This window comes from Dasypus novemcinctus, chromosome 9 (genome assembly GCF_030445035.2).
Source record: "Dasypus novemcinctus isolate mDasNov1 chromosome 9, mDasNov1.1.hap2, whole genome shotgun sequence".
Classification (NCBI taxonomy): domain Eukaryota; kingdom Metazoa; phylum Chordata; class Mammalia; order Cingulata; family Dasypodidae; genus Dasypus; species Dasypus novemcinctus.
The window spans coordinates 30,082,521-30,154,609 of record NC_080681.1 but is presented as its reverse complement, the minus strand read 5'-3'; the positions used below and the strand labels follow the sequence as shown (position 1 = coordinate 30,154,609).

General features: G+C 38.2%; 1 long non-coding RNA gene across 1 annotated transcript; it reads left to right on the top strand.

The window, feature by feature from the left end:
- The first annotated feature begins 37,446 nt into the window (after positions 1-37,446).
- On the top strand, positions 37,447-64,283 carry LOC131279899 (uncharacterized). The gene is made up of 3 exons (XR_009187396.1): positions 37,447-37,528; positions 63,892-63,946; positions 64,037-64,283. It is a non-coding gene; the product is annotated as an uncharacterized lncRNA (long non-coding RNA).
- The last annotated feature ends 7,806 nt before the right edge of the window (positions 64,284-72,089 follow it).

The following is a 72,089-nucleotide window of genomic DNA, read 5'->3' as shown; positions in this document are numbered from 1 at the left end:
AAAATTAGTTTTTTGAGGAGAAAGTAGCTAAAGGACTCTATTTGGGGGTTATTAAAAATTGAATTATATATGAAGTGATTCACCTTGGAATCAAAGTTTATTCTCAAATCATCCAGACAAGTATCTAAAAATTGCCAAAGAAACATAATGATACAAGTTCTTGGGGAGTGTCATTTGGAAAATTGACCAATAAATGAAATGAAATCAGGAGTTTAGAGCAGTAATAAGGGTATCAATTATACTTTAGGTTGAGTAGAATCTTGCCAGGGATTTTTACTAGACAGAAGGCAAAGCTAAGAAAGAACCTTGATACTGGACAGCATGGTCTCATAAAAACTAGCTGACAAGAAAGCAGGACACTGCATTAAGAAGTCCCCAGTGTCCTCCAAGAACCTCAATAATCTGTAATAGAAGTATTTTCAGGACTTAAGGCAAACACAGCATCTGCAAATCATTCCTTTATGGTTTCTTATAGACATTGATTTCCAAGCCAATTGCTCATATATTCATTTATTTATTTCTTCATTTATTAAAAGTCTATTTTGTTTTGGATACCCTGACAGGCATTAGTGATCATAGTCCTTGCAATCAAGGGGTTCCCAGTGTTGTGCAAAAAATACCTAAATCACACTTTTGCTGGGTTTTTAAAGCTATAGTTTATATCAAGTATAATTCACCAATTTTAAGTGTACAAGATGATGTTCACAGATATGTGCAGTTGTGTAACGATCACTGCAATCATGATATAGCCACATTTCCATCACCCCAAAAGCTCCTTGGTTCCTCTTTACAGTCGATCTTTGTCCCCTCCCCCACTAACACTACCCACCCTTGGCCCTTGACTTATCACTGATCAAATTTCTGCCTCCATAGTTTTGCCTATCATAGAGTTTTTAATAAACTGGATCACATAATATGTTCTGTGTCTGGCTTTTTCAATTAGCATAATTTAAAAAATAATTTCTTTGCATGTATCATTAGTTTTCCCCATTTATAGCAGACTAGTAGTTTAATGGATGTACTAAATTTGTTTAGTCATTTACTAGTTGATAGATAGTAGTGCTGCTTTCAGATTGGGGCTATAATGAGTAAAACTGCTATAAATATTCACATATCGGTCTTTTCTTGAACACATGTTTTTATTTCTCTTAGGTGAATACCTAGGAGTAAGATTACTAGGAATTATTATGTATTTAATTTTATGAGAAACTAGCAAAATGTTTTCTAAAGTGGCAGTAGTGCCTTACATTTCCACAGGTAATATATGAAAATTCCTGATTCTTGTCAACACTTGCTATTGTCACATCTGTGGATATGTATTGGTATCTTGTTGTTTTAACTTATATTTTCATGTTGACTAATGATGTTGACTTTTTTTCCCCTGTACTTATTTCCATTTTGATATCTTCTTTGGAGCAGTGTTCTTTCAATCTTTTGCTTATTTTTTAAATTTATTTTTAGTCAGCATGTATGTCTTCCTGTTACTGAGTTGTAAGAGTTTTTACATATTTTGGATAAAAGTCTTTCATCAGATGTATGTTTTTCAAATATTTTCTCCTATTTTATGGTTTGACTTTTATTTTCTTAATGGTGTTTTTTGAAGAGCAAATGTTTTTAATTTTGATGAAGTTCAATGCATCAATTTTTTGTTTAGTTCATACTTTTTATATCCTATGAAAAATTTTATTTTTTCTAACTCCCAGGTAGAAAGATTTTCTATATTGTATTTTAGAAATTTTATAGTTTTATTCCTTTCATTTAGGCCAATTATCCATTTCTGGGGAATTTTAAAAAAATTGATATGAGGCATGGGTTGAGGTTCTGTTTTTCTCTTTGCTCTATATATCTATCTCTACCAATACTTAAATTAAGTCTTGAAATCAGGTAGTATGAATCCTGGAATTTTGGTTTTTGCAAAATCGTTTTGGCAATTTTAGGTCATTTGATTTTCTGTATACATTTTAGAATAAGTTTGTTGTTTTCCATAAAAAGCCTGCTGAGATGTTTTTTGAAATTGTATTGAATCTATAGGCCTATTTGGAAAGAATTGATGTCTTCCAATCTATGAACATGGCATCACTCTCCAATTATTAAAGTCTTTTTAATTTCATTTAGCAATGCTTTAGTTTTCAGTGTACATCTCTTGCATATATTTTGTTAAATTCATCCCTAATTGTTTCATACTTTTTAATCTATTGTAATTGGCAGTGATTTGTAAATTTTAATTTTCAATTATTTGCTGCTAGTATAAAGAAATACAATTGCTTTTTGTATATTAATTTCATATCCTGTGAACTTGCTAAGGTCACTCATTCATTGTTTTCTGAGGACTTTCTACATAGATTGCCATATCATTTGTGAAAAAAAAAAGAAGAGCATGCCTTTTTTTATTTTCAATATTTTTTCACTTTTCCTTGCTTTAATTCATTATCTAGGACCTTCAGTACAATGCTTAATATAAGCACTGGGAATGAATATACGTCCCCTGCTCCTGATTATAGTGTATAAGAATTCAGTCTTTCACCATCGAGTATGATACTATCTGTAGTTGTTTTTTCAGATGCACTTAAACAGGTGGAGGAAGTTCCCTTCTATTTGTAAAATGTTGGAGATTCTATCATGACAGGGTGTAGGATTTTGTCAAATGCTTTTCTTGTGTCTATTGATGTGATTGTGTTGTTTTAATTTTTTAGTTGGCAAATATTTTGAATTACTTTAGTTGATTTTTGAGTGTTAAACCAGACTTACATTCTTGAGATCAGCTTCGCTGTGTCATGATGGATTTTTCTGACTATGTTCATGAGATATATTGTTCTGCAGTTTCCTTGTGATGTCTGGTTTTGGTATTAGGTAATAATGGTATCATCAAGATGTACTGGGAAGTAGTCCCTTCTCTTCTGTTTTCTAGGCAACTTTCTATAGAATTTTTACTATTAATATTTCTTTCATAAATAATTAGTAGAATTCATCAGTGAAGCCATCTAGACCCAGATATGTCTTTGTGAAAATGTATTTAACTATAAACTGTTAAAATGTATATAAAACTATTCAGTTAAACTGTTTCATCTTGAATGAGTTTTGGTTGTTTGTGTTTTGCAAAGAATCTATCCATTTTTCTAAGTTGTTAAATTTATTTCTTTTCCTTTATCTGAAAATATCTTTATTTTGCCTTTATTTTTGAAGGATAGTTTTCTGGGTAAAGAATTTAGGTTGACAGATATTTATTCTTCTTCTTTCTTTTTGGTGCTATAAAATATCTGATTTGCAAAGTTTCTGATGAGAAGTAAGCTGCCTTTCTTTCCTTTCCTTTACCATACATAATCATAATATATCTCTAGTCTCTGGCTGCTTTTATAATTTTCTCTTCATCACTGGTTTTCAGCATCTTGTTTGTGCTGTGTCTTGGTGTAGTTTTCTTCATGTTTCTTCTGTGGGTTTATAGTTTTCTATGGCTTTTCAACAAATTAAAAAAATATTAGCTATTATTTTCTTCTATGGGATTTGGAATTGATTATACTGTCTTCTGATGGTTTAACTAAATCCCCATGATTTTTGTCCATGTTTCATAATCAACCTTCCTCATAATTGTCATGTCTATCAAGTCTCTTGAGATCTCTCCTGAGCAGGTAAATTCTTTACCTATCTGTAACTTGCTCTATGCATATTCTGGGATGTGGCTTCCTTGGCCCTTCTATAGATGCTTTGCATATTCATATTTTTTATCTATGAATTGCCCCTTTCCCATGCTCATACATAAGATTGAACTCAAATGTCATTGCCTCAGAAGGCCTTCTCTGACTACCCTATCAAATATTAAACCGTCCCAAATATTGCCATGTTTATATCTTTCAAAACACTCCTTGATTTGTAAATCATCTTATTTATTTGTTTCTTATCTATCTGTCTCACTAGAATGTAAGTTTCATGAGGATAAGGACTTTATTTATCTTGTTTACTTCATAATCTCCAATACCTAGCACAGTTCCTAGCACATAGTAAACATTCCATAAATATTTTTTGATGAATTCTCAGGCTGACAGTCAGGATGCATCACAATTTGGTGCCCTGTAATTTCTCTGCTTGCACCCCTGGGTTCCCTTCAGGCTTATCTTCTTATTGTATCTTACTATGAATCATGATTCTGAAGCTTTGTGTATACTCTTTCTTTTTCTTCCTCCATACAGAAATCATACTTATCCTTCAAGGTCTGATTCAGATTTTATCCTCTCCATGAAACTTTCTATGAAGGTCATATTGTTTTTCTTTTCTTTTTCCTGTAAACTTTAGCAATATAAATGGCCTATGTGACAGTTTAATGGATTATTTTTGCATTTCTTTATTCTCTAATTATTTCATGGTTTAGTTTTGTTTCCTAAACAGAATTATAAGCTCCTCAAGGTTGGAGACCCTCTTTATATCTGTTAAGAGGAGTCGGCCTAAAGCAGGCATTTAAGAAAAATTGTACAATGCTCCAGTCTTCATGTTGTTACATAAAGAACAAGAATTAGTCTTTCTTGGTATAGCTATACATATAGAAAGACATTTTAGTAACTCTATTCATCCATTCATTCATTCCTTAAAGATTTATTGAGTGCTTTCTCTGTGCCAGGCACTGTTTTAGATATTCAGGATACATAAAAGAATTAAAAAACAAACAAAAACAGCAAAAATCCCTGACCTTTTGGAGCCTGCATTTTTGGGGGGATTTGAAAGACAAGAAACAACTTAATAAATAAAAGGTGTTAGTAGTCATATTAAAGTAGGAGCTTCAAATCTGAAGGGAAAAGGAATTTAATATGTAATTAAATTTTAAGCATTAGATTCTCAACATTTTATGTAAGACATTTGCCTTATCTTCCGTTTATAGATTCTGTAAACTGCTTTAAAACAATGAAGAATAACTATGTGGGGTTGAAGGGAAAAGAGTATTATTGCATTTGCTTCAATGTGGAATAATTAGCTAACAACGTGGAGTAATTGGTAAACAATGAGTATGGTCTTCTAATTTGGTCTGAATTATCTGTGCTTTATTGTGAGCCACAGAGGAGTTTTAATGTAACCCTATAAGCTACTAAGAAGAAATTTTAATTCCAGTCTCAAAATCAACACACTATCAGGAAAGAATATTTGTACCTTAAATTGTTTGTACTATGTTGGGTTTGGACGTTGCTTTCTTGTGTCTTTCTCTCCATTCTCTCTTAAATTTCAAACACACCTGAAATCTTCAAATATCCTCTCACTATTCTCTCTTTGCAGAATGCACTCTGGATGGGACACATGTGTAGACTTCTTAGAGCAATCATGCATTAATCTCTTCTTAGAAACTCTGTCTATAAAGGTCTAGTAAGAGCCATACAGCCAGTCAGCAATGAAGATAAAATTTTTGATACACCACTATGTTTACTGGATTTATAGGTTTTTGATCACTTAATGTGAGCTTCCATTGCTTAAATATCTCTCAATTTCTCTAATCCTACCTTCCCAAGAGATTGTTTTCATTCCCTAGCATTCCCTAGAATAAGTAGTCTGCTTTCAAATGTAGCCCTTGGAGCAGGTTAAAAATTTAATGTTAAAATTTTTCCATAATGTGAAGAACAAAAAAATTATTGGTTGTAGAAATATTAATGATTTTATTTCAATAAAAAAGTAAATATCTATTGATATAAAAATCTAAATTGTGAAGTAGTAATGGATTTCAAAGAGAATATTATGTGTTTTTATATTTGTGATGTAAATATAGTTCAATAACATTTACAAGATTTCTTATTTTAAAGAGGAGGTTAATTTCTATTTATTTTTCATTTTCATAAATGTCACAGTATAATGTATTATGAACAAAATAGGGGATAGAATTTTTGAAATTTCCTAGGGCATTCATAATTTATGAGAGCTCTCTGTCTTCTCTCAGACCAGGCTGGTATTTTTTGGAATAAATGATAAAATAGAGTGTATTCATGATCTAGGTAAAAAGGTGATCGGGGATCAGGATGAAACAGAGAATATTTGAAGGCTACAGAATGTGTCTTCCTGATTTTTTCATGTGTTTTTGAGCAGGAGTGCATATTACTTTGTTCATTCAAAAGATATTTATGGAGTGCCTGCTACATGCCAGACACTGTTCCAGACCTGGAGGTATAATAAATGAAAAAATTCCTGTCCTTATCAAGCTTATAGTACAGTACAGAAGATATATAAAGGAAAAATTAAAATATATGATATGTTAGATAGCAGTATGTGCCAAGGAAAACCAAATAAAGCAAGAAAGGGGGTTGGACTTTTAACTAGGTAGGTCAGGCGGGCTTCCATTAGAAAATGACTTGATGAAAGACTTGAAAGAGTAAGAGGGAAGGCCTATAGATATCTGGGTAAAGAGTGAACAAAGTTGAGCAAACAATAAATGCAAAGATCTTAGGTAGGAACATGTTTGGTGTGTTGAGGAACAGGACACTGCTGTGACTGGAATGCAGCGAGTGAGTGAATGAGGGTGTTGACCTAAGTCCTCGTCTGTGTGATTTTAGACCTGCTGCTGGGAGATAAGTAGTCTAACAATTAATGTTGGCCCACTATTCATTAAATGTTCCAAGTCTAGGCCAACTGAAAACAATATAAAATATATTAGTTCAGTTCAATAATTTCATTTCCTAAAAAGAGTGTTGTTTCTGACATGAATTAGAATGGAATTAACTGGTCAATTTATGCCTTGGGTTTGATTGAAAAAAAGGTTTTTGGGAAATGAAAAGTTCTAATGTCTTGGTTAAGGTCATTGAAATATTGTGTAAAAATTGAAAAAGCAAAACCAAGAAAGTAAAATTTTAGGCTAGGTATCTTGTCAACTACATTTTAATTCAGTAAACATTTATTGCAGTTCTCTAAGGTGAAATGTTTACTGTTGGTTCCTCTTTAGGATATCATAAGCAAAAAAAAAAAAAAAAAAAAAGGCCTGCAATTTTCTCAAATCCAGGACTCTTTAATAAAAAAGGCTACTGAATAATACTGCTCGGTTTGTCTATTACTTTGTTTGAGGATCCTGCTTAACTTGTTTGCAATTTGTTTACTTAATTTGGAAACTCACTATATCTTTATGAATTAGGTGTTAAATATTATTCTTTCTTTTTTTGGCAGAATAATAGAGAGCTTTCCAGTGTTTGGACTTAGATGCTTTTTTTTTGTTTTTAAAGATTTATTTTTTATTTATTTCTCTCCCCTTCCCCGCCCTAGTTGTCGGCTCTCTGTGTCCATTTGCTGTGTGTGTTCTTCTGTGTCCAATTGTATCCTTGTCAGTGGTACCTGGAATCCATGTCTCATTTTGTTGTGTCATCTTGCTGTGTCAGCTCTTTGTGTGTGTGGTGCCATTCCTGGGCAGGCTGCACTTTTTTCGTGCTGGGCGGCTTTCCTTACGGGGTGCACTTCTCGTGCGTGGGGCTCCCCTACGCAAGGGACACTCCTGCATGGCATGGCACTCCTTGCGCGCATCAGCACTATGCATGGGCCAGCTCATCACACGGGTCAGGAGGTCCTGGGTTTGAATCTTGGACCTCCCATGTAGTAGGCAAATTCCCTATCTGTTGGGCCAAATCTGCTTCCCCCTTACATGCTTTTTTAATCTTTATATTTGATCTTGGAATGGATGCTCACAGACAGCCACTTTGTACCTGCAGTAATGGGCAAACTGATAAATAGCTACCACATAACTTTTCACAATGTGGTTTATTCATTCCAAAGGGTAGTTTAATGTTAAGGTATTTTCTGCATTGACTGAAAGAGCTAATAGATACCTGTAATAGTGCTCTCCTTGACCACACTAGATGCTGTGGCTCTTCTCTTTTACTCAAATTTATATTTTGCTTCCCATACTTCATTTTCTTCCCTCTTCCCCTCTATCAATTTTTGTGACTTTCATTCCATAGCCTTATTCCTGGATTCACTCTAATTTAAGATAAATTTTATTTTATCATAAGGGATTAATAGGGATTTGTTGGTGCATTGTACTTGGAAGAATTCTTAGATTGAGTCCAGGTGCAGAAGGAGAAAGTGTTGGAATTAATTAGTAGTGGCAGGAAATAGTGATCATGGAAGGACCTCACTCTTTGTAATTATCTCTCATTTAGATGGTGCAATTTCCCTTTCACTCTAACCTACCTCTCAAATCATCCTCAGTAACTCTAAACATGGCAACATGAGGGCAAATCATGCACACTCAATGTCCTTGAGCTACTACATCTCACCAAATAGTTGGTGTTTAGAAGAAATTAGTCACCCACTCACTACATAAAAAATAACCAAAAATGCAGATTTGTGACAGATGAATTTTAAAAGAATGAAGACTTGGAGAGTTGAAATCACATGGGGTCATCTATTTCAGAGGAGATGCTTGATGGATTGTGGTTGATCATATCAGTTAGCAGGATAGATATCTGGAGGACTCAGTTTGCAAGACTGAAAATTTGCCATTTTTTGAAATACAGGTTACTGAACCATCTAAATTTCCTGCCATTTCGTGCCCCTAAGGCCCAATAAGCATGATTTCATCAATGTTGTTAACATTGTTATGTGAATGTCAAGATGCTCAAGGTCTCTGTGAGCTAGATTATATAAGATAACAGAAGAGTCAATTTGTTTTATCCCTGAAGCAAGATAGTGAAGGTAAATTGCTATCCCTGCCAAGTGAAAACCAACTTCTTGTGGTAGAACTTGCAATTTGCTATAAATAAAAAAAAGCATTTGTGGACTCAGGCACCAGAGCTTGAGCAAGGAGGTTGTGGCATTGGCAGGTATGAGGCAATTCAAGCATTGATGATACCACTGGGAACCTGAAGAAGCTGATTGCAGCCTTAATGGGCACGCATTGGAACAAGATGGTAATGAAGAAGTGGTACACAATTTTTAAGGACCACGTGTGTCTAGTGGACTGTGAAATCCACAATGGGATTAACCTGGAACATTATTAACAGTAGAGCAGAATTCCTTTCCCCTGCTCACCTCTCTTCCCTGCCCCCCCCCCCAGTGTAGAGCTTGTTTTTAAAAACTCACATTAATACTTAGATGCTGATTATAATTATAGTAGACTGCCTATTGATTTTTTAAAAATGTATTGAAGTATATCACATACACATAAACAATAAGTATACAGTAATAGTTGTGAACTTACAAAACAAACATACATGACATCATACCTCGTCCTACCAACAATACCTTGCATTGTTGTGAAACATTTTTAATTAATGATTAAAGACCATCCTAAAAAAATAGTACTACCAACCAAACTATCTTACATTTGGTGTATTTCTCCCCCAACCCACCCTATTATTATTATAATTATTATTATTTTTATATCATTTATATATGAACATATATAAACAATAAGTATATAGTAAACGTTGTGAACTTACAAAGCAAACATGCATAACATCATACAGGGATCCCATACATCAATTCACCACCAACACCTTGCATTCTTGTGAGACATTTTTTACAAATGATGAAAGAATATCATGAAAATCTTACTACTAACTATAGTCCTTATTTTACATTTGGTTATTTTTCCCCAACCCATTCTATTTTTTAAAAAAGATATTTTTATGGCAAAAGTTGTTAAACTTACAAAACAATCATGCACATGTGCAGGATTCCCATACATGCAACACCTTTCTATCAATACACCACACCATGGTGGAACATTTGTTACAGATTATGATATAGTATATCATCAGACTATTACCATTTCCATAGTATACATTGGACACACTTTTTTTCATACTCTGCCATTATCAACACAGTACATCTTTGGCTTAGATGCATGAATATTATATTATTACTGTTACCCAAAGTCCATAGGTCACTCCAGTTATATTTTTCCCACGCTTCTCCACATTCCCACCACCATGCAATAGTGATGTACATCTGCTCTAGCTCACAAAGGACACCCTTGCATCTGTACCATCAACCACAATTTTCATCCACCTCTGGATTTACTGTGTTATTCAGTCCCTGGATTATTCTCTAGCTTTCTTTCAAATGGCATTTACACCCCTAAACTACTCTTTTTAGCCACATTATGATTTATAAACCAGCTGTTACTCATTATAATGTTTTACCATTAACTCTATCAATTCCACACTTTTACAAGTAAGTTAATTAAAACTTCTACATACATTGAACATCAGTAGTCCATCTCAATCCTCCTCTTATCTCCTTTAAGAATCCACCACCTACCACCAGGTCTTGAAGATATTTTCCTACATTTTCTTCTAGAAGCTTTATGGTTCTTGCCTTTTATATTTAGGTTTTTGGTCCATTTTGAGTTAATTTTTGTATAAGGTGTGAGATAGGGGTCCTCTTTCCTTCTTTTGGCTATGGGTGTTCAGTTCTCTCAGTACCATTTGTTGAAAAGACTGTTTTGTCCAAGCTGGGTGGGTTTGACAGTCTTGTCAAATATCACTTAACCATAGATGTGAGGGTCTGTTCTGAACTATCAGTTCAATTCCTTGGTCTAAGTGTCTGTCTTTATGTCAGTAGCATGCTGTTTTTACCTCTGTAATGAGGTAATATGATTTAAAATTCAGACATGAGAGCCCTCCAACTTTGTTTTTCCTTTTAAGATGTTACGTTTCCAAAATCATTTGATAGGGTATGAATGCCAAAAATAGATATTGGATTGTATTTGTAATCTGATCTGTACCTGGGCATGATTGAGTTATGATTAGGGCATTGAGTTCCCACCCCTTGGTGGGTGGAGACTCACAGATAAAAAGGCATGGCAAAGAAAAGAGTTGAGGGTTTTCTGATGTTGGAGTTTTTGATGCTGGAGTTTGATGCTGAAGACTTAAGCTGGAGCCCATTAAAGTCAGCACACAGAGGAAAGAGAAGCCAGCCCCAGGAAGGAAGGAACTTTGAACCCAGAGAAAAGCAAACCACAGGAATGTAGGAACCCAGGAAGCCTGAACCCTCACAGATGTTGGCAGCCATCTTGCTCCAAATAGACTTTGGTGAGGGAAGTAACTTATGCTTTATGGCCTGGTATCTGTAAGCTCCTACCCCAAATAGATATCCTTTATAAAAACCAAACAACTTCTGGAATTTTGCATCAGAACAGCTTTTGGCTGACTAATACAATAATCATGTTTTCCATTTATTTAAAAAATGATGGTGGGATTTTTATTGGGATTGCAATAAATCTGTATATCAATTTGGGTAGTTTGACATCTTAGTGATACTGAGTCTTTCAATCCATGAGCATGGAATATTTTTCCAGTTATTTAGGTTTTTAAAAATTTCTATTAACAATGAGTTGTAGTTTTCTGAATACAAGTGCTTTACATCATGGGTTAGGTTTATTCCTAAATATTTGATTCTTTTAGTCACTATTTGTATTAGTCCCCCACTAGGGTTGGGGACTCAATGCCCTAATGATGTGGCCCAATCAAAGCCCTAGTCATAACTTAATCATGTCCAGGTACAGACCAGACTACAAACATAATCCAGTATCTATTTTTGGAATTCATAACCATATCAAACTGCTACACTATTGTAAATGGAATTTTTTCCACTGACTTCCTCCTCAGATTGCACATTACTAGTGTTTTTTAAAGTCTATTTCACCTAATATAAGTATAGGTACTCTGGCTTTTTTTTTTTTTTTATTACTGAATGCAAGGAATATATTTTTCCAGTCTTTCATGTTCAATCTATTGGTATCCTTGAGTCTAAGATGAGTCTCTTGCGGAATAGCATATAGATGGCTCATATTTTCTTATCCATTCTGCCAGTCTGTGTCTTCTGATTGGGGAATTTAATCTACTAACATTCAATGTTATTACTGTAAAGGCCATTCTTATTTCATTCATTTTGACCTTTGGGTTTTATCTGTCATTTTATTTTCACCACTCTTTTGAGACTTTTAGTGACTTTTACTGATATAATCTTCATTTCTAGACTCTCTTCCAAGTCTCTTTTCTTTTCAGGCTGTAGCACACCCTTTAGTATGTCCTGCACTACTGGAATCTTGGTTACAAACTCTGTCAGTTTCTGTTTATGGTGAATAGTCTAAATTCACCCTTATTTTTGAAAGACAGTCTTGCTGGATGTAAGATTCTTGGCTGGAAGTTTTTCTCTTACTGTATCTTAAATCTATCATACCACTGTTTTCTTGCTTCCATGGTTTCTGATGAGAAATCAGCATTTAATCTTATTGGGTATCCCTTATATGTATGCATTGCTTTTTTCTTGCTGTTCTCAGAATTCTCTCTTTGTCTTTGGCATTTGACATTCTGATTTGTATGTATCTTAGAGTTGGTCTATTCAGATTTATTTGGATAGGAGTATGTTGTGCTTCTTGGACATAGATATCCATGTTCTTCAATGGAGTGTTTTCTTCATTAGTTCTTTTGTATGTTCTCTTTCAGAGGCTATTTTCTGAGGCTCACCAATCCTTTCTTTTGCCTCCTCAAATCTGGTATTATGTGATTTCAGTATATTTTTAATTTCATTTACTGCATTTTTCATTTCCATATGATTTGCTATTTTTCTATGTATGTTTGCAAATTATTCTTTGTGCTCATCCAATGTCTTGCTTATATTATTAATTTCTTTAGCCATCTCATTCAATTTGTTAAGGAGATTTGTTTGAACATCTGTGATTAGTTGTCTCAACTCCTTTATGTCATCTGGAGGCTTATTTTTTTCCTTTGACTGGGTCATATCTTCCTGTTTCTTGGTGTGGATTATAATTTTTTGCTGGCATTTTGGCATCTGGCTTACTAGATGAGTTTATTCTGGGTACAGTTTCTCTCTTTAGTTTAGGGCTTTCTTGCCCTTTCTCCCTTGCTGGTTGTGTAGTAGGAGCCAAGGATATAGTTGATGCTGTAAGTTGTGGAGGCTCAAGCTGCCTGCATTGCCCAAGGGCCAGATCAAGCTTCTCCCAACTTTCTCCTTTGCCAGGGGTAGGGACGGAACCACAGCCATGTGTAATAATCCAAATTGTGCAGGCCTAAACTCTAGTTGCCCAGAGAGACTGATGATGCCTCAAGCCTCTTTCTCCCCCTCCTGAGGTGGGAATGGAGCTGCAGGTGTGGGCAGTAGTCTATGATGTGAGGGTTCAAAATGACCAGTTACCCCAGTAGACTTCCGACTATTCAGTCTGTGCCAGCCAAATGTAATAGAGTTACCCAGAGAGGCTGTTGCAGGGCCTGTCAGCCTCCTCTCTGCTAGAGGTGTGGCTGAAGCCTAGGCTAGGGCTGCAGGCTGATCTGAGTGCAAAAGCTGGTCCCTACTGTCACTGTGATTTTCAATCAGTCTGGATTCCTCTCATGCCAGGAGTGAAGTCAGAATGGTAGCTCCTGACCTCTATCTGACCCAGACAGGTTTAAACATTAGCTGTTCTTGGGTTATAGTTCAGCCAGATGAATTTTGTAATCAGTAGTTGTAGTCGTTGGCCAACTGTCCCTCCCTTCCCTGTTTTTGGGAAATGAGCTTCCAACTCCAGCTGCAGAACACCCCCTGGGGTCGCTTGAGCCACCAGAGTAGAAGGATCACCAGCCTCCATGGTGTGGCCTGCATCTTCCTGAAGAGGCTGATGCAGGTCCCTCCAGGTTCCTTTCTGCTGGAGGTGGGGCTGGGACTTAGGCTAGACCTGCAATCTGATTTAGATGGAAAGAAGCTGGTTCCTACCAGCACTGTGATTTTCAGTCAGCCCTGCTTTCCCTCATACTGGGGGCAGAGTTAAAACAGCAGCCATTGGCCTCTTTCTGACTTGGACAAGTTCAAACTTTATCAGTTCTTAGGGTTATACTTTAGCCAGTCAAGTTTACTAATCAGTAGCTGAAGTTGGTGCCCAACTGTCTCTTCCTTGCTGGGTTTTGGGAAGTGGAGCATGTAATGCCAGTCATAGAATAGCTCCTGAGGTGGCTTGTGTAGCCAGTGGAAGATGGGCACTGGTCTCCATTTCATGGAGTGCTCTACACATGAATCTTCTCTGTAGATGAGCAGTCTCCTCCTTCCATTCTTTCAAGGATGTTGCAGGATGCTTTTCTGTTCTCCTGGAACCCCAAACATGTGTTTTAGGTAGCTCTGGGTCATTACTAATTGTGCTGTGTAGCATTAGCTCATTCTAGGAATGCCTTACTCTGCTATCTTGCTGGTTGTCCCCTATTGATTTTATTGAAATATTGTGATCGATAGAGACAATTGAAGATACTCAGAGGTAAAACATGATTTCTCAGTATGGTAGTTATACCTGCCTTGGTTTTAATCATTAAATGCCACTGTTTGGCTTCTGATATTCTAAAATTCCACCATCCATATTAAAATCAAGGAGCCCAATTCAAGGGTAGCATTTCCCACCATCATCCCTAATTACAAAAGACAATCACTCAGAGAGCTCTTCCAGGAAGGTACTTCTTCCCTCATTAATGTATTTCTCAATGTCTTAGCAAAGAAAATATGTTCTGGATTCTCAAGGAACATGGTGGGATGGGTATTCAAGTTCACTACAACATTACTATCTTCCTAAGCCTTTAGATCCTTCTTCTATTTTATTCCAAAGGAGTTCTGGCATCTTATCTTGATTGAATTAGACCATCTTTGAGACTAGATTTCAGACAGTCAGCCAAGAAAACCTTTTGAAACCCCTCAATTACTTCATTCTCTGGTAAGTTAATGCATATTAATACACTTGACTTGGCCCAACTTACATTTATCTTCTTGCTTCTAATACCATCAGATTTCACTCCTACATATAGTCACCAGGTTTCTACCAATGCATATTTGCACAATCTTGCTATTCTTTCGCGGTATGAACAATCTTCCCCCAGCTATGACTAGGCTTTTTTGTCTCCGGAGCATGTTGAGATCTGACTCTAGTTAGAGGTCTTGTGGCACTGCGAGGTGGTGGGGAGAGTAGGCATCCCTTTTGTAGGCAGCAGCTTTAGATGAGGTTCTTCAAGTAAGGGAAGAATAATTTGAAAATGTGGGGACAGTTTCTGATGGGATATTGTATTCGAACTACTCAACTTTGCCTGTGTTCCACAAAATTTCCTCCTTTCAAGTTCCAGACATCTTTTCCTTCTATCACTGACTGAACTTTCACCTACTGATAGCTATATCATCAATTTCATTCATCAATTTGGCACTCAAAGTTTTGCCTTCACTTGGCAATTCATCTCAAACAGCCATAGGTAATAATTTAAGTCATCTTGATACTATTGCCTGCTACAGATGACTAGAATTCCATTTTTCATTGGCAAGTCGATTATCACTGTGTTCAAAATCAAAGAGGTAACTAATCCAACTACTGAATCCTATCTTTGAGAGTCAGTTTAATAGAACCACTCATGGTACCAAATAGTCTACCAAGTAAGGTTCAGTAATAGACCATGATACAGATTTCAAATAGAGGATTTTAATATAAGAGATTTGCTATTTTGTGTATTCATTATCTAATTGCAATATAGTCAATTACCACAAACTCAGTGCCTTACAACAGAAAACATTTATTATCTTGCACAGTTTCTGAGGTCCAGGATTCCAGGAACAGTTTAGGGTCTCTTATGTGGTTATAGTCAAGCTGTTGGATAGGATTGCAGTCATCTGAAGGCTTGGCTGGAGCTGGAAGATCTGCTTCCAAGATGGCTCACTCACATGACAATTGGCAGGAGGCCTCAGGTCCTCACAACATGGGCCTCTTCACAGGGTTGTTTGAGTGTCCTCACGACATGGCAGTTGGCTTCCCTTGGAGACAGTGGTCCAAGAGAGAGCGAAGAGGAAGTTTTTATGATGCCTTTTGTAAACCAGCCTCATACCTTCATTTCTATCATATTCTGCTTATCAGAAACAAGTCCCTAAGTCCAGTCAACTATCAAGGGTAGGTGAATTAAGCTCCACCTTTTGGAGGGAAGAATGTCAATGAATTTTGTCATTCAAAATATGTCAAAGTGGCATATTTTAAAACTGTCATGCACTGGTATTGGAAAGCTGAAAAAGCAGAAAAGAAATACTGAGGAAAGACCACAGTTAGAACCCATAGAAAGAAGCTACTATTCCATAACACTGAGGAAACAAAAGGGAACTGGTAATGTAGGAGCTCAAAGGGGAGCTCAGTGTGGCTAATGTTTTCACCTCTGAGTGATGAATGTGATGGGACTGTTGTGTGGATCTCTAAGATGGCTGCTACTTGGCTAGTGTTCAGACTTCTGTGGGAGAGATGCTATGAGAATGGCGCTCTCTGAAAAGAGCATGGTGTCACTGGTACTGTATCATAGAGCCAGCCGGTGGTTGTGCCTCAGAGGTGGTGCTGCATGGTTGGTACTGTAGCTGTTTTCTACTGCTGAAAGAAAACTTACAGGAGCTGTAAATAGAAAGAGGGTTCATTCTTCCCTCCTCCTGACTTTCAATTTCATGTCATTCCCTTTCACTAACAGAAACTAACAGGAATCCACCTGGCAAGTGAATATTGAAAACACAGTGCAAAGGAGCAGAGTATAGATGGGGTGACTTAGTACTGAGAGACAAGGTAACCAATTGGCAACTGCAATTTTCCTTTTTTTCTTTTTTCTTTTTTTTTTGCAATTTTTCTTGCAGGCACTACCTCTCAAATTGTCCTTTTTAATTTTTCACATTGAAATATGGAGGGCAACAAACCTGGTCCAGAACCTTCCTTTAACTACCTCTTCCCAGTAAGTGGTACTTGGTATGATTTAGATATACACTCTCTTTTTCAAAAGTATCCAAATTATGCAGATTTGTGATGGATGCTTTTTAATGAGATGAAGTCTTGAAAAGTTGACATAACTTGGGGTGATCACCTATTTCAAACCCCCAATGGCAAGTTGGCTATGTGTGAATGGGGACTTTAAATAGGCTGGATACAAAGACATCTCCAGTAGGTCATCAATAATGGTCCACTCTTTCCCCTGCCCTAGTCTCTTAGTAATTCTGGCACTATATTCCTGTTTAGTTGTTCTATAAGGTTTGCTACAGGCCACAGTTGGACAAAGCAAGTTCTTGGAATTTTGCAGCTTTGGAGAAGGTTGTGAATTGGAACAGTCATTAAGACCTCTGTAAAGATCTCTGGACTACATGAGTGGTCCAGAATGATGTTCTTCTCCAGGTATCCTTTGAGTAAAGAGCCCCAAATGGGCAAGGTCTTCCCACCTGCTCTTCCAAACCCCGTGCTATACAGTAGCTTTGCATGTCCTGGACAGACTTAGGTATCTAAACTCTGTGCGTTGACCCAAGGAGCTACAAAGTGCTCTCAAATTTGGTATCCAGGGGTGTCTGCAGCCCACATGGATAGAGCAGTTAAAATAGGTTTCTGTCATGTTAGTTCACACTCATTCTATCTGTCTCTTTTATTTTTTATCATCTCTTTCTATATCTCATTAGCCATTCAATAACATTTTCCAATTCCCCTTCTGAATTAGGAGCTTTCATTTGGCCTTGTCTTCCATTTCCTGGTAAAGGCAGAACTGGTTTCTGATTAATTTTTCCTTTTAGAGATCCTCTTTCTTCTTCCCTCAGGTGCTATTTTGTGTCTCACTCTTTTGGTACCTATGTAATTAGTTAACCTGATATAAATCACAACTTCTCTGAGTATCCATTTCCTCATCTGCTTATTTGACTGCCTAGACAACCTCTCTCTTTGGAGTCATCACACTTAATATGCCCAAACTGAGCTCCTCATGATCACCACTCCGCTAAACTTTCTCTTTTCTCAGTCTTCCCATTTCAGGTGACAAATGTACCAACCTTCCAGTTGGATTCTTTCTTTCCCTTATTGCTAGAATCAATCAGTTAGAAAATTCTGTTATTTGTACAACCAAAATATATGCAGAATATATCAATTCTCACCATCCTGCCACTATTACCTTTGTCCAAACCACTATCATCTTTCATCTCTATCCCTGCAATAATCTCCTACCTTCTGGATTGCCCCACTTCAGTCTACTCTTAACATAGTAGCAAGATGTAAATCAGAGCATGTCATTCTTCTGCTGAAAATCCTCCAATTGTTGCCCATCTCACTCAAAGTGAAAACCTGTCTTTAAGTTGGCTACAATCTCAGTGATGATCTGGGACCTCATTGACCCTCTGAACCTCATCTACTTCCCTTTGCTCCCTCCCCACTAAACACTTCTGTCCTTGTTTTGTTTGTTTTCTTCTCATTCTTCTTCCTCTCTTCCTCCTCCCTCTTCTCCCTATTCTTCATTTACTCTTCTATTTCTTTTTGCTAACGAATCAGAAAAATTCATCCCTCATGATCTCTGTACATTTTTTCTGCCTAGAATATTCCTCTTCCCCAGATATCTGTATGGCTTTCTCTTTCTCTTCCATAAAGTCTTCTCTCAAATATTTCCTTCTCCACAAGGACTTCCCTGATAATGAACTTAAAACTGCGGCCACCTCTACTTCCTATCTGGCATGTTCTATTCCCCTTTGTTGTTTATTTTTATACATAACACTAATCACTGTCTGACAGACTATACATTTTGCTTATGTATTGTTTTTTTAAAAATTTATAATAGGCTTCACTATTTTTTTTAAAGATTGATTTATTTTTCCCTTTCCTCTCCCCCTCCCCCCACTCTGCTGTTTTTGCTGTCTGTGTCCATTCGTTGTGTGATCTCCTGTATTTATTTCTCTTTTTGTCTTCTTGTCTCATTTTTTTCTCCTCTAGGATTCACCGGGATTCGATCCTGGGAACCTCTGATGTGGAGAGAATTTCCCTGTCTGTTACAGTAACCTCAGTTACTGGTTTCTGGTGCCCTTCACCTTGACTCTCCCTTTTGTCTCTCTTTTGTTGCATCATCATCTTGCTGAATGACTCACTTGTGTGGGCACTGGCTTACCATGTGGGCACTTGCCTTGCCACATGGGCACTCAGCTCACCACGCAGGCACTTGGCTCATCATGCTGGCACTTGGTCACCACATGGGCTCAGGAGGGCACTTGGCTTGCTGTGTGGGCACTTGGCTCGCTGTGTGGGCACTCGGCCTACCATGTGGGCACTGGCTCTCCATGCGGGCATACTTTGTCTTCTTTTTCAGCAGGAGGCCCCAGGATTCAGGTCCTCCCATGTGGTAGGTGGAATTCAGGATTCAGGTCTTCCCATGTGGTAGGTGGAAGCCCTATCACTTGAGCCACATCTACTTCCCCGTTTATGTATTGTTGATTGTCTATTTCTCCCCAATATGGTATAAGCCATATAAATGTTTGGATTTTTGTCTATTTTGTTCATTCCTGTGTTCCAAGTTCCTAGAAGTGTGCTTGGCACATAGTGGGCCTTTGGTAAATATTGGCTGAATGAATGAATGTGTAAATGTATGCATAAAAATAATTCTCTTATATGTAATGTAGAGGTCAGACTAGATGATCTATAAAGGCTTTTCTGTTCTAAATCTATGATTATGAGACTAAAGGTAGGGTTCCTTCTGGACTGAGGTAATAGTTTATACATTTAACATCTGGTAATATACCAGCTCTGACTACTCAAAACCAATGCCTACCATGAACAAAACTCCAGCTTGATTGACCATGCATATAGACTGGTTACTGACCCTGCTGCTACCTAGGAGTATTTGCATTTTAAAAGGATTCACTTAAAGATTCAGAAGCCAAACGTTATCATTTCCTAGTAGAAATCTCAACATTCTAGTATGCTAGTAGTAGAAAATAGTTGACTGTTCTTCTCACCTTTAGAATGTATATCTATTCTGCACTCTTCTAAGTGTCAGAACATGCTGGGTCCTCTGGGTCCTTGGCTATGTTGCATAAAGGAATTTAAGAACATGCCAGTTTAATTAGGCCAGTAAAAAGTTTGCTAAGAAATAAGAGAAAAGAGAAACGCACACACCTGAGATGTGGATTCAGGTGTCCTCCAGGGGGAGAGGTGCACTTGGGATGGGGGCGGGTGGTGGTAGTTGCTTTAGTAAAGCAATTCTTCCCTCCTCCTCTCTCCCAGTGTTGGGGAGGGGCCCCAGCTGTTTGCTGTTCTGACTGGTTGCCTTTGATCCCTACCTGTTAACTCTCAAGGGACCAATGAGGAGGCCTTTCTGTTTGGAGTTATCCAGGGCTTTCTCTTGAGCCTGGGAGTTCCAAATGGGACCTTGTGGCCAGGGTTTCAGCAGGGTCTTTCCAACTTTGTTCTTAGTAGAGGTTTTCCCTCAGGGGTTTCCAGGTGGGATCTCAAGATCATGTTCTCTGCCAGGTCCCAGGTGTGATAGGACATCTTTCCTCATTCTCCATAATAACTTGTCTCATAAGGTTAACCCTACATTTTAAGGAATTCACAGAATCAAAACACACTAGGAATATATTTTGTGTGATATTTTCTCCCTGGGTTAATAGAATTCTTCCTGTCTTGGCTTAGTCATTGTGCAGTAGTTTAGTGGAGCAACAAAGCAGTTTTTAGTACTGAGTCCTTAGGTTTATATTTTATAAGGTTGACACTAAGAAGGAAGCTTCCAAGGAGCTTTCAGTAATGAAACAATTAGCCAACAAGACCATCTCATACCTGTGTCAGCATTTGATAGTGGTATAATGCACACTGCCTTAGCCTGCTGTGGACATTGCTATGTTAGAGGAAAAAACACATGGAGAAGAATTACATAGAAAATAGTGGCCAGATCTCCAGTTCAATAGCAATATAGTACAAGAGTGTTCCCGGATTTCATTTAGGTTCTTTGACCATGCTGGAGAAATGAATTTCAAGAGCACATCAGGTGAGTTAAGCCAGTAATTTATTCAGGTAGGGAGGGAGGGGAAATGGGAGAAAATAAGAGAGCAGGTAGAGAGAAAGGAGCTGAAAAGTGATAAAGAGGGCTGATTTACAGGCTAAAATTTCCCATTATAGGTTATAAATACCCAAATTTTACTTGCGTGGTGATCCAAGTGGGGGAGAAGCAGCTGGAGCCTGGGTCTATTGGCAAGAGAGCACGAGAAATAGAACTCAGCCTTGGTGCCACCTTTTAGCTGCTAATTATTCCACCCCTTTGCTAGTGGCAGGGGAGGAGTTCCAGCTGTTCACTACTTTGATTGCTTATTTCCCCCATCAATCTCCCAGGAGGGCCCAGTGATAAGCCCTTGGGGGAATGTCCGGGGCTACTCCTGGTTCCGGAGCAAGTCTTCTTCTGAGTGGCAGAATCTTGGGGGAGGGTCTTCCAGCAGCCATCTTGGGGGCTACTGAGGTCCACACGGACTTCTTGCTAGGTCCCAAATCCATCTATTAATTCCCTATCTTACTAGCCTGCTTCAAGAGGGTTCTTCATTCATTCATTCAATAAATATTTATTTAGTGCTTACTATATGCCAGGTATTTTTCTAGGCATTGGTGATATATGAAATCTCTTTTCCAGGAATGGGTTGCGTAATTCATTCACTCATTCCCTCAACATTGAGTGCCAAACATGTGCTAGACCCTGTACTAGGTTCTGGGTATATGAAATAAACTGGTATGGATTTTGCCATCAGGGATCTTTCTTTCCAGGATGAGGTAGACATATTTTAGATATCAGAGCAAGTTGCATGGGGAGAGCACAAAGGAAGGAGTGGTCAATTCTGTCTTGGAGGTTGGATAATATAAATAAGGTGTTCCTAGGGAAGGAGGTGCCCAGACCGAGTCTTGGAAAATGAGTAGGTATTTGTGAGGAAGAGCTAGTTTCAAGCTGTGCATAAGAGGCAGGCTTTCAGACAAAGGGTAAGAACCAGTAAGAGCAAAGGCAGGGAGATATGAGACCACATGGAATAGTCAGGGAGTTAGAAGTATTAAATATTTTGAGGTAAGCATTAAGACATAACTGCTGGGCCAGATAATGTAGGGTCTTCTTTGTCATTTTAAAGTTTTGCTCTTTGTTCTAAAAACTATGGAGGGCCTTTAAAGGAGTTTAAGAAGGAGGGTTACAGGATCAGTCTTGGCTTTTAAAGATCACTATCACTTTGGGAGCATTAGGAGAAAGAATTGGAAGAAGTGAGGTTAGATACAGGGAGCCAGGTGACTATTTTGAATTTCAGGTAAAGGGTGACAGGGCTGAAATCAGTCAATCAAAGGAAGAAGGAGACAAGGTTATGGGTATGGGAAATGGTAAAGACAGGGAGTTGACAAGCCTTAGTCAACATGCCTGGGAGACAGAGGAAGGTGAGAGAGAGGAGTAAAGAATGACTTCCAGCTTTCTGGCTCAAATAAAGGAGTAGGTAGTAGCGTCGTTTAAGGCAACACAGGAGAAGAAGAAGATCTGCCATCTGGAGATGAGTTTGGTTTTGGAGTTGACTATGAAGTACCTGAGGTACTGCAGAGCTCAGGAAAATGGTCTGGCTGGAGAGGCACATGGACCACTCGCCAGCACCTGAGAGGTGGGTGGCTAATTGCGCAGGCATTGATCAACTCATTCTGAAGACGTCAGTACAGGAGGTGAGTTTGGTGTAATTTTTTTCCAGTTAATATGTTTGAATCAAGATTTTAAAAAATGTATTTGAGAAAGAGGAATGGTTGTCTTTTATAATTAGGGATGATGGTGGGAAATGCTACCTAGATTAAATACCCCAAGGTGATCCCCTAGGACCTTCTACTTCCCTATGATGATACCTCAGATTTTCCTACAGTTTTCTGGTCACTAGTTAGAATCTTCCTTTAGACTACAATCTCCCAGAGGGCATGGGCCATGTCTCTCTGGCTTCATGTTATTCTAGGACATAGTGGACATTTAACTAATGTTTATTGAATGCATGAATGAGCTAAATAGTAAAATGATCTTTAAAAATATATACAACAAAATGTGTAGTGTTTTTCAGGCATTGGCTTCTCTTCCCTTCCCACTGGGAACTGATGAATCTTTAAGGAAAATGTCAATGTTCTCACTCTGTCTGGTGTTTTTTTTCTTTCATCATTCCTCGAAATCAGCCACAGACCATCTTCTGTATCTACACCATCCAAAACAGGAATAACTGATTTCTTTTACCACGACTTGGAGAAATTACACCAGGTGGGATGTAGGGGGAGAGAGCAGACTAGAAGGGAAAATTATGAAGACTTCTCCATTTCTCTGTCAGTAACTGCTCAATGCTTACATTTGAAGTTCCAAGTCTTTAGTAACTGGATCTCTAGAGCCTTGTCTCTTCTTGTTCCTAGCAGTTATTGTTCAGACCCACACAAGTGAAGAAGCCCAAGACCTCTTCTCTAGTCTTTTCAGAATACGTATTGCCTTTTTACCTACAAACGGAGGTTTTCTATTTTCACTGTGAAACATCGCTGTTGAGTCTAATTGGTCGAGTGTTTGAGGAATCAGTATGCTTGCTGGTTGGCGTGATTCTGCAGGCCATGATGATTAGAATCAAGAGAGCATTATCTGGCCTGAGCACAATACTTTGCGGCTCACTTTTAAGCATCACACCCTGGGTACAGTCACCAGAGGTTTAACGACTTATTTATTTGCCCTCTGTCGAATGAGCTATGTTGCCCCTCTACAAAATAAAAACTGAGGAAGGAGAAATCAGTGGAAATCAGCTATCAGCCTGGAGATGCTATTCCAGGTGCTAATTGGTGACAGGCCAGCTGGCTCATCTCTGGTACCAGAGACAATGGTGTAAGATGACTGTAAGATACTTCTAGCCCATCAGTTCTTTGGTTGAACACAGCAGAACCTGTCTTAATGGAAATGACTATTCCATGATTTGGAATCACTCCACAGAAGCTGGTTAGTTCCTTATGGCTCTCATCCACTTCCTCTCTTTGTTGTTTGAGGCTTAAAACTGAAGTTTTAGAGTTTCATTCCAAAGTTTCAGACATTGACTACAGTTAAAATACATACCCCTCTGGATTAACATTTTGATAGAGATATATATACCCCATCTCCCACTGGCCCCCAGGGTAGCTGAAGCTATTCTGGAAGGTTGCTCTTGCTTTCTGCTGACCTCCTCCCAACCCACTTCCCATCTCTTCTACTACCACCTTACTCTCCTCCCTCACCACCTTGGTCTGTTTCTCTACATTTGGAACCGATTAACTACACAAACACTGTGATGATATGAGAGCAGTTACATCGTTCAACCCTGAGCCCACCCGGCAAGGCACCACTAAATGCTTGATGTCTCATTAAATCTCCGCAGCCAATTTATGAGGTGAGGGTATCCCTATTTTACAGATGGGGGGATCTTCCTTCAGCTCAGGAAGGTTAAGCAACATGCCTAAATGACAGAGCTTATGATGGGTTCAGGATTCAAATTTCAGACCCCAGTACATTCCACTTTTCTTTCTTTCTTTTTTAGAATTATCTATATTATATATATATTTATTGAGAAGTTGTGGGTTATAGAGCAATCATGCAAAATACACAGGATTCCCATATTCCCCCTATTATTAACACTTGCATTGGTGTGGAACTGAGGTAGGTTAGTTTAGGAAAAGGGAAACCTGGCAGAAAACATGGCTGTGAGACAAGGGGACTGTGAAACCCACTTGGAAACCCTCTGAGGATAAGACCTCCCGCCAAGAAGGCAAGAAGGCTGCTGGGAAGACCCAATGAGTCCCTGTTTAACCCCCTAGAACCTGTTCAGGGCTGAGGAGAAGCCCTGTATACCTTCAAAAGGCCTCACCATTGGCCCCCTGAACACTAACAAATGGGGTAACCTATAACAGCTGCGGCCCCTCCCCTAACATTAGCAAGCGGAGGAATAATTGAAGCTTGATAAAGGTAACCCTACAAGCCAAATGACTCCCTCTGTCTGGAGGAGTCTGCACCTATATAGAGTGATGCGTAATCTGTTATTTTCTCTGTTTCTCTTCTCTTCTCCATTTTCTCAATAAACTACAGGCCTAACTAAACCGGCATGTTTTAAACTTCTTTTATGTAACATAGCCAAGAAATTAGAGGAATCCATCCTCCCCTGACCTCAGAACATTTGTTACAATTGATGAGAGCACATTTCTATAATTGTACTATTAACCACAGTCCATATGGTTCATTGTGTTGTGTAGTTCCATGGATTAAAAAAAATTGTTTTAGTACTATATATACAACCTAAAATTTCCCTTTTTAACCAAATTCAAATATAGAGTTCAGTGCTGTTATGTTCTCAATGTTGTGCTAACTTCACCACCATCCATTACCAAAACTTCCATCATCCCAAACAGACACTCTATTCATTTTAAGCCTTAGCTCCCTATTCCCTACATACACTCTATCTCCTGGTAACCTGTATTCTAGATTCTATATTTTAATAATAAACTTTCCATGAGTTGCCTCCAAAATTATTATTGATCCCTTATTATTGTCCTATAATATTTGTTATGGTTTTAACCGAATGCTATTAACATATCTTTTCCTGACATTCCCATGTGTTCCCAAGGATAGAGACGTAATCTTATTCATTGAAATAGTAGACGTTCAATTAAATCTTTGGGTGAATGAATAATCATTTATGGAACTAGCACTGGATTGGCCCTTTAAGTTTCAAAGCACTTCATTATACCTCTTTTGTAGATTTAACCTGCCTACCCTCCTTGAGCAGTAAGGGATTATATCATTCCTATGTGATATGAGGAATGTGAGCTGAAGAGGTTAAGTGGCTTGAATAAAGTTACCCAGTCTTTAAGAGACAGAACTTGGACCTGGGTTTTTTTTTCAGACCAGTTCCTTCCTTTTTCTCTCTCAAGAAAAGGCTTTAAAAGAGGAGGAGACTGAGCACACTGAGCTATTCTGAGAAGTATAGAGTAAATGAGAACTTGTCTCAGAACACGGAAGCTGGGAATAGAGGTGAAAAACTACATCCACTGCCAATTTTGTCTAGAGTAGCCTTGAAAGCTAACATTTTATAAAGACACCACTGAGCTTAGATTTCCACCAAGGGCAGGTCAGCGGTAAATCTTGGCATTATGTGCTCTCGGGTCTGTGACCACAACATAAATGCCAATGAAAGAAATCTTACATTCAGTTTGTCAACTCCATTTGAAAATGCAGGTGTGCCTATAAAGAGACAGGAAAACAGGGGGTGTGAGTCACAAGGGCAGGTGTTAAATATTCATCTCCAAAAAGGACACATTGGGATTTGTAATAGTATTGACCATATTCTCTGGTTTTATTTTCTTGTTTCAAGAAAAAAAAAAAGGTTCTGTTGATGTTAGCTCCATGTGCACGTTTTAAAAGTTGTGTGTTAAGAGGAAATAAGTATTATTCCTAATGGTAGCATTTAGCAGGCTTTTACTAATGGGCAGATAAAATGGATTCTTAGAATGTAAGTGCTATGATTGGGGGAAGGAGGAAGGCAAGAGACTCTTTCACTTAGGATCTGTGGAGTCGAGCATGAAAGTGGGGTTAAAAAAAAAGGATGGAGGAGGAAAGAATGTGTTGGAATAAGACTTCTGATATCTATGAAATATTTAGAACTTTTGCTCCCTGCCTCCCCTACAGACACACGCAGGGTGTCCCCCTTTTAGTTGGTTGAGTACCTTTGGATTGTTCCCCTGCTAGCCTTTAATAAGCTGATGTACTTTGTAACTATAGCAAGGCCTTAAGGAGGGAGGGAGTAAAGCTAATGCCTCTTTCCTTAGGGCAGCTCCACATTTGGAATCTGCCTCTGTGTTAATGTGTCCCTGCGCCTGTGCTTGGGGTTGTCTGACTGGGCTCTGATTTCTCCATTTGTATGTAAAACAATTAGTTGCAAAATCTTGAATTCACTTGTTGAGTTGTTACATTACCCAGTACAGACATTTTCTTTCAAAGATCTTGGGGAAAGGGAATGCCATTATGTGCAATCATCTCCTAAATGAAGCCACCAGAGTCACCTCGCTGCTTCCTCTTGCCTCCTCGGCTTCATTTCCCTGACGATGGTTTCTAAGCACACACCTCTGCAGTGTTCTTTCTTTTATCAGTTTCCCCATCTATCGCTCGACAACAAGGAACAATAACAGCAAAACCTGGGCATTCGGGCAAGATGACCTTTCCACCTGTCTGATCTTTTCGTCTGGTTCAATTTTACTGACGACAGTATGGGAGATCCTTGAAGCCAGGGCCCTACCTAGCCGTAACTTAAGTACAAGACTCGGCATCTTTTAGATGTTCAATAAATTTTATATATAAAGCCTTAAATATTTTGATGGAATGATCTCACAGATAATTTACCCTCTCTTCTTATTTGATTATTATTTTTCTTTTTTAGAGGATGGTGGACATAGGAAAGGGGGCGGCAGCCGTTTAGATGAGAAAACATGTTTCTAAAAATGTCAATACTTATGAAACACCATTTTAAACCTTTATAAATGATTATCTTCCTCAGTACTGATGAGGCAGCTTCACATTGCTGCTCAATTTATTTACTCAGGAGACCAATTTATTTCCCTACCACTGTACTAACTGTTTGCATTGACATCTAGGTCTGCTTTGAGCAAGCAACTGTGACAAGTTGTTTATTGAACTGTAAACAGGTATTGTCTGAATCTAAACAATGGTTTTATCTAATTAGGAGACCCTGGGCATCATCTTAGCCCCACGCGGCTATTCTTACCCAGTCTAGCGTCCCCTGCAGATTTTCCAAGTCTTTTAAAATCTTATTGCTCAAGTTAAAACCTTTTATCACAAAGAGAAAAAGAATCCTTATTTTGTCCTATAAATTTACATCCTGGTGTTTTGTGCAAAAAAAGAACCAACTATAATCAACTGATCAAGGGTGACCCAATTTGGAATAGTTGAATAAGAAAAGGAAAACATGAATGCGATATAAAAAGAAAAGAAGGACAAATCAAGATGAACTGAATCTGTTGCTTAGGCTTTAAAAATACCTTGTCTAAATTAGAAAACATTTTCCTACCGAGAGGGAATTCAATGAAATGATGGCAATATGAATTTCCAGACAAAAATTCAGGTATGATTATGGAAAACATAAGAGGACAGCTGAGGGGTGGGGGAATTAATTTTCTGGACTCAGATTGAAAGAGAACATGTATGAAAGCACTTGGGAACCCTCATCTTACCCGCCATTGCTTTGTGTCTGAAGATGCTAATTGAGTGCAGTAATCAATGTCTTTTGTTTTCAGCTGTCACACTTTTCTGAAAGGCTTTGCCCAGTAGTGGAAGGAAGAACTCTTAACGAAGCTTCACTTTTTGGTAACTATTATTATTACGTTTTCTTCCTGGAAGGGGAGAACTAATTGCAATTTTGAAGAATAAAATGTCATGCAGTCAATGTGAGACCAAATATAGATATTTTTTCTTAAAAACACAAACAAACAAGAAACATTGGCAGAAGATGTCCCACTGGCATACACTAAAAAGGAAAAAAGAAATCCAAAAACCATGAGTAGGGCTATACGGTATATATGTATTTTTTGTTGTTATTAATTATATGGTCACTGTTTCTATTTTATCATAAAGCCTGATTTTCACATTCTTTTTGTGTATCCTCGGACCCTGAGAGTTACTTTCTTAACGATTTGTGTAATTGGTTTCACTCAGAGGCCCAATTGGTGGGTTCAGTGTGAGTGCCTCATGAAATATGAATCTATTTAAAAATTAATAGTAAATCAATATTAATTCAATAAAATATTTTAATCTGGGGTATGAATTTTTTATACCTTCACACAGACCTGTAGATTTCAAAAGCCGTTTTCATGTTTCTGACAGGCTGTCCAGTTTTGCCATGCCGACACTGAAATATTCCTTCTCACATGGTGTGGGCTCCAGGCTCGCTCAGCTAGAGATGCCCAGGTCAACGGTTATGTTTATTCAAACTGCTGAAGGAATGCAAATGAGATGCAGGCTGCAGAAGAACAGAGGAAAGTTTACCCTGTTTAATCGAGTTTATAGTTTCTCTTGCTCCGCCTGGAATATCCTTAAAGGGAGTCTCACGCAATCTCATAGGTTAATCCTTGTTCACACCAGGTTTGACTCATATCAAACCTGGCATGCCGAGGCACCTGAAGGCTGTCCCTGACAAGGGGCTGTAAAGAGATGGACTGCCACTGATCTAGTCGAAATGAGCCCGTTGCGCCTAGCTGATAAAACCAGAGCTTTACTGGAGCAGACAGGCCCGAGCTCAAACAGGCTTCTCTGTCTATTGAAACCCTGTCTGTCAGGTGAGTCAGTCATCATCCCTGTCAGGCATCATCAGCTAAAACAATGGAGTGGTGTCTGAGTTTAGCTGAAAAGAGGGCAATGTCAGAGAACGGAGAGGAATGTGTAATTCTGATCAGTGGGGTTGGGTCTGCTTGCGTTTCCCTGCCTGAATTCTGAGAAGGTGGCTCCTACTCCAGATGCAGAATAAAGCCATAAAGACTTTCGAGCTAAGGTAATGATAATGAGTTAGGAGGGGAAAATGGATTCAGCACCGCTTCAGTACGCGAAGTGGTAGGTAATGGCTAAAGCAATAACTTTCTTCCTGTTGGGGTTTCCACCTTCATTTGTCTTTAACATGTCTGTGTTAACTGATGCCTAAGCTACCTTGGTGGACAAAACTAAGCTCCCAAAGAAGAAAATGTACCTGAGCACAATAAAATGCCTTGACTATGACTTCTTCTTAAAGGAAGAATGGTGACTGAAGCAATTGAATTACTGAATGTTTTCTGTGCATGGCCCAAGCCCTGGAGAACAAGTCTACACAGGTTGAATAGCCCCAAACTAGGAAGTGGAGATTGTGAACAAAGTAGAGGGTTTAAATAAGATGCCCGAAAGGCAAGAATTGAGTCCTGCAGCACCTCTGAGGGTCCCCAGAGCCCAGTACAGTGTAGCTTGAATAGTAGGCCCTCAATAGACATTTTGCTGAAGGAATGAATATGTATATATTCATTTTTGACAGTTATTTAATTTTCCTTTTGCTGAGTTCTCTGGACACAAAGTAGGCATATTTCAAAATTGCTCCCGAGAATGATATATATGCTTAGCTTTTCAGTAATGTATCATTGCATTTTTCTCTGAGAAGAGAAGGCTGCAGCTTAGTAAAAATGTATTGCTGCTGTATATTGAGGCTAAGTGAATGTCACTGCATCATTCAGACCACTTGGCAGAGCTCTTTTCTGCATGTGGGAGGGTACTGTAATAGATGTTCCTTTGGGGTGTTCCCTGGAACTGGTATTACTCTCCTGGTGGTGGTTTGAAGCTGTATATACCCCCCCCCAATATGTTCTTAAATCTAATCCATTCTTGTGGGTGTGAACCCACTGTAAGTAAGACCTTTTGATGGGGTTACTTCACTTAAGAAGGGTGGCCCACCTCCATCAGGATGAGTCTTAGTCCTATTGGCGTCCTTTATGAGTGGAGTGAAATTCAGACAGATGGAGAGAGAAAGCCCCAGGCAGCAACCAGAAGCTGAAATTCAACAGAACCTGGAAGAGAATGTAAAGACCTGGAGACACTGCCATGCACCTTGCCATGAGACAAAATAAGATCAAAGATTGCCAGCAGCCAGCCTCAGAATGCCAGTCTTCAAGAAGAAAACATCACCTTGCTGACTCTTTGATTTGGACTTTTTCCCAGCCTCAAGCCAAAAGTGAATAAATTTTCTGTTTAACCTGACCCATTCTGTGGTATTTGCTTGAGCAGCTTAGGAAACTAAAACATTCCTCTTCCATTTTCCCCATAGGCTGGTTTATCTTTAGGTGTATCTGAATGGATTCCCTGGTTCTTGTTTGTAAACCTATTGAGCAGGAGGTGTAGATCAGCATACACAGAAGAGAATGGGTCTGGTGCCAGAAATCAAAAGATGGCCTTACAATGCTGACCAACTCTTCCATTCTTCCTAGGACTGTCATGGTTTCAGCATTGCTAGTCCTAGTTCAGAGAAACCCCTCTGTCCCAGGAAAAATGAGACACCCAGCCTAAGAACTTGAGATGCCAAGTCTTTGACCTTTATGCTGTTGTGGGTTTCAGGTATATGCTGAATTTATAGAAATCATATGGGTGTGAGGATTGAGAAGGCCTATGATAAACTTTATGGTTTTGCTAGTTATAATTTGTAAAATTACAGTCATATAGTTTAGAAATCACCCACATGGTAGTCTTCTTAGTCTCATGCAGACTCTCAGGCCACATTTAGAATTAGTTTACAGGAAGGATACAGCATAGGAACTACAGCTTGCTGGCAGAGTAGGGTCAGCATTTCTGTCAGTGGGAATTCTTACAGCAGGACAGCTCTGCTGTTAGACCACATTTCAAACCCAACATCTTGCTTTTAACCATTCCCCTGAGTTGCCACTCTGTGGTTAACAGCAAATAAAGCTATTGATTGCTGTGTGCTCCTTTAGGTGCAGTTATTTATTGGCATTTTCCCACTAGATCATGACCTTCTTAGGGGCAAGAATCTAGCCTTATTCAGCCTTGCATCCGTCTTCATCTACATAGTAGGAGATCAATAAATATCTGTTGGGTAGAATCTCTAAGGAATAGATATGTGGCCTGCTTCCAGAGGTTATTTCAAAGATCTTTTTGACACTAAAACTGGGCAAATGCTACCAAAATGAGATAAGGCATTGTTGGCCACCAGCCTCTTGTGCCTTTATCTTAATTCATGCCAACGCTGGGGCTGCCACTCCTGAGCAGATACATTGCAAAGCTCTCAGGTTGGTCATGGCTGTCTTGGGACCATCATATGTTGAAAACGTATCTACCTTATCCTTGGCAAACCTTTGAGCCCTGTATAGTCTGCAAGCAATTCCAGCTTGTGTGAGTTTCATTTCCTCTTATCAGAAATCAAAGAGCAGGAATCTTGTGGGGTGGGTCAGTCTGTTGGCTTTTTGGAAGACCTCCTAACCAGCTGGCAGTGGGTATAAGAGCCTTTCAGTTTCAGAGCTTTCTTCCCTGCCTTCCCTTCTTCTTCATCTCCTTGCAGTTACCAGCACCTTTGGAGTTTACTATAGCTCTACTCCATGGAGAATGGATGGAGGAAATCTTAGTCATTTACTTGGGCATGAAAAATAAGGTCTTCCTGATTCTTTTTGTGTGTGTAGGTGTTTGTGTGTGCATATGTATGTGCACATGTTTGCACATAGGTGAGCTGAGGGACACATGGTGGCCCCATTCATCTTACATATCTTTTTAGATAGACAGACTTGTAATACTCAGGCACTTGTCTATTCCCTCCAAACCATTCTGCTTTATTGGGTGAATAAAAATATTGTTCTGATGCCTAGAAGCAGCAGTTCCAGATGCCTAAGGGGAAGAAATAGGTAAAGATCCCAAAGGTATTTCACTTTAAAGGATGCTACTTTATTTAATAATTCATGTTTGATTTCCGAATATCTAATTTGACTGGAAATTGAAAGAAGTATGTTGTCTTAGTTTGCCAGGTTGGCTATAACAAATACAACAGATTGGCTGGCTTAAACAAAAGGAATTTATTCCATCACAGTTTTGGAAGCTACAAGTCCAAAACCAAGGTGTCATCAGGCTAAGCTTTCTCCAAAGTCTGTAGTGTTCTGATGATGGCTTACTGGCAATCAGTCTCTGCTTCTGTCTCCTCCTCACACCTAGTCCTGTGTCCAAATTTCCTTGACTTATAAGGACTCTAGTCATATTGGATTATTGACCACTTTCATTCAATTTGGCCTCAACTTAATAGAATCTTTGAGGACCATGTTTATAAATGAGTTAGAATCCATGGTTCTGGGGGTTAGGACTTGAAAATGTCTTTGTGGGGGGACATGATTCAATCCCCAACATATGTCATCCTGAGGAAAATCATAGTAGGTGCAAAAGCTAGCTTTACTGCTTAATATGTGATAATAGGCAGGTAAATTAAACTTCTTGAAACTTATTTTCCTCAAGTAGGAAGTAGAAAATAATGTCAAATTTGTAAGTTTTAGTTAGAAGGGTTGAATGGTGACTTTATAAATGGTAGTTATTGGAAATAAGACAGATTTTTGTCTAATATAAGAAAGTGCTTTCAAATATGTCACCTGATGAAATGGGCTGCCTTGTAAGTCAGCTCCACATGATTGGACGCAATGAAAACAAAGATGGATAATTATCTTTCTATGGGGAAATAGAGGGAATTTTTATAATATATAGAGATTTTGATTATTTAATAAACTGCTATTAAGGGTTCATAATTCTCACCTCACCTTCTTTGAATAAAAATACCCAAATTAAAAGAAACACTTCTTAATAGTTTTAATGGCAAATCTATGAAATTGGTGGACTCAGCTGAACTAGAATAAGAATCTAGTTCCCAGAGTGAGGAGAACAGGTGACAAGTTCCTTTTATTATGGTATTTAATATCTCACTTGTTCAGGCTCTGTTAGAAGGAGTGGGAAAATAGAGTATGGTGCCTGGGATATCTTTTTTCCATTTTGTTTTCACATGCCCCTGATTTCTTCAGTTTTATCCTTACAATTTCCCCTCCTCTCAGAGGACTGGAACAAGATTTTCTGAGGGGAAACTCCAAGTCATTTAGCCACACAACCCAAGAAGCACCTTGTAAAAGTGAGTGGTTATTCCGGGAAGGTTGAGTGAGAGAAACTCTGAAACTGGGTGAAAAATAACCTCTAACACTTGCATGCCTTAGCATGAGTTCCTAAGCTTTAGCTTTATTATGAAATCTGTGGGAACTCCTGATAACACCCTTGTATGAGGCTAAAGATGAATACACTTTTGTTAATTTTGGGGGGCACTTTGCTGAAGTTTTAAGAACATACTTTTGCTCATTTTAGTACTCCAAGTTCCCTGTACTGTAAGCTATGGGGCTGTTAGTTTAATGTCAGCAGCGATTTTCTTTGTGGTTTTAATACTAGTCAGTATAACTTCTTTTTAAAAGCTGGTGCTTTAAAGGTTGTTGAGGAACTTTAGACCTCAAGATATCTTCAGAAGAGATTGAAATTTTAAACATAATTAGATTTGAAGCACACAAGCATTTTCTTTAAAACCATATCTGAATTTTTAAATTTCCAAAATAGTTTTCAGTAAAATACTTTTTTTTTTTACAATTTAGTGGAATCCAAGGTATTTGAAAAATTGCTCTGGACTACTTGGTTAACCTCTAATCACTTTCTACTTGAAATAATGTCTTAGTTTCTCTGATATAAGAGGCAATAGAGTTTTATTGTTTGTGATTTTCAGTTTACCCTCAGATTCTCTTTCCATTAATCTTGTGACTTCCACTTTAAGATTTCAATTTCAGTGGGATTTTTATTAAAATTTAAACTGGAATTGCTCTTCTATCACATTTTAACTGAAAGTTATCAAAACACAAAATTCCAAATGAATGTGGGGATTGGAGGAGAAGAGAAATTCCATATGGTTGCTTTACAGCTACCTTTACATCAAGGACTTAAGATGTTTAAAATATTCACTTGGGAAGATTTATTGGTTGATCAGTTTTGAATTTCTGTGGGTGTATCAGTGAGGCGTCAGTCATAGGAAATCAGTCCACTCTTGGTGTTTCAATAGAGAGAAATTAGTAGAGAGAATTGCTTCCAAAGATAGTGGGAAGGCTTAAAAGCCACATAGGGGATGGTGCAGCATTCCAGAAAGTAATAAGAATAGGAAGCCGCTGCCATCCAATACGAGAAGTTGGTGTTATCAGAAACCAGAAGCGAGGCTCTCTGGGGGAAGCTGGAGCCACAGGAGGGAGGAACTATATAGCAGAAGCTGGAGCCACAGGGAAGACTTAGCCCCAAAGAAGAGCAAGGCGGGGAGAAAGGCCCCAGCTTCTCTCCTTCTCCCTCCTACCCTCTGCCGGTGTTTCCATAGACTGAGCTTTCCTAACCAGTTGCCACAAAAGTCTGAGAAATATGGTTTGCTGTGACTCTGAGCAGAGCAGAAGGAAGGTGGTGAATTTATCTGAGAACATACAGATAAATGATTGGTGCAATGGCAGTCAGCGTAGGTGTTGTCTGATGCATAAAGAATGATGGCCCTTTTGGTACCAGAGATGAGCCAGCTGGCCTGTCACCAATGAGCACCTGGAGTAGCCTCTCCAGGCTGGTAGCTGACTTCCACTGATTTCTCCTTCCTCAGTTCTTGTTTTATAAAGGGGCAACATAGCTCACCCGACAGAGGGCAAATAAATAAATCGTTAAACCTCAGGTGGCTGTACCCAGGGTGTGATGCTTAAAAGTGAGCCACAAAGTATTATGTTCAGGCCAGATAATGCTCTCTTGATTCTAATCATCATGGCCTGCAGAATCACGCCAACCAGCAAGCATACTGATTCCTCAAACACATGACCAATTAGACTCAACAGCGATGTTTCACAGTGAAAATCGAAAACCTCCATTTGTAGGTAAAAAGGCAATAGGCATTCTGAAGAGACTGGAGAGGAGGTCTCAGGCTTCTTCACTTGTGTGGGTCTGAACAACAACTGCTAGGAACAAGAAGAGACAAGGCTCTAGAGATCCAGTTATTAAAGACTTGGAACTTCAAATGTAAGCATTGAGCAGTTACTGACAGAGAAATGGAGAAGTCTTCATAATTTTCCTTTCTAGTCTGCTCTCTCCCCCTACTTCCCACCCCACCTGGTTTAATTTCTCCAAGTCATGGTAAAAGAAATCAGTTATTCCCGTTTTGGATGGTGTAGATCCAGAAGATGGTCTGTGGCTGATTTCGAGGAATGATGAAAGAAAAAAAGGACCAGACAGAGTGAGAACATTGACATTTTCCTTAAAGATTCATCAGTTCCCAGTGGGAAGGGAAGGGAAGCCAATGCCTGAACAACACTGCACATTTTGTTGTATATATTATTAAAGATCATTTTACTATTTAGCTCATTCATGCATTCAATAAACATTAGTTAAATGTCCACTATGTCCTAGGATAACATGAGCCAGAGAGACATGGCCCATGCCCTCTGGGAGATTGTAGTCTAAAGAAAGGTTCTAACTAGTAACCAGAAAATTGCAGGAAAATCTGAGGTGTTATCATAGAGGAAGTAAAAGGTCCTAGGGGACCACCTTGGGGTATTTAATCTAGGTGGGTGGGAAGTAGGGGAAGCGAGTGGACTAGGAAAGAAAAAGTCAACTAAATTGCATCAATTAGAATGAGTAGGAGTTATTCTGGAAAAGTTAATTGGGGAGAGTATTCTAGGGAAGAGAATATCATATGCTAATGCCTGGGGGCAAGGGAGAACATGGTATTTTTGAAGATCTGAAATAAGTTAAACATGATTGATGGGTAGATGCTTATGTATGAAGTTGCAAGCCAAGAGACTTGAGAGGTAAGCAGGCTTCAGATCCTTGTGTGCCATTGTATCAGAATCAAGATTCTCCAGAGAAACAGAACCAATAGGATCTATCTATCTCTCTCTCTATATATATCTGTAGTAGGACAATATAAAATAAGGTAAAATATATATACATGCTTTTGTAATAAAATATTTATTTTAAGAAATTGGTTCATGTGCTCATGGGGGCTGGCTAGTCTGAAATCTGTAGGGTGGGCCGGCAATCTGAACTCTCAGGCAAAATTTAAAAAAAGTTTTTTATTAACTTTTTTAAAAAAGATACCTAATCATGCAAAATGTTACAATAAAAAATATAAGAGTTTCCCATATACCCCACTCCCTACACCCCCCACCCTTCCCACATCAACAAATTCTTTCATTAGTGTAACATATTCATTGCATTTGATGAGTACATTTTGGAGCATTGCTACACAGCATGGATTATGGTTTATGTTGTAGTTTACACTCTCTCCCAGTCCATTCAGTGGGTTATGGCAGGATATATAATGTCCTGCCTCTGTCCCTGCAATATCCTTCAGGACAATGCCAAGTCCTGAAAATGCCCTAATATCACACCTCTTTTTTCCCTCTCCCTGCCTTCAGCAACTCTCATGGCCACTGTCTCCACATCAATGATATAAGTTCTTCCATTGCTAGAGTCACAATAATTCTATAGTAGAATACCAGTGAGTCCACTCTAATCCACATTTTATTCCTCCATCCTGAGGACCCTGGGATGATGATGTCCACCCCACCTCTAAATCAAAAGGGGGCTTAGATCTCATGTGACTGATGGATGGAATTCTCCTGCTTGCAGCTGTAGACGCTCTCGGTTCCCTGGTGTGGTGGTAAACCATCATCACCTCCCTATTACCTGACCTGGGTAAGTCCAATGAACCAGAGGGTAGGTGTTGCAACTCTGCCTAGGCTCAGGGCCCTGCTGGCACATGGACAGTCAAGAGATTCAAGTCTCCAAGCATACACCAACCCCAGCACCAACCACGTGTTCAGTAAAAGTGACAGAAGTGACATATGTAGAGAGGTCACATCTGAGTCCAATTCCATCACACTCAGGAGTACAAATTCCAAAGTAGGACCCACTGGCAAGACTGTAATCCAGAGCCATCTGCCATGATTGTAGGACCTGGGTTTCTCTGTAGCACCACTATCTGGAGTTGTATCTATTTTGGCTGTCTCTGAGATCCTGCTGAGATGTGCATAAACACGACCCTTCTGATGACCTCCCAACTCATTTTGAAGTCTTTTAGCCTATAAACTCATTTGTCTTTACCATTTCTCCCTTTTATTCAATGTCTTTTTCTAGTTGCATCACCAGCTGGTGTCCAGCAGTAATTGTTTGGTGCCAGGGAGGCTCATCCCTGGGAGTCATGTTTCACACTGAAGGTAATTTATATGCTGAGTTTGGCTTAGAAAGTGGCCACATTTGAGCAACATGGAGGTTCTCAGGATGTAACTCTTAGGTACCCTGCAGCTCTAGGCCTAGTTGAAATTTTAAGCACACAGGCTCATAAGCATAACCATCAGCATCAAGGGCCCATCATAGGACCATCCTTCTTCTCTGGTCTTTGACCTTGTACTTGGGGGATTGTTGCTGCTCCATTGGGGAGTGCAACAGAGTTTCCTGGAATGGGAACTCAGCACTCCCTCAATTGTCATGTGATACTCTACCCTCTATGTCAATACCCAAAGAACATCTGAAGATGTCTATATACCCTGCATGCATGTCATGGAAAATTCCCTCCTATGCATGCACCCCCCATCAATGACACTCCTCCCCTACCATACTTGAACCCCTCTGTGATCCAAAACTTCTTAAAAAATGAAGTCTAATATAGTGCCAAATTCTATAAATAGGATAATAAAATAGTAATGATAGGTTTAAAGATTAGAAATAGAATACATATAATTTAGAAAAACTGAAATAAAGTAAAAATATAAATTGGGGCATTAAAAAATGAAAAATATCATAAAACTTTTTTTTTTTCACATTTTGCCTTTCATCATTGTAATAGGTGTTGCCTTGTATGTACAGTGCCAAGGCAATCTCTTCCATTTCTTCCTCAGTGTCTACAACTTCTTCTTTTTTTTTTTATTATGTCTTCAAAAAAGTTTTAGCTCATAGTAAAGTCACAAATAGAACATAGGGAACTTCCATATACTTAACATCAAACCCTTTTCCCCCTTCCCCAGCAATGATCTTTTTACTGTGTGTTACATTTGATGCAACTGATGTACATATGTTGAAACATAGCTACTAACCATGGTTCCATTATGGTTTACATTGTGGTTTACATTTTAGACTGTACACTTTTATACATTTTTAGTTACATTATGATTTATATTATGGTTTGCATTTTAGAATATACATCTTTATAAATTTTGTGATATTTAAAGTGGCCTGTATCCATCATTGCAGGATAATGCAGAATACTTCCTTTGCCTCCAGTTACCCACTGTTCCAACTATTCTATTCCTCTCTCCCTCTCCCCCCAGGGTCCACAGTGACAACCAATCAGGCAGGATTTTTATGCTTGCAGACTTGAGGCAGAACTTCTTCTTCTAGGGGAAACTTCAGATTTTGCTCTTAAAGTCTTCAACTGATTGGAATGAGGCCCACCACATTTTCTGTGGTAATCACTTTGACTTAATGTCAACTCTTTCTAGATGTTAGCCACCTCTAGAAAATACCTAGATTATTGTTTGTGTAAATAACTGGACACTATAGCTTAATTGAGTTAAGATGGTTAAAAGAATAACCATCACAGCCATCATGAGGATTTGGAAATAACCAATTCATCTATTTCTTCATCCATTCAAAAAAAGAATTTTTAGCTCTTATGTGACCTATGTGCTAGGTATTTGGAATCATATGTTGAATAAAGTAGATATGTCTTCCTACCTTCACAGGACCTAACTGTCTATTCAAGCATGTAATAAAAAAGAGTTTCAATATAGCATATAAAGTTCTATGACAGAGAATCCATAAAAACACATGATTGCTATGCAAATATGCAGCTGAGGCACTTGATCAGAGTTTGTTGGTGGGGATGGTCAGGTTGGGGGAGATAAGGAAAACTCCAGAAGAAACTTAATCTAAGACTTAAAGAATTACTAGGAGTTAGGGAAGAGAAGATGCAGGTATGGTATTCCAAGCATAGTGAAGAATGTGGGTGAAGAGCTTGAAGGAAGAAAGAACATGCCTTGTCTGAAAACATGAAAGAACGTCAGCGTGGCTAAAGAATAAAAGGCTTGAAACCATGTTAAGGAGTTGGGCTACATCCTTAAGGGAGTGGAAAGAAACATTTAGAGCATGTAGTAAGATTGCTGGATATAAAATAAGTATGATGCGACCAGTAGATTTCCTATATCTTAGCAATAATCAACTGGGGAGAAGCAGACTTGGCCCAATGGATAGGGCATCTGCCTACCAAATAGGAGGTCCTGGGTTCCAACTCCGGGCCTCCTTGACCTGTGTAGAGCTGGCCCATGTGCAGTGCTGATGCGCACAAGGAGTGCCCTGCCACGCAGGGGTGTCTCCAGTGTAGGGGAGCCCCACGTGCAAGGAGTGTGCCCCATAAGGAGAGCCGCCCAGTGTGAAAGAAAGTGCAGCCTGCCTAAGAATGGCTCTGCACACATGAAGAACTGACACAAGATGATGTAACAAAAAGAAACACAGATTCCCAGTGCTGCTGATAAGGATAGAAGCAGTCACAGAAGAGCACACAGCGAATGGACACAGAGAGCAGAAAATGGGGGGCGGGGGTGAAGGGGAGAGAAATAAATTAAAAAAAAATCTTTTAAAAAAATGTAATTGGGGAAAAAGTGCCAACAACAATAATGACAGTAAGAAGGCACACACATGGGGCGCTATGGCTGGCACCAAAATCCTCTACCCTGCAGCACTCTGCAGAACCCAAGTCTAGTGCAGTGACCTTTTCAATAACCTACGTAGTTTCTAGAAACTTCATCATGTAGTTCATAACTCTATTGAAATGTCTTCTCTCTCCCCTTGGATTTCTGAGTCCTCCCCATCCTCCCTCCAGTACAGAAGGGAAACAGGCATTTAGCCCTCCCTGCCTGGAGGCAGCCTGGTGATGTGCAGAGCAATTTCATAATTTCTGAGTGGGGTTCCTGGAGCTCGGGTCTTCAGACTTCAACTTATGGGAATGGCAGTGGCCACCAGAGACTGGGCCTTTTTTTCCTGAGGCCCCTGTCCATAATTTTGCTGGCTTCATTTCTAGCTTATTCTTCTTCTACTTTTCCTAAATCTTGCTTTTTAAAGTTCTCCCCACCCAAAGGCTCATTTGCTACCCAATGCTTCTGGATCGTGTCATATTGCACGTACTATATCAGATAACATATTGACATTTTTAAATGCATTTTTATAATTCTATGGACGTGCCCATAAGTTCCCTGGTATGCTGCTCATAATGAACACATTTCCATCAGTAAAAGCAAGGTGTGTGGACAGCCCAGATGTTAGCTAGTTGAAGAAACTCTCTAAACCTTAGTTAAATGACTTAACATGCTGCATCAGAATTACCATAAGGCCTTAGGGAAAGACATTTATCAGGCTATGTTTAATTTTCTAAGGCAATAGCTTCAAGAAAAAACCCAGGGAGGATTTATTTACTTAATACCTCCTATGGTGATATTTTTATTTTGCATTAAATGTTTGAACACTGTATAAATTCAGTGCTTCCACATTTTATCATAGTTTAGGTATTTTAAAATATCACTTGCTATCAGCATAAGTGTGAAACTTGTTTACTGAATTTCTTCCTGAACCGAGTCCAGGCATTCTTTAACTTAGAACAAGTCTCACATACGAAATGAAGATAAAATGTCAACATCCAGAGCAGGGCAAGTGGATATTGTCTTGAGCCCTGCTGAAGCAGAGGAAAGAACATTGGGTTTGGAGTAAGAAAAACTGGGTTTGCAACCAAACTTTTCTAATTACTAGCAGTGGGACCTTGGCTAAACCTGAACCTCACTTTTTTTTCATACAAAACCAGGACAATGGATCCTACCCTACTTCCTCTTATTAATTTATGAATTCACTCGCTCGTAAAACAAAGATTTCCTGAGCACCTACTATGAAGTAGGCATTCTGGTAGGTAAACAAACACAGTCTCTGCCCTCCGAGGTTATTTTGAAAGCCACATGAGGTAATCATGGCAGTGCTAGTATTTGTAAAGTGCCTACTCTCTGCTTTGCACCTTACTTACATTAGCACAGTCAGTCCTCGCATAGACATGTTTCAGGTAGTTCCTTACCTCCAGTGTGCGCGTGCTGGAACTGAAGCACAATCAAGAGACTTGTCTAAAGTGAGGGAACTTTTAAGGAATCTTACTGTGACTTGAACCAGGATGGATCTGATTCAAAAGACAGATTTTCCCATGAAACCTGTCCAAATGAAAGTGCTTTACAAACAGAAAGTACTATATAAAAGTAGATATTATTTACTATTATTGCTGTACCTACCCGTTTGCAATGCTCTCGAAACCAGACCAGAAACAAAAACAAAACAGGGGCCGGGGCTTAGTCACACTACTGCTGGCATTCTCATTAGAATGCTTTGATTTCTGGTCTTTGCAGTTAGAAATGCCCATTTTCTTTTTTCCCTGTGGGCACACATTGCTGCTGTTCTCCTACCTGTAGATTGTGATGTGACTCTAGACAAGCTCACTATTTTAGAAAAAACAACCACCACAACAATGAAATGAAATGATTTCTTTGGAGAATCACTGTGTCAAGGAGGTTGCGTACCTCCTTGATGATGAAAATGCCAATTTCTCATAAAAAGGCAAAACCTTCTTTTCGAAAGGTTGAATATAATGTTACTTAACTAATTTGAAATGGTTACATTTAGGTCACTGAAAAAGTCCAAATATAAGAACAGTCTCTTCTATCTGTAGCATTTTCATTTGATTCAGGAATGGATAAATTTTAATTCATTTTAACCTCTTGCCTTTTGATATTTGGCTCTTCTGACAGGAAGCAAATGTGCCCACTGTGAGGGCTGTCTTGGTACCATAGCCTGCCTTGGCCAGGGATGCGTTTACATCATATCCTTGAAAGCTGAAGAAGGTCCTATGTTTTTTACACAAAGTGCATACGCTATTTCAATAGATTTGCTGAAAGTTTTTATTGAAATGTAACTTACATCGAAATTGCCAAGGTTGTAACTGTATTTTTACAAAACAGAACATTGCCAGAAGCTTCCATCACACTTTCTTTCAGGTGTTACCATCCCCAAAGGTGATCTTCCTATAAATGCAAAGGGTGTCCTAGATTATGTACTTTTTTGTGTGTCTGGCTTCTTTTGCTCAACATTATATTGTGAGATTCATCCATGTTATTCCATTCAGCAGAAGTATGTTGCTGTGTAATATTCCATTGTATGACTATATCATGATTTATTTCTTATTTCACTTGGTGTAGACATTTGGGTTGTTTCTAATTATAGCTATTAAAATTAATGCTGCTCTGAATATTTGTGTATATATCCTTTGGTGTGTATATGTATGCATTTCTCTTGGCTATATACCTAGAGGTGAAACTGCTGAGTTTTAGGGTATTAATCTTTTATGCCTTAGTAGATACTATTAGCTTTCCAAAGTGGTTGCACCAATGTAAAATGCCACAAACAATAAATGAACATGACTGTTGTTCCCCATTGTCACCAGACTTTTAAAATCAGCCATTCTGGTGGAGTATAGTATTATATCTTTGTGATTTAGTTTACAGTTAGATGACTATTGGGGCTGAACAAATTTTCATGTTTTTATTGGCTTTTTGTCTTCTTGTGATAACTGTTGTGGTAGGCAGAAAAATGACCCTCTAAGGATGTCTTTAGCCTAATCCCTAGGAACTGTGACTAATATAGGTTACAGGGCAAAGGGGAATTATGGTTGCAGCAGCCATTAGGGCTGCTTCCCAGCTGAACTGAGGACAGGGAGATTATGCAGGGCCATGTGGGTGAGCCCAGTATAATTACAAGTGTCCTTAAGAGTGGAAGAGGGAATCAAAAGAGAGAACCAGAGAGATGACAAAATGAGAAGGACCCAGACCAACCTTGCTGGCTTTGAAGATGGAGTAATGGAGCCACGAGCAAGATATTAAATATGCACATTGTCTGTAGAATTGGGGAAACACGAGGAGGCAGATTCTCCCTTATAGCTTCCAGAAGAAATGCAGCATTGCTGACACTTTGATTTTAGCCCAGTGAGATCCAGATTAGACTTCTGAGCTATAGAACTATAAGATAATAAATGTGTGCTGTTTTTCAGCCACTAAGACTGTGAAATCTTGTTATAGTAGCCATAGGAAGCTAATGCTTGCATCTTCAAATCTGGCCCGTATTTCTATTGGGTTTGTCTTTTTGATTTGAAGTGCATCTTGATAGATTTGGGGTGTAAGTGCATCATGGGGGTTAGTTTAGTATTTTAGTATTTTACATTTATGTTCTTGATTGAGATTCACATAATTTTCCTTTCTTGCAATTATCCTTGTAAGGCTCAGGTACAGATTTTGCTGGCTAAATTAAAGTCAAACAAACAATTTTGGAATGTGTTCCCTCTTTTTTCCATTCTCTCATAGTGTAGGTTTAAGAATGGTGTTCCATGTTTCTTAAATCTTGGTGGAATTTCCCAGTGAAGCCCTATAGCTCTGGCATTTTCTTTGTAGTAAGATATTTACTTAAAGGATCTAAATTTCTTTAACAGATATAGGATTATTTAGATTTTCTCCTTTTTTCTTGTGTTAGCTTTGATAGGCTATTATTTTTCAAGGAAACATTCTTCCAAATTTTCATATTGATTAGAATAAAGTAGTTCATGATATCTTCCTTTTTAAATGTTTGTAGGATCTGTAGACATCTGTTTTCATTCTTGAAGTTGGTCATGTTTGTCTTTTCTCTTTTTATCTTGGTGAGTCTTGCTAGGGGTTTATTGATTTTAATTTTTTTCAGAGGACAAATTTTTGACTTTGTTGATTTTCTCTATTATATGTCTACTTTCTGTTTCATTAATTTCTGCTCTCATCCTTCTTATTTCCTTCCTTCCTTTGTGTTTAACTTGCTGTTTCTTTGAAACAGGTACATAAATCATTCACTCTTTTAGCCTTTATTCCCTAATATCTACGCATTTTTAAGGTTAAGTGTATTCCTCCAAGAATCTCTCTGATTTCAGTCCTTTGACTATGTGCTTTATAGTCAACCATATTGCCAATTTGGGTGTTATTTTGCTTTAGGAAAATGTACATTCTGTTGTTATTGTGAACAGTGTTCTGTATGTGTCATTTAGGTTTAGTTTGTTAATCATGTTATTCACATCTTCTATATCTCTATAACATTTCAATATCCAAGTTTTCAATATGATGCTGAAAGAGGATTGTTATAATGTCTTACTCTGACCATGGGTTTATCTTTTAGCTTTGTCAGTTTTTGTTTAGAATTTCAGGATTGTGTTATTAAGTACATATAATTTCAGAATTATTTTCTTTTCCTCAGGAATTGAGCAATTTATCATTACAAATTGTCTCTTTTATATAATGCTTTTTGCCTGAAAATCTACTTTGTGTGATATTTGTTTCACTAGGCTAATTTTCTTTGTTAGTGCTTGCATGGTATATTGGACACCCCTTGTGCACTCTCACATTCTCTTGGTCTTACCTCTGATTCCAGCAATAATTATACAGAAATAAAATAGATTTTTTTTTCCTAGTATAAAGATGTGAATCTGTATGTGAATTGGTCTCATATGCCTGGAAAACATTATAACAGAGTAATCAACGCCAGTATACATACTAGTGAAGTTACTGAACTGAAGTTTAAAAAACAACTAAAAGGGCATCAAAACCAGAAAGGGGAAAATACCAGGTTGGTATTAGATTCCTCCCTGTACACTCAATGCTAGAAAACAGTGTTTGTTGCATTCTTGGGAGATGTGTGCTCCAATCATTTTCACATAAGCAAGTTGTTCTTGAAGCATGACGAACATTTTTGTGTGCAAATCTTTAGGGATACAATTTATACAACTAACCAAATTTAACGGGAAAATATAATTCAGCCGACCAAAGGTAAAATAAATTGAAAAGTTTTGAAATGAAGAAAATATAATTAAAATGTACTAATGATGAGTATTTAATCCATTTAAATATAGAACTAAATTTTGAACCCTGTTTGAATTAACGCAATGCCAATATTATAAATCTTAACAATATAAAAATAAAATAAAGTGATATCAGAAGGAAGAGGAAGCCTAAGTGTGCCAAGTTTATTCTCTTTTATAGCAGGGAATCTAGAGATTCCACCTAAAATTGAAACATGTAGTTTAAAATATAACTCTAACATCCCAACATTTTTTATAATGCTTTTTATCAACTTTTGAGAGATTAAAAAAAATTCATGGTAAAGAAACATGTGATACTGAAAAACTTATACTTCATTTTTACTTCTTATTCAGCTAATTTAAGTACAATAAAAAATTGCCATTATATAAATGAGGAAAGAGAAACCTTAAACAGTGGGCTTGATTTTTAACTATGGCTATTGAGGGACGGTAGGTTTTTGGTGATTTTTTTTTTACTATTTATTTTGTTCTTTTCATTATTGCTTCACTTTCATTTTCCTTATAATAAGCATGCAGTTGTTTCAGGAATCTATAAAGCCATTGCTTAAAAAATATTACAGAGAGACAGTGATAGGGCTATCTTTAGCTAGATGAAGTTTTTTCACCTTTTCCTGAATTACTTTTAGAAAGAAACTTTCTATTTTAGCTTAAAAGAAGCTACCGATTGAATTATTCTTTGTCATGGTGAGCCTAATGTGATCAATTTTTATTTGGATATCACTAATAAAGAATGAATTCTTTTCCTCTGTGTCTCCAGGCATTCAGTATCACTCAGGATAACCTTTCATATCCCAGCCTTCCCTGTTTTAAGTCAGGTCTGTCATCTCTTCTTCTTAGATCTATGAACAGACAGTGTCACCCAAAAGGACCCTCTCTGAGGAACGGAATGGTGGTGGGGTGCTACTGGTTTGAAAGCTTGTCAGATTGACAGTTATTCTGCCTTGTGCTACAATAGAGTCAAGCAATTAAAAGGCAGAGCTACTTATTTTGTGAGAGAAGATGGGGAAGACAGGAAAAATCAGTTCACAATTATTGAGCTCCTGATGTTTGCCAAGCATGGTCCCAGTAACCTTCTGAATTAGGTGTTACTAATCCCATCATGCACATGGTTAGGTGACTTGCCTATAGTTGTGTGACTAGCTGGGAAAACGTCCAGTGCTGAAGCTTGTTCTCCACTGTGCCCATCGCTGTTGGTTTCTGTTGCTGCCGTGGGAGCTTTTTTCTATTTTATTTATTGTTTAATTTACAATTTGTTTTCTGTAGTTAAAAATAAACTTTAAGTTTTACCTTCAATACAGAGAGTAAAATTTTGTTCCTAATTGTTTTCACTTTGAGAATGACTACAAAGATAATAGAAGGAGGGAATCTAGCCAGAATCAAAGCTCAACCATAAAACCAGATCAAATCCACAAAGAGTTAATTACTCTAGTTCTAATTGAGTGTAGAGTTCTTAAAAGAAAAAAAAAAAAAAAAAAAGGCCTGGTTACCCTGGCAAGAAGCCTGTAAAAAAGGGATGATCTGTCACAGACTCACAGAATACAGTAATTAAGGTCTGAAACGCTTCCCAAAGAACAGGCAGAGTTCACTCAGAGTTAACTGTTTAAACAGCATCCCTTGTGAAATGGCATTGCCACCTCATGTGTGTTTTTAGATTGAATATATTTAATTCCCTACTGTTTGCTCCTAAGTAAGAATTAGAGCCTCCATTAGGAATTGCAAATGGTATCCATTCTGGACTCTCAGCCTGGAATATAAGAAGAGGGAAGTACTAATGTAGTGTGTGTATGTTATATATGCAACCTCCAAAGCCTGGTCACGGGGCTAATGTTTGCAGCAGGCAGGGATAATGAACAATTAATGAATCCACATCTTGTTTACATGCCTAATTTTGAGACTAATCATTTATATGCTCTGGGTAGGATGTTATGCTTTCACAAAAGCATTAAAATTCACAAGGAAATGAACATGTGTAGAGTGTTCCAAAAGTATGTTTAAATTTCGTATGTTTCACTTCACAGCAGAGATCCAGTCAGCCAACACATTCATGTAGTGACACCTGTAACTCACACATGATGGTTTAATTTAGTAACGGATGGTTTCCCTTTATAATAAAACAATCACCTCAATTCAACTTCGTGTATTGATTCATTGTTCCTTCTTGCTGTCACTGTTAATCAGTATTTAGGCTTGAGCCAGGACATCCACTCTGCTTAAAAAGCATAGGAAATTAATTTTAAAAAATTGAAATTGTCACTTCCTTCTTACCATGGTTGTAAGGATTGCAATTTCTCGACTCACTGGGAATTTGTTTTTATATGTATGTCACATAGTTATTCATTGCTTATATATCAAGGAAAAAATTTGGTAAATCATATTTAGATCTAATTTGGATTTTGAATAGGAAATGTTATTTGCTTTTTAAAAGCTACCTGATAATAATAATAACTAATATATGTTGAGATATTATTTTTGGTAAGTTACTCTATTAAGACCATTGGTGGATTGTTTCTTTTAATCTTTTCGACAGCACTGTGAGGAGTATAACTTACCCCTCTTTTACACATAGGGGATCTGGGATTAGTTAAAAATAACTTACCCAAGGTCACATAGTTAAGTAAGTAATGGAGCAGGGTTTCACAGCCAGATAGTTTAACTACAAAAACCAATTCTTGATTGCCATACCATATATGTCCTTTTTAGAGATACAGATGGCAGATATTCTTAGTCTGTGCCAGCAGACTGTCTAATGATTTGAAAGGAATAGGGACCCATTTAACATGTCCTAATAGTGGCAAATTAACTGCGAGGATATGTGTCATGTCTCTACTAGCAAACTTCTAGATCATTTAGATGAGTGAAATGAGAGAAGGACAGTTTGGGTTTTCATGTTCCTCTTCTAATCTTCTAGTTTCTGGCTATTGCAGTGTCATATAAAAGCCAAGAGTAAAGGAAAAAGCCAGCCATTCAGGAGCTAAAGGGACACCATCGTTCTCTATCTTATTCCTTCCTGGTTCTGCTGCTCATTTTAAAAATTTATTTTTAAATTTCATCACATAACCATGGCTTTACTGTGTCACTAACTCATGCAATCCACTTTTTATTCCAACGTTTCCTTCTCTGGAGAAATTGTGATATTCAGTGGACTGAGACCATGGGCCATTTATACTATGACCCAGGACTCGTTGGAGAAACTCTGGCCTCTGGCACAATATATTCATAGTCAAAAGAGTTTAGTTTCCTATGATCTCAGTGGTATTTAACAATAAATCCTGAACTACTTGTTTAGCAAAAGCAGGGGGAAAATGGATGTCAAGTTCATTAATCACAGATGAAAAAAATTCTTTAGGTTGGAATGTCAACCAGGCATTAGCTGTGCTTTGCACTGAAAAATCTATTCAAATGACCTCCTGATTAGGTCAGCTTGTCCTTCTGCCCTGAGACATTTTAAAAACAGAAACTGGCAGTGAGAGCTATAATCTTTATGATACTTTAGGCTATGTGTAGTTGATATTTGGTCATAGGGATAACCATAAGCAACTCCTGTGTAGCGTTTGCTCATAGCTGTCAGCTTGACCAAATCATATCCGAAATCAATATAAAACTGGATCTTCTGTAAAGTAAATATGTTCATTAGGTGGGAAGTGTTTCAGGGTAATTTGAAAAAGACTGAAAACACCCACTTGCAAGTGACGGATTTATTTAAGATCGATTTTGGGAAAAGTAAAGGTAACAAAAACAGTGTTTATTCCCTATATCCTAGATAAAAGGATGCACTAAAAAAATCTGAATTGTACCTATCAAAGGTAATATGGTAGAGAATGTGATGTTAGCATTTTGAGACTGTATTAGAAATGGTGGGATATTAACTGCTAGCCATTTGAAAGTTGCAAATGCCCATTTATGAATTTCTGGTGTAAATGCACAGCCGCACAATCAAGTACTTTACAACCTGTGAATCACTAAAGACTTGGGGGGCATCATCTTGTCCCTGGCAGATGCTATCCACATTCCTCAACTCTCCCGGTAGCTTTCAGAAACAGGGGCTGCTTCTGGAGAGGAGAATAAAGACTCCAAGAGGCTTAAATTAGAATGGCTTTGAAATGAAATGCATTTTAAAAATGTGCTTTAGTACTGCTGTAAAATGATGCTATTGTTGTGTTTGTCATACTTCTGTTAAAAATGAGGCCATTTATACAGCAATAGAGACATTGAGTGGGGAAGGAGAATTGGGAGATGTTGGAATGTTTGATGATAGTCTCTTCCTTCCTGGGCATTGGGAAATTTCTGCAGTTGTCATTCACATTAGCAGAATGTAGAACATTAGCCGAACAATGCCTGGAGGCCCTCATGGGAGGAACCAGTCTACACTGCCCATAGTGTTAACCTCTTGAGTACCACCTTGCTAGAGAGTTTAATGTATATGGGAAGGTGGTAGAAGGGTTATGTGAAACCATTAAGTGGGAAATATAATTCTACAAAACATATATAAGCAAATCTGAAGGGCAAGAATGATAATATCTGGGGACAGCTTTTCTTGCCTAACAATTCTAGGACATTCCAGAGGGACATCTTTTTCACATCCTGCTTTGTATATTCCAGTGTGAGTATGGATACTCCAGATGCTGCATACCTTTCCTGCCTCTGTCTCTCATCTCCTCTTCCTCTGTGTTGACTCTTGGAAGAAACCTTGGAGGGACTGAGAACTTGAAAGAAATTCCTCTTTCACAGCCAAGCTTCTCTGATTTGTACATCCAATAAATATAGTTTAATTTCTTTATATCTTAAGAATCATTTCTTTCAGAACTCTTTTTTTTTTTTTAATCCATAGGTTTTATTCTATATCTGTCCTGAAGCTCTAAGTTTGAAGATAAATATAATATTTTTGAGTTTACTTTGGGGGACTTCTAATTTAGTTTATTTATTAAAAAACAATTACTGGGCATTCCAATAAATCAGGAATTTTCCTTGGAGTACAGAGCAAACAAAATACAGTCTCCGCCTTCCAATGCCTTATACTTCAGGGTCACAATTAGCCTATTTGTTTGCAAAGCATAACATAGAGCTCCTCCTTCTCCAAAACAGCAGACAAAATACAGAACAGCATACCCTCCACCCTAAGGAATAACTAGAATTATTTTAAAAATACAAATTTGATTAGAAATTGAGAACAGAAAGTTCTTTCTGTAAAAAGGAGTTCATATAAAACAAAATATTATTCAGTTTATCTTAGCAGAAATTTCTTATTTAAAGAATGTCCAGCCTCCTAACCTTATATATTTTCTCTGTTCCTTCTTTAATATCCAAGCTAATTGCTCAGTTCATAGATATATTCATTTATGCATCGAATTTTATTGAATTTTTACCGTGTGCTCCAAATCAAGAACCTCACAGTCTAATGGAATAGATAGATATAAATAGAATATGATAAGACCTAATAAGTTTCTATCAGAGAAGTGTGAAGAAAGTGGTATAGAAGGAAAAAAAAGAGGAAACCTAGCATAGCTTGGCAAGAAAGTGAGTGAAGTATTTCAGAGGAGATGAAATTTGTTCTGAGCCTTGAAAGGGAAGAATTTTCCAAGGAGCAAGGGGGAAAGGTGAAGTATCCGAAGCAGTGAAAAAGAGTTTTTTTAATACCCCCCCACCCCTGTTGTCTGCTCTCTGTGTCCATTTGCTGTGCGTTCTTCTGTGTCTGCTTGTCTTCTCTTTAGATGGCAGCCGAAACTGATCCTGGGACCTTCCAGAATGGGAGAGAGGCGCTCAATCTCACACCACCTCAGCTCCCTGGTCTGCTGCATCTTTTATTGTCTCTCCTTTGTGTCTCTTTTTGTTGTGTCATCTTGCTGCACCAGCACTCCATGTGGGTCAGTACTCTGCGTGGGTCAGCTCTCTGCTCTGGCCAGCTCACTGTGTGGACCAGCTTGCCTTCACCAGCAGGCCCTGGGAATCGAACTCTGGACCTCCCGTATGGGAGATGGAAGCCCAATTGTTTGAGCCACATTGACTTCTGACACAGAGATTTAATGAATCCAGTAAGGCTGAGGAAATGAGATTATCCTAAAATTTCTTGAGAATCAGGCTATGATGAGAAAAATGAGGCAAACACGTAGGTAGGGATTACAAAAGGAAGAGTCTAAAGTCAGGTTAATGAATCTGGGTAAATCTTTTGGCAGAGAGATTGGTGGAACGTTTTGGGTGGGAGCATGGCATGATCACTTTGTCATTGTGAAGGATCACTTTATAAAGAGCAAGGCATTAAAATGAAATTTAAAATGGGAAGTGATGGAAAACCAGCTATGATTTCATGAAGGTAATCTAGAGAAGAGCTACCAGTGGCCTGGACAAGGAAGGGGCAGTAAGGCAGGAGGTAAGGGAATACCTTTGAGTGGTTCTGAGTAAATAAAGTCAATAGTATCTGGTGGCCAATTTGATATGTGGTGAGGGAGATGGAGGAGACGAGAACAACTCTAGGTTTATCATATTGTTCAGTTGGTAGAAAGTGGCACAAGGCAGAAATTACTATTAAAGTATCATGTGTTGGGGGCCCACTACTGAGTTTGGTTTGGGATATCTCAAGTTCCAGGTGCTTGCCACGGGCTCTAAAGATATTTAGATATTAGATATACCAGCTCCAGAAACTCTGTCACTAGATCTCAACACACAGGACCAGTCAATTGAAAGCTCTTTTGTTTCCGGATACTTTCCCATTATGCCTTCCTCAAAATCTGTATGGCTAAGAAATCCAGGTTAGTAATAGGAGGGAAGACGAGCAGAAGCATTAAGTGAGGAAGGAGTGAGATAGCTGACCATGCCCTTCTGTTCTTTCCATCTTAGTATGTTTCAGCTAAGAGACCAGAGACACCAAAGTTTCAAAATAAATTTGAAGGATTAAATTATACATAGTACTGGACATCTTAATTACTGATATGACTGTATTTTTCTACTTAAGCAACCTCTGAACTCTTTGTTACCTAAAATAAACAAAAGCATAGTTGGAATAGTCATCAGTGGCAGGGAAGAAATAATGCCTCAGAGGAAACTTCAAGGGACAGTGGTTGAACAAAGAAAGCTGCCTTATGTTTACCATCCCTTAATGAGGGGTCTGCATAGAGACAGAAGAGAAGGTCTTAGTCCAAACCTTGAGTAATACCAATATTCAAAGAGCCAATAGAAGAGACTTCAGTGGAGGAGAAATTTCTGGTGAATAACACCCTCCTTTTTATTACAGATTTCAACTTATGATAATAGTTTGTTCTCCTCACCATCTTTTCAGATGAATAACCTGAAACTTAAAGTGGGAAACATTGCTCCCAAGGTGGTATAGGTAGTGTGTGGCAGAGCTAGGATCCGAGGTCTGAGGTTACTAATGCCATAGCCACTATGCTAATTCTTCCCTAATTCTTTAGAGACTCATGTATTTAGAATTAGAAGAGAAATAGGAATAAAGAACTAAGGGCAATATTAGAACCAGTCATGTACTATTGAACTTTTCAAAGACAGTATACTAAGAATCTGATGCCAACTCAAAGTTCTGCATATAAACTTGGCATGTGATTCAAGTCGCTCTAAGTTTCCTGGGTCAAACCCTAATACCAAACTCATACTTGCTCTTTGATATTTACCACAATGTAAGCTGACATTCAATTAAAGGACTGAGGTCAGGTGGGGCTCTGTAGGAACTCTAGTGACCTGCTTGTTTCTGCAATGGCCTTACATCTGGAGCAAGGAGACCAGGCTAGTTCTTCTACCCAACTCTCACCCACATATCTTTTGTAGGCTGTCTTCACCTATTTAAAAAGAGGTTATAAAGGAAGCCCTTAGACTGATTCAAGAAGCTTGGAGTTCACTTGTCATTTTAGTTTTCATTAATAAAGGTATGTGCTGAAAATAAGGATATCCTTTTAATGGAAAGAGTCGGTGGCAAGGTGGCAGTGATTTGTAAAATGAAAAGCTCTGGCAAAACTTCAGTGGTGGGAGCTGTTGTGAAAGGGGCCATCACACCACTGGCAGCAATTTTTGTTTTCTTCTTAAAGACTTCCTTCAGGCTTGATCCAGTCTTCATTTAAGTTTTAATTTTGGAATTCTTCCTGTTAGAAATTTATTGCAGAGACGTGAAATAAAGTTGTTTCCTTTGAAAGAAGGCTGATTACTGAGGTGAGAGAGCTCAGCCACAGCCAAAAACAGAGGAAATAATTCTGTCAAACTGGCAGTAAAATTCTGTAGCATCCTGGTTTTCTTTTCTCAAATCCATTCTTTCTACTCTTATAATCCACAAATGCCACCTTATTCTAAAGAGTACCTTTGATAATGCAGCTTTCAGGGAAATTGAAATATTCTCTCTCTCTCTCTCTCTCATTCTCTTACACAACACACACACACACATACTCAAACCTGAATTAATAGTAGAGAGGCCGCTTTGCAAGGCATTTGCCCTGCATATAAACCTGACCACTAAAGGAAGACTCTGTTCTGACCTCAGCAATACTTGTTATTTGATTTCTTAAATTATTTTTTTATTTGTGATCTTAGGTTTTGTTGACCTAGAGGACCCTCTGAAAGAGCAATCAGAGAACTGATTTCAGTGTGTAGACTGGCCCATGGAGAATAAGAAATAATAGTGTAGTCTGATAGGTCAGATTATGGATTCATATTTCAAAGGCCAGAAGGGCAAATTCCATTAAGGTTGTACTTAACAATAAAATTTCTTTTAAACTAGTTTTTTTCATCTTTAGTTTGAAAATCTGTAAGATGGTCTATGATCCAGAATATTTTTTATATTAGGAAAAAAACTGGATTGTAAAAACAAATATAATGACCACTGCTAAAAATATCTTATTACACTAAGCATCCATTGATTTCAGTATGTGTGGAAATGAGGGATTGGAGGTGGACAGGTATGCCTTATGATAAGTGGGTATAAATATAATTTGCAATTGAAAATAGTCCTTTGGACAAAAAGAGTATCCTAATGTCACCAACAGAATTTCTGCTAGACTATTGATATGACAGACTGGCTTGTTCTGCACAAACTCTAGGATTAAGGTGAGAGTTGGCTTGGGGAGACTTGGCAGTAGGATGGTAGAGAACGGGGTGCCAGAACTGTTTATACCCATTTCCACTGTGGTGGTTTGAGGTTGTATGTACTCAAGATAAACAAGTTCTTAAATCTATTCCATTCTTGTGGGTGTGAACCCATTGTAAGTAGGACCTTTTGATGAGATTACTTCAATTAAAGGGTGGCCCAACCCAATCAGGATGGGTCTTGATCCTATTACTGGAGTCCCTTATAAGAGAAATGGAATTCAGATAGAGAGAAAGAAAACCTCAGAGGGGGCAAGATGTTGAACATCAATGAAACCCAGAACATGGAGGAGAAGGGAGAGACCAGGAGATGCCATGTGCTTTGCCATGTGACAAGCTTTGGACCAAGAATCGCAGGCAGCCAACCCCAGAATGCCACAATCTTTGGGAAGAAAGTATTGCCTTGATCACAACTTGATTTGGACTTTTTCCCAGCCTCAAACCATGAGTGAACAAATTCCATTTGCTTAACCCGACCCATTTCACAGTATTTGTTTGAGTAGCCTAGTAAACTAAAACATCCACTCTCACTTCCACATTCAGATTCCCACCTGAGTTGCTTTGACAACTCCAAAACTGTGTGATCTTGCACAAATAACTTGCCTGGGACTCAAGTTTTCTGTTTTTCTCAGGAACTGAGTGAAATAATTTCCAAAGCCAGGCAAGTAATAATATGAATGGTTGATGTGGGTAGTGTGCCAATGTATCAAGGTCTGTGGAAGACTAGATAGTGTTTACCACAAGTAAGCCTATTCAAATGGATTCATTTATTCATTTTAAGCTTTAGAAGTAAAATCGAACACATCCCAAGGCAAGATTTGTCCATACTTAGACTAGATATTCTAAATTATCTTCAAAATTTAACTCTATGAATTAGTTGTAGGGTTCTGATACAGTTTGTATTTTTTCTCACTCTTCCCATTCCCTAAGACTCAATGGGGATCTGGAGACCTGTCCCATCCTGCTTCACTTAAAGTCTTTATTTAGTTTCTCTGGCATTGTGGCCAATGTAATTGAATCCTTTTCTTTCATAGAACCCTCCTTGAGCTAGTAAAGTCTATCCCTACCTAAATCCATGGTACTTGGTCTGAGCACATCAGATTTGAGAATATCATGTCAAGATGCCCAGTCTAAAGAAGTCTTGGCATTTAAGAAACATATGATTACCTGCTAACTACCTTGCTCTTCGTCTTCTGGAATACTATCTTTTTTCTCTTTCCAATGGGGGAGTGGTGACCACATTCCACCCTTTGGCTTTAAAGGAGGGGTCTCCCTGTGGGATAGAGAAAGATAATCATTTGAAGGTCATTTACATATTCCAAATAGTAGTCACCCCTGAAGACCAAAGGACCAGATTACTGGTGTCTGAACTGATGGATTTTCCTGGTATAATAACGCAGTGATAATCCTGAAAGGTATACAGTAGCCTGATAGTGGCTCTCAAAGGTACATCCCCATCCTAATCCATGGTCCATGTGAACATTCCTATATTCGGGGAAAAAAACCGATTCAGATAAGAATCTTTTGATGAGGAGATTATTCCGACTTTAGAGGAGAGAGGCAGAGGGAGCTTACACACTCAGAGGAGAAGGTGGGACGAGATAGAGGCAGAGACTGAAATGATGACGCTTCAGGCCAAGAAATGCCACCAGCCAACAGAAACTGGAAGAGGCAAGGAAGGGATTCTCCCCACCAGAGCTTATGGAGGTGGCAGGGCCCTGCCGACTTCTGGCCTCTGGAGCTGTGAAAAAATAAATTTCTGTGATTTTAAGCCACCAAGTTGGTGGTAGTTCGTTACAGTGGCAGCAAGAAACTAATATGAGTATTTAATACCTGCATTTGAAAATTTTTTCTGGAATTAGATGATTACCTGCACTGTCAGCCCCTTGTCTCTATTAAAAGTTGTGAGATTATGTCACAAAACCAGGTCATCTTTTGGGATACAGTTTATAAGCAAGGCTATATTGTTGGTGTACTTTTATAACACATTCAGACCTAAAACCTGGTGTGTATCTGTGTTGGTGGTAATCGTGGTGGTGACTAAATCAGGCAAGGAATGCCTCTGCTAAGGTCCTGACTGGGGAGAGATTGCACTTCTCAGTCTTTTGTATCTTTGGACTTAGAGATGATTTAGTGACAGGCCTACTGATACACAAGTTTTCAAGGTTATAGGGGATACCCAAGAAAAAGATGTGCATATCTTAGCCTCTGGCTTGTATTTCTTAAGGGTAGAGTTGCTGCTGGCAGCTCCATGCATCTTCTTTTCTGATTTAGGCCTCCTTGGGGAGTTATCAGTGGTGAGTGACTATTATTGCCTTACTTGCTACCACCTGCCTTCCTGTCCTCTCTACTTCCTTCTAGGGTAGCTGCCCCTCATTCTGTGGTTTTCAGGAGAACTCCAGACCTCTGGCCCTGGCAGCTAGTGCTGGGTTGCCTTGTGATGTTTCTAACATTGGCATGGCTCTACCAGTTTCTGATCCCCTTCTAGTTGGCTGTAGTAAGAAAAGCTTCCATTTCCCTTGAGTGCTTGTAACTCCTTAGGCCATGGTACAGAGAGGCTTTGCTCTTCTGAGTTCTACATTCTACTCACTGGTGCTATTATTTAGACTTTTTAGAAATTTGGCACCATTTCCCTTAAGCCATGTTTGGGAGACAAATAAAGGGATTTCGTATAGTACTACATACAAATAATTCCTCCCACCAATCCTTTCCAGGGTACTTGATAGGGTGGAAAACCCCTGAATCTTTCTTTCCTCCAGTTGCTTACGGTGCTGCACAGCCTGTTTCTTTCTCTCCCTCTCCTTTTTCATCTCTTCCTTTCTTTCTTACTTCTCCCTCCTTCCCTCTTGATAACTAGTAGGTCTGTGGAGGAAAGATCAGGATAAAATAGTTGACAAGGACCGCCTTGGTTGAGGTATGGTGGTGAGAGTGAATCTAAGGATGGTACCATGTTGCCTCTAGTTTCCCTAAGGCGGGGCCTGATGAGCATTTGACTATATTGTTTGCTGCCTCTGATAAGAAATTACACTGCTTGAACAAACACTTGAGGGAACAGGCATTTGTAGGGGAGAAGGTTGGAGGTAAAGCTATTAAGTTTCTTTCTTTCCTTTTTTTTTTTTTTTTTTTAACCACAAATAACCCAGAATGGGGCCTCTTGTATAAAATGAGACTTGAAGACAAAACATAATCCCTGAGTCTTAATTTACTTGTTGCTGTGGTTTAAAGTTAACCCTAACTTTCTAGTACCCACAGCATTTTTTTCCTATATAAAACATATCTTATACCTAATGAGTTTCAGAATAATAAGGAATTTATAATATTGTAATGAAGGGCATTCTTTTCATCTTTATTTACTTAGGAGTGTAATCAGGAGCAAGTTAAAAGGTTAGATGTGGTCAAAAGAAATTTATGAAGAGTGGCTATTAAGAGATAGAACCTGTGTACACAGACTATGGTTAAATAACGGTAAGTAGGATGTGTTTATTAAAATGATGCAGGGATTTTATCCTTTCATTCTTGATGTTTCTTAGTACCTGACATTATACTGCTATGGTTTCCATGGAAACAGCACACACTCTTCCTTTCAGCTGACCTGAAGTTCAAGCCCTGCTGTTGCAATAGAAATTCTCAGAAACACCTCCACTTTTATTAAAAACAAAAATACCAAATCTATGTAAAAAGTAAAAGCAAAAAAAAAGAAAAAAAGAAAAAGAGGGTGAGAAAATCCATTGACTATATTGCAGAAAAGAAAAGAGAATGCACAATATTTTCATTAAGAGGGAATCAAGAAACAATTGATTATTCTGGAGGTTGAGAGCACCTGTCATTTTTTTCCCCCTAAATTACCTTAGAATTGATCCTCCTGAGCCTGCCTTAACCTGTGCACCTTTCATTTCTAATCCAATGTGTTCTACTATTTTTAGTTTTCTAGAAGTATCTCTTTTACTGATTTAACAACTTGAATCTCTATGACTCACAAAAGAATGTTGATTTGGTCTATAATTTGTATCTTTAATAAAGGGAGGTTAGATTTAAGGTGGGACTGCTAGAATAAGACATTTCTCATGATTAAGGACTCCCAAATTGGGTCTCCTGTCCACAGCAACCTTTTGTTTGGGTTATTAGTTAAGATGCTTTAGGTTGCAAGTAACAGAAAACTTTTTTTCCTACTGGAATATTTAAGGACGTGGATTCATTTATTTATGTCAAGGAGTATGGAAGCATGGCTTGATCATGGTTCTGGGTCTGTTTTCCTGGGATTTTCTTAAATCTGACCTCTGTGCTGACACAGTCGTCAGGTGGGGTCCTTCATGGTAACAAAATGTTTCAAGCAGTTACCCAGATCACATCAGCCCACCATACAACAGCATGGCAGAGAGAGTGATCTTTCCCAGAATGCCCTGGAAAATAGCTTCTTCAGTCCTATTGTTCTGATTGGATCAAGGAAATGCCTGTGGGTCAATAACCGTACAGGACTGTTTACCTTTGGGCCTGAGTCACATGTTCCTGGAGTCAGTCTTCTCTCAAGCACATGGGTTGCATGACAGAGGGGAGGATATCAGAATAAAATTTGGGAAAATTAGCAAACGAAGAACGGATGCATGCTGGAGAAGCAGCCACTGTCCCCTGCATAAGACTAATCTATACTAGAGAACACTCCAATGCTAGAGTCATAAGTCTCAGACCAAATTTTCATAGTTCCTGCCACCTAGTCATCTCTTTTGTATATCTGGATGTCTTCATAATTCCCAGTCATTTGAAAGATTAGATATTGGTCTGCTTGCAATCTCACTTTTCTTTTTCACAATCTAGCCTTCTTATTGAGGCTCAGCCTTATCACCTTTATTTAACACTGTAGTCTCTCCTCCTGATCACCATTTTGTTTTACTCCACTTTTTCATTCTTTCATAGCATTTAACACTGTTTAACATACTATAAAATTTAATGTTTATTGTATTTATTGTTGTTATGTATGCTTATTATGTTCATTGATGTATCCCAAGTACTTTGAAGAGTGGGCTAGCATAGGGTAGATGCTCAATAAATATTTGTCAAGCAAATGAATGAATTGAATAAATCAAGAATTGAGTCTGACCAGATACTTTGTAGTCATTTGCTAAGGCAATTCGATTGTTCTGATTTTTTAAAATTGGAGATAGTGCCCAAATTCTTATTTCTAAAATACCTTTCCCCAAGAATTTTCATGCTTGCAAATTGCTGTGTTTCTGTGAGGAGGCAGTAGCAATGCCAGCCTGACTTGGACATTCTAAAAGAAGTTTGTCTCTCAGCTGCTGAGATCCCTTTATTTGGTTGGGAATGAAAATGGTGGGTTATACGGAAGCCAGGGTTCTATCGTAAGGGCTGCAAATCTCTGCTTCAAGCAGCCCAAATCCTTCTGGGCTTGAAGGAGTTAACTGTGTCTTAGACCTTCTAAGAGTCCACTGCTGATCATTTAATGTGCCAGTGGGGGTCTGGAGCATGTGGCTTCAGCCTCATAGGACAATCTACTGTTTAATGTCGACTTCAAAGCAAGATGTTTTTCCCAGTTTACGGTAAAACCAACCTCTTTTCTCTGCAGGGGCTAAGATTCCCAGTGCTGCTTGGCATGTTGATGCTTGCTCAGGGCAAACGATGCCCTTCAGGTCAACTCTGTCTCTTGACCCTACCAAATTTATGCCAGGAGCGATAAAAAGAGTTCCATGTCAATATTCTGATTCATTTCTCCACCACTGGGGTGGGGGCCAGAGTAAAGAATTCAGAACACTCTCCTTAGAGCATCTCTTTCTGGAGCAGGTTGCCAGCTCCAGACAGAATGCTATCTAATTATTCCAAATAAACACCTTTTCTATGGAATGTCTTTGCCTTGACCCCTGAAATCCAAGGGACTTCCAGGGATGATAATTACACTAATAAAATATTTCCATTGTGTCGCATGTAGCACTCTCAGCCAGAAATGAATCTCATTGTGAAGATTCTATAAAAGGTTCTGCTTACCTGATTTCACCAACATAATCCTTGACTCTAAGGTTAGATAAGATTCACCTGGTTCAGGTAAGTATGCATAAAACTGATCAGAGGTAGGGTTGATGTTAAAACTATTTAACAACCTGTACAGCACAGGCAGCAGCTGCTCCAAATGGAGGTGGGCTGGTAAGCTAACTATATCAGCCCTGCCAGGGAGCTACACATGTGAACTGTGGTATCATATTAATAAATAATCACGTTTCAGAGTTTTTACATGTTATCTCACCATTCATTTCTCCAGATGAGAAAATTTTTCTAAGGGAAGTACAGATAATCCAAATGTAATCCAAATAATTTCTGGCGCTCCATGTAATCCAGTATATGTTCCTATTCAAATTACTTACACATACTTCTAATCTTTTCCTAGCCTCACATGGAAATGACAAAGAGGATAGTATATTCTTAATACATGGATAAAGTCTTCATCTTCTCTCCCCATTGCTTTGTTTCTTAGCATATATCCCATAGAAGGCAGCTATTACTCTACAAGTCTCTATTTCCCTCTCTTCATTTTCTTTCCAATAATCCCATGAACATTGGTTAAATGATCCTCCTTCCACTCTTGCACTGAACTCTGCCATATCTTCTATAATGACTCATCTGTCCAGGCTGTAGAATGGTTGCTGATGGACTAGGGAGCCGTATCTCCCCTGCCCCCCACTAGCCCAGACTTCCTGATTCCCTATAGAGGAAAGCACCTGGAGCTACTGAGAAAGGTTGGTTCTTCTCTCAGTCTGACAGCTTTCCTAGTGAGAATCACTTTAGGGAATTTCCATTGAATAAATTTTTCACCTCATTGCATATATAACCTAAAGTACCAGAGCCAAGACTGAACCCCAGAGTTTCTGGGCTCTGTGAAAATGGAGTTTATATCTCATTTATGCCCAATGTATAATAAAGGCTGGGAAATATTGTTGAATGAATGAATGAACCTTAGGATAAATTTAGCAAAAGAACTCAAGTAGAAAAAACAATGAGATAGTATAGCAGTTTGCTATGGTTATGAATTCCAAAAATAGATATTGGGTTATGTTTGTAATCTGGTCTGTACCTAGGCATAATTAAGTTATGATTAGGGCTTTGATTGGGCCACATCATTAGGGCATTGAGTCCCCACCCCTTGGTAAAAGGTGTGGAAAAGGACTCAAGCAGTAAAAACAATAGGATAATGTAGCAGTTTGATATGGTTATGAATTCCAAAAATAGATATTGGTTATGTTTGTAATCTGGTCTGTACCTAGGCATGATTAAGTTATTATTAGGGCTCTGATTGGGCCATGTCATTAGGGTGTTGAGTCCCCACCCCTTGGTAAAAGGCATGGCGAAGGACAGAATTGAGGGTTTTTGATGTGTGAGTTTTGATGTTGGATTTGATGCTGAAGCTGGAGCCCCAGGGAGAGAGACAGAGCCATTCACCTGATAGTCTTCAGCTGACCTTGTGGAGAGAGGTAAAGCCAAGAAAGCCTCATAGTCTACAGCTGATCTTGTGGAGAAAACAGAGGTGCTGAGCCCAGAGGAACCCAGGAAGACTGAACCCTCGCAGATGTCAGCAGCCATCTTGTTCCAAATAGACTGGTGAGGGAAGTAACTTATGCTTTATGGCCTGGTATTTGAAAGCACCTATCCCAAATAAATACCCTTTATAAAAGCCAACAGATTTCTGGTGTTTTGCATTAGCAGCCTTTTGGCTAATACAGAGTTTTTGTCCTCCCTTCTTTCCTTCATTCTTTCCTTTTTGTTCTACCAGAATGATTTGGATTGATTAGCTATATTGAGGAAATTCATTGATTGATGATTCTATTCCTTTGTTCACTTTGTGCAAACCCTTTCTAATTTACTTTAATGTTCAGTATCTGTTTTCCCCTGTCATTTTTCCCCCTCCTTTTTTCACTCTATACAGGAGAGTAATTTTCTATTATTTTGTTATTTCCAAAGGTCTCTGACTGGGTGGCAGTAAAATGACACAGCTAAGTGATACATATTTTAATGACTTAATACTATAATAATCTTTAATAGAAACAAGCAGAGAAAAGGGTATTGTTTTAAAAGACATAAAAATGGAAAGTGGATCACAGAAAAGATCTTCATGAAAAATGTGTAGCAGGGAAGGAAGCAAGAAAGGTAAGGACAAACTTGTTTACAATGGGACCAAAAAATAGATGCTATTGGTAAAAAGAAAAATAAAATTTTGAAAGTATGTGAGAGAGAAAAATAAAGATGACAAAGGGAAAGGGTGCATTGGCTTCTTAATAAGGGAAAAAGAGCAAACAGGAGATTACAAAAAAGGAAAGCAGGCTTGGCCTATCTTATGAGCCAGTCTTGGTGACAAAGACTACTAGCAAAAAGAACACTTAAGCTAATAGTAGTCAATGAGGAAAGACAGCCCAGAGGAGCCACATAGTTCAGAAAATCTAGGGTAGGAAATTCACTATAGAGCACAAAAAGAGAGAATGAAGATGGTACAGGCTGGGTTGCTAATAGTTTTTTTTTTTTCTTCTTCTTTTTAAAAATTATTATTTTTTTGTATTTTATTTTATTTTTATTTCTTAATTTTTTTTGCTAATAGCTTTTGAAACCTCATGGATGACTACTTGGTTCCTGGGAATTTGAATAGGTAAAAGCACAAACTTTTTATTTTTAAAGTGTGATGAAAGAAAATATGTTCAAAGTAGCCACAAAGAATTCACGGAGTAGGTGGGCTTCTCCCAGCACTGAGGTAAACTCTTGGTAAAACTACAAGGGCCAAATGATGATAAAAGCAAGGCCAACTTGATCATTGGTTCAAATCTGGGCTTTTCAGGGCCATGGGTCTGTTGCATACTTATTTCAATTTCTCCCTTCCATTTCTATTACTGCCAAAGTGGTTTAATCTCTAACTGTAGCAGACATTAGCAATGCATGCTAAGGTTTCCAGCACTCTTCACTTCTGCCTATCTGTGGGAAGACAGTCCTCCATTTCTGTGCTGTTAGGCTTGAGCTTGTCTGAATGGTACCACTCAAAGGCTGGTGTGTGATTCTCCATGTTCTCTCTTCCCCTGCTTCATTGATCATGGCTGGATGTGTTGAAGAGATGCCATAATATTGAAGGTTGGCATGTTGTTGCAGAGAGGCTCAGGCCTAAGTGTGACTTTGCATGAGTGAGAAATAACCTTTTGCTGTGTGGGAGTTGTTTGTTACCACAACACATCCTAACTGATCCTCACTAATGCACCGCCATACCAGTTGCAGGAATTCAGTGAGGCCATGCATGTAAAGTACTTCCTGACACATAATATATTCTCAATAAGTGTTAGCTATTATTATCATAATTTACTAATATTATGTTTTTGCCTGAACTGCTCTCTTTTTCTCTTTTATCTGAAAATTTGTTCTGTCTTAAATAAAATCTGTTGTGGGTGCTTTACAACCCACATCATATTTATTCTTAGAACAAATGAGTAATGTTGTTATTAATATGATACTACTACTCCTAATAATAATGTTTGCTATCATTATTTTCCTATTTTCTAGATGAGAAAGCAGGAGATTAGAGAAGTTATATAACTTGCCCAAGGACACACAGCTGGTAAGTGGCTAACATAGGATTTGATCCCAAGTTGGTCAGACTCCACGTATCCAGTCCTAACCATGATGTTACACCATATTCCATTTCCAGAATACCTCACAGATTGAAGAGATTCAACATAGCAAGATATTTAACTAAAAATGGTATCAGAATAAAGAGCCTTCTTGGAACCAGAAACTGCATTCCATCAGCTGGGAGAGAAGCTAACATTGACCATGTTGCCAGGACAGGATTATAAAGTCGTCTTTGCCAATAAAGTGTCACTTTTCAATATGACTACTGCAAACTCAATCTCCTCCTGCACCCTCCCTCCCCTACCATCAATTGCTCCCCTGCATTCGACTGACTGGCTCTTCCTTTTGCCACTGCTGACTCTGCTATAGAGTTGGGAAAGCCAAACAACCACTTTCCCAATATCCTTAAAGTTAGTGGTGGCTATGAGAAGCAGTTCTGGTCCCTGAGACACAAAGGGAAGTCTGATAAGAGACCCCTGGGAAGGATATTTCACCTCCTGATGAAAGAGATAGGTACTTGAGGAGACATCTCTGATAACACCATTTTTTCACATATATAACCTAATATCAGCAACTACCCACACCCTGGTCTCTTGTCATATAAGGAAAATAAATCGTTTTTGATTAAAGCCACTATTGATCAGGTTTTCTCTTATTTGCAGCTGAATGCATTCCTAAATGATATACTATATCACTATAAATCTTCATATATATCAGAAAATACTGTAAGAGGGATTTATCCTAATTTACTTATCTAGTTCCCAATTTTGGTTTTCATCAACTCTTTAGCCACTTTAGATATACTATGTTGGACATGTTTGTATATAAATCCTTTTCCATATTTTATACTTATTATCTTCTTTCCTTAGCAGAGCTCCCTACATTAACTTAAACTTCCTGATACATGTTACTGAAAAGCTTTACAAAAAATTTGTACCAATTTACACTACCACGAGCACTATTTAAGCCCATCTCACTTTCCTCTAGGCATTCTGTCTCTTTTTAAACACCATGTTGTGTAGCTCCTATACTTGCTGCATAAATGAATAAAGCAGACCACCAAAGCAAATTAAAATGAAACTCTGACAACTGTATTTTATAAATTTTAATCTTAGAAAAAAGCTGCCTTCATTCATTTTAATTGATTTGAAAAATATAAAAGAAAAAACCTTATTCAAAATAAGCCATTGAAATTATATAAGTTTTACATAAATTTTTTTTAACTGTATTTATTCCAGTGGATGCTCCTGTGAGGGGTTGCAGATGTTTTAATTTCGGTAAAAGATGAAAATAGAATCCTGAAGTTTTCTTATTGGACTACACCTTAGGGCCTCTCTTTGGACTGCAGGTAGGGTATAGAAGGGTAAATGGGTAGAGTTGGGGGACATATACCTGGTGCGTTTACCTCCAAGGGTGCTTCCCACATATTATGTCACTTTATTTTTTTTAATTCATTATCATTTCCGTTTTACAGGTAAGGAAACTTTAGCTTGGCAAAGGGCCTGCTTAATGAATTGCCCAAGGGCTTGCTCAAGGTCCCAGAAACGGCAGCATAACTGGGGTCATAGTACAGGTCTGTCTGGTTCCAATATCTCTGCATTTCTTGTGCCAACTCACCTGTAAAAATAGGGAAAACAGTGCACAAAGAGGTGACATGACTTGTCCATGCAGAGAAGGGTCTAGAACCTAGCGTGCCATGAACTTTACATTACATGCTTTTGATTTCGTAAAGGATGCAGTTAAAATATAGTGAATGAGTAATTTCTGGGGAAGAAGGCAGAGTAGGAACCTCCAGGACTCAGTCCTTTCAGAAAAACAACTTTTAAGCAGGCAGGAACTGTCTAAAATAACTATTTTGAAACTCCAAAGGCCAGAAGAACACTCTATATATCCAGGAAAGAGTAGGAGGAGATGCTAATAAATTATGGTAAAGAACTGTGAATTGTTCTCTCTCTGCAGTGACTACCAATGTTCACCCCCTACGCTGGTGGCAGGTCCTGATGGGGTCCAGTCCCTGGCTTGCAATTGCTGACACAAAGGGATATAAAAACCCTTTTCTCCATGAACAGGGTTGGCACAGTCAACCAGATACTGTGATCATGGATTTTGATTAGGGCATTCGGGTCACTGGGTCCGGGCTCTCAGGGAAGCTATTGTTTCCACTCACCCCAGTCAAAGGCAGTGGCAGCCATTATCTCAGCCCTCTTTGGACAGGGGTGGAGGTGGTGGAGATTTAAATATAAAAGGCTTCCTCAGGGCTACGGAGGAAAGTTAGCTGAAGGGCTGCTTTTCCTAAGCAGGCCAGGAACACTCAGCTTTGGGGAGCTGTCAAAGAAGTCTTTGGTGTCCTTCCTGCTCCCCTCCACAGGGCACTTTGGAACTGATCTGTACACCCTTCATGGGTTCTTGGTCCTGTTTTGGCTGGAAAAGTCTGAATTAGGGAAGTCCTTGTTGGGGTGACCCTCCTTCCAGAATTTGCTTTCCAGGCCAAAGCAGCTTGAGACAATGAAAGGAGCATAAAAAAACTATAGAAGCAGACAGTCTCATACAAAGGCCAGCTGACTTCAGGTATCTGGGAGAGAGAAGTTTGTCCACTGGGAAACAGAAGAGCAACCAAACTCCTGTAAAGAGGGAAACTGCAAAACAACTAATAAACACAAGCCCAAGATAAGACACAGGCAGGCCCAGGAAGATGGGAAACCCTGCACACTGCATTCACCTTGAACAGACCTTCCTGATAGGAGGGATGAAATACAAGAAAATCTCTGTCTTATCACCAGCTGGTTACAAATTCAAGAAAAATCCAAGAGTTAGCATTTAAAAAAATTACAATGTACAGTGTGCAACAAGAGTACAAGATAAACAAAGAAGCAGGAAATGATGGCCCATCCAAAGGAAGATGATAAAAATGCAGAAAACACCAATGAAGAAGACCAGAATGAGGACTTACTGAACAAAACCTTTAAGAATATTATATTAAAAATGCTTAAAGAGATGAAGGAAAGTACAGAGAAAGACCTACAAGATATCTGGTAAATAATGAATGAACAATATGAGAATCCAAGTAAAGAGAAAGAAAGTTTAAAAAGGAACCAAACAGAACTACTGGAGTTGAAGACTACAGTAGCTGAAATGAAAAATACCCAGGTGGGTTTCAGGAGCAGATTGGAGCTGGCAAAAGAAAGAATCAGTGAATGTGAAGATAAGACACTTGATATAAGAAGAATGAGGAGCAGAAAGGAAAAAGAAACATTAAAAGGCAAAATAGCCTAAGACAGCTATGGGACACCATCAAGTGCATCAATATACACATATGGGAATCCCAGAAAGAGAAAAAAGGAAGAGGCAGAAGGAATAGTCAAAGAAATAATGATCCTATGGGACAGATAAAGGTAGTAGCCATCAGAGGTTCTGAGGGGAGGGGGAGGGAAGAATAACTGTAATATGGGGGCATTTTCAGGACATTGGAATTGTCCTGCATGACATTGCAATGACAGATACAGACCATTATACATTTTGTCATAAACTATAAAATTGTGTGGGGCAGAGTGTAAACTGTAATGTAAACTATAGTCTATGGTTAGTAGCAATGCTTCAGTGTGGGTTCATCAATTGTAGCAAATGTACTACACAATGAAAGATGTTGTTAATGTGGGAAAGTGTGGGAGAGAGAGGGGGTGGGGCATATGGGAATCCCCTATATTTTTTATGTAGCATTTATATAATCTGAAGCTACTTTAAAATTTTTTTGAAAAAGAAAGAAGAAATGAAAGAACTTTCCAAATTTAGCAAATATGTGACTATACAAATACAAGAAGCTCAGAGAACACCAAGAAGGATAAATATGAAGAAAAATGTGTTCCATTCTATATTGATTATACCATCAAATGAAGAGGACAAGGAGAGAGTTCTGAAAGCTGCAAGAGAAAAACATATTACGTACAAGGGAGTCTAGAAAGACTGAGTGCTTATTTCTCATCTATAAGATAGAAGAAGGCAGTGGATAGAAGAAAACAACAGCCAGCCAAGAATTTTATATCTGGTGAGACTCTCTTTCAAAAACAAGGGACAGATTAAGACATTCTCAGATAAACAAGAGTTGAGGGAGTACATCACCACCAGACCTGCCCTACAAACTATGCTAAAAGGAGTTCTTCAGACTGAAAGGAAAGGACGCTAGGCAGTGGTTCAAAGTGGCATAAGAATATAAAGACCTGCAGTAAGGGAACCATTTGGGCAATTATAAATACCAGTATTACTGTAGTGTGTTATTTGGTATGTTACTCTACTTCTTACTTCCTACAAGTGCTAAAATATAAACATATAAAAAGTAATGATAAATCTAGCATTTTGGAATACAATGAGCAAAGTTTTAAGTGGTAACAAGTACAAAAATGCTGAGGATGGATAGGGTATAGGAAAAAGTATACGTGCATGCTATTGAAGTTAAGCTGGTATCAAAGTGAATATAACTATTATATATTAATATTTAGGATATTAAATTTTATCCATATGGTAACCACAAGGAAAGAAGTTGAAAAATACAGCCAGATAGGAATGGGAAGATGCTCAATATGGTACAACTCAAGAAAACAAATAAATATAAAAGTAGACTTTAACAAAAGTGAGGGACAAAAAAGGTATAAGACTTATAAAGGCTAACATAACAAAATGGTGGAAGAAAGAACTGTATTATCAGTATTTACTTTAAATGTAAGTTGATTAAACTGTCTAGTCAAAATGCAGAAAGTGCAAGAATGGATAAAAAAGCATGACCCAACTATATACTGTCTGCAAGAGACTCACCTTAAAGTCAAAGTTACATGTAAGATGAAAGTGAAAGGATGGAAAAATATACCATGCAAGTAGTAATTAAAAGAGAGCTGGGGTGGCTATAATAATATCAAATAAAATAGACTTTAAGTCAGAAACAGTTATAAGGGATTAAGAGTCATTACATACTGCTAAAGGGACAATTTAATAGGACGCTGTATTAGGCAGCCAAAGGGGTGCTGATGCAAAATACCAGAAATTGGTTGGTTTTTATAAAGGGTATTTATTTGGGGTAGGAGCTTACAGATACCAGGCCATAAAGCATAAGCTACTTCCCTCACCAAAGTCTATTTTCACGTGTTGGAGCAAGATGGCTGCTGACAGCTGTGAGGGTTCAGGCTTCCTGGGTTCCTCCCTTCCAGAGTCTTACTTCTCTCCGGCTTCAAGGTTCTTTCCTTCCCAGGGCTTGCTTCTTCCTGGGCTAAGGGTTTCTCTCTTCCTGGGGCTGGCTTCTCTTTCCTCTGTGAGCTTACTTCCTGGGACTCCAGCTTAAGGGTTTAGCATCAGACTCCAACATGAAAACTCCAACATTAAGGACCTTCAACTCTGTCCTTTGCCATGCCTTTTATCTGAGAGTTCCCACCCACCAAGGGGCAGGGACTCAATGTCCTAATGACACGGCCCAATCAAAGCCCTAATCATAACTCAATTATGCCCAGGTACAGACCAGATTATAAACATAATCCAATATCTATTTTTTTGGAATTCATAGCCATATCAAACTGCTACAAAAGCTGTAACAATTATAAATATATATACACCTAACAGCATACTCCCAAAATACTTGAAGCAAATACTGACAGTTGGAAAGGAAGCAATTGATGGTTCTACATTAATATAAGAGGCTTTAACACAATTCTCTCAGTAATGGATAGAACATCTAGTCAGATGATCAATAAGGTTGTTAAGGAATTGAAAGATACTCTCAACCAGCTAGACCTAACAGACATATAGAGAACACTGGACCCAATGGAAAAAGAGTACGCATTCTTCTTCAATACAAATGGATCATTCTCTAGGATAGAATGTATGTTAGGTTACAAAATAAGTCTCAATAAATTTAGAAAATATTGACTCATACAATATATATTCTCTGACCACAACAGAATGAAGCCAGAAATCAATAACAGAGGAAGAAATAAAAAATTCACATTTATGCAGAAATTAAACAATATTCTCTTAAACAACCAATGTGTTAAAGAGGAAATCAGAAGCAAAACTAGGAAATCTCTGGAGGCACATAAAAATGAATATACAACATACCAAATATTAGGGGATTCAGTGATTGCAGTGCTGAAAGAGAAATTTGTAGCTCTAAATGCTTATATTAAAAAAGAAGAAAGCCTTCAAATCAGAGACCTAACTTCAAAACTGGAAGAACTAGAAAAACAAGAGCAAAATAAATCCAAAGCAAGCAGAAGGAAAGAAATAGCAAAGATTGGAGTGGAGATAAATGAAATAGAAAACAAAGAATAGAGAGAATCAACAAGATCAAAAATTGGTTCTTTGAAAAGATCAACAAAATTGACAAAACTTTAGCTAGACTGATGTAGGAAAAATGAGAGCAGAAGTGAAAAGGGGACATTACTATCAACCCTGCTGAAATAAAAAGGACTATAAGTAGATACTACAAACAAGTGTATATCAATAAATTAGATAACCTAGATGAGATGGACAGATTCTTAGAAACCACATATTACATACATTGACTCAAAAAGAAAGAGAAGATCTCAACAACCAAATTACTAGTAAAGAGATTGAATCAGTAATCAATAACCTCCCCAAAAGGAAAAGCCCAGGATCAGATGGCTTCATAGGGGAATTCTAACAGCATTCCAAGAAGAATTACTCCAATTCTGTTCAAACTCTGACAAAAAATTGAAGAGAAGGGAACACCCCCTAACTCATTCTACAAGGCCAATGTCACCCTCATACCAAAGCCAGATAAAGATACAAGAAAAGAAAACTACAGACCAATATCTTTTATGAATACAGATGCAAAAATCCTCAACAAAATACAAGCAAACAGAATCCAACAACATAGTGAAAGATTTGTACACCATAATCAAGTAGGATTTATTCCAGTTATGCAAGGTTGCTTCAATATAAGAAAATCAATTAATGTAATATACCACTTTAAAAGAATAAAGGGGGAAAAACCCAAATAATCATGTCAATGGATGCATTTGACAAAATACAGCACCCTTTCTTGATTAAAAACACTTAGAACACTAGGAATAAGAGTAAACATATAAAAGGCATATATGAAAAGACCATAGCCAACATCCTACATAACTGTGAAAGACTGAAAGTATTCCCTCTAAGATAAGTAACAAGAAAAGGATGTCCACTGTCACCACTGTTACTCAGCATTGTATTGTGTCAGAAGTTCTCGATAGAGCAATTAGGCAAGAAAATGAAATAAAAGGCATCTAAATTGGAAAGAAAGAAGTGAAACTTTCCCTATTTGCAGATAATATGATCTTATACACAGAAAATCCTGAAAACTCCACAACAAAGTTCCTAGAGCTAATAAATGAATTCAACAAAGTGGGAGGGTACATGATCAACACCCCAAAATCAGTAGTGTTTTTATACACAATCAATGAACAATAATAAGAAGAAAGCAAGAAATGAATTCCATTCACGATATCAGCTAAAAGAATCAAATATCCAGGAATAAATCTAGCCAAGGATGTAAATGACTTGTATGCAGAAAACTAAAAAACAATGCTAATATAAATTAAAGAAGATCTAAATAAATGGAAGGGTATTCCATGTTTATGGATTGGAGGATTAAATATCATTAAGATGTGAATATTACCCAAAGAAATTTATACATTGAATGCAATCCCAATCAAAATTACAACAACCATCTTTGCAGAAATGGGAAAAGTCAATCATCAAAATTATATGGAAAGTTAAGGGGGCTCAAATAGTCAAAATTATCTCAAAAAAGAAGAATGAAGTAGGAAGACTCACACTTGCCAATCTTAAAATTTATTACTAAGGCATAATTATCATATAGTCCAATGGAATAGAATTCAGAACTCAGAAATTATTCCTCATATTTATGTATTTATGGCCAATTGACTTTTGACAAAGACCACTGAATTGGGAGAAAGTAATCCCTTCAACAAGCAGTGCTGGAAAACTGTATCTTCATTTGCAAAAAAAAAAAAAAGGACCCCTATCTCATACTATATATAAAAATCAACTCAAAATGGATCAAAGACCTGAATATAAGACCTAAAATTATCAAACTCCTTGAAGGAAATATAGGGAAGTATTTTTAG